This window comes from Dipteris shenzhenensis, chromosome 3, assembly GCF_047967505.1.
Source record: "Dipteris shenzhenensis isolate YYH24624 ecotype China chromosome 3, Dip_SZ_1.0, whole genome shotgun sequence".
NCBI lineage: Eukaryota > Viridiplantae > Streptophyta > Polypodiopsida > Gleicheniales > Dipteridaceae > Dipteris > Dipteris shenzhenensis.
The window spans coordinates 52,174,750-52,246,838 of NC_141598.1; the positions used below are offsets into that span (position 1 = coordinate 52,174,750).

A 72,089-nucleotide genomic window follows, 5' to 3' on the forward strand; every position below is an offset into this window, starting at 1 on the left:
TTGCCACTGTAAACTATTTGCTTTATCAGCTTTTGACCAAAGTGATTCAAGTGTGACACCTTATGAAGCATTCACTAAATATAAGCCATGCATTAGGAATCTCTGCATATTTGGTTGCATATAATATGCCGACATACATGACAAGCTCTCGTCCAAAGTTTGAGTATTTCCAAAAAGCTTTAAACTTATATTTGTTTGGTCATTGATGTTTACCTTGTACATTTTGACATGTCATTAGGCCCAGTGGTTAGAATATTTATCCCTAAGACAGTGGCCCATTTATGTAATAAGGGGCCAGGGACACTTTTTTCCTTTACTAAAGACAAGTTGTGTGCATCTTGGGTCTGCTTTTGCTGTGAAAATGTGAGGCATGTGCCTAAGCTGACCAAGAGTCTCATTTTAGCTAGTCAGCTAGATGATGTTGTTTTTCAGACCATCTCGGGTTTTGGGAGTTGGAAAATTTAGAAGGGCTTTATGCTTTTGGCCAAGGGTGCAAATGTGTGACTCTATATCCCTTACATGTATCAAGGGTGTCTAATCATGTTGTTGCAATAACCGAGCTGCCAAGTACTTCTTTGTGGCATTGCCGGTTGGGCCATATAAGCCAAAGTGGAATGAAACTCTTATGTCATTTGGGCTATGTACCACATTTGAGTTTTTTTTACTTTGAATTTTGTGAGCATTGTCTCTATGGGAAGCAAACTAAATTAGCCCATAAAAGAAGGGGGAAGAAAGAGCTTGAAAAGCTTGATTTGGTGCATTCAGATGCATGTGGTCCCATGCCTACATGGTCATTAGGTGGGGCTGAATACTATGTGACATTCATTGATGATGCAACTAGGAAAGTGTGGGCTTATGCTATGGCTTGGAAGAGCAATGTGTTCCAGGTATTTCAAAAATGGTTGGCTTTAGTTGAAAATCAATCAAGTAGAACATGCCTACGGACTGACAATGGTGGAGAGTATCTCTTCCCATGACCTCATTTAGAGGTTGAGTTAGTCACCACACATGTTTTTACCCTAGTTAGGGTCCATCCTAGGGTTTCTATATGACTACCCTAGTGTACTTCAATCTTGCTGGCTGCAATTTCAATTCAACTTCCTTCATCTTCATGTTCTCTTGAACTCTTGCTTCCATTTCTAACACTAAATGTTAATTGAACAAAGTCTTCGCTTGGAGGATATATCAACAATTACAAAGAAAATATAATTATACCCTAGAATACTTTTTGTAAAATAGCAAGTGTATGAGCCCACACACCCACACACCCACACATTAAGAATCTCTGAACTTTGCAAGCACAAATTTCAATTTCTTATTTCCTTTTTATCGATCGTCACGAATTTTGTTATACCATTTTCACCAAAATTTGTTCATTACTTGCATACATGTGGCAAATGCAATAGTCCCTAGGGAGGCAATGAATTATGAAAGTAAAGAGCATCACAACGCTTTTCAAGTTGCCAATTTCTTTTCAAATAAACCATAAATTCTTCAACATAGTGTAGGCACAGAAAGGAAACTAATAGGCCACCATGAACAATTGAAAACCACTTTATACAAGTTATCATAAACCATCCTAGAAAATTGAACAATTTCACCTTATGGCATCTCATGCTAGGTAGTGCAATACATGCCATTTAGGTGATTATACCCATGTAGAGCAACATTATAGTTATTGTGGTGGTGTTGCAAAACTACATAAGGGAGCTAGGGAGGACAACACATAGATTAGTGAGAGCAACATGGTGGAGCTTCTTGGTAGCCCTCATGAGGAACAAGGAGATAGAAGTTGAAGAAAACCTTGAACAATCAACATGTGGGTCTCTTTTGCAGTTGTTGCCAATGCTTCTCTTGTTTATATCATTGAATGAAGTCACTACTTTTCTAAAATTTTAAAGTTGTGAATGAAATATTATAATGTAATGTATCTTCTAATGTATCAATGTACATACTACAGAGATAAAGCTCTTTAAGTTGTGCATTTGGATTGTGTAGATCAAATTTAGCAAAACATGCAATTCATGTGAAAAAGATACAATAGAAGTGCTAGAATAGTAGTTTGTCAATTTGATAGTATGATTGATGAAGATGAGCCAACATAAGTGGATGCATTCATAACCTAATATGTGGTAAATGCCTTCATGTGACCGGCTAGCATCTAGTCAAAATACACTCATTTTCATTTCCCATCATTGGAATTAGTTAGCATGGTTTGGAATGGATTGCTTTCCAAATTGTTCCATTCCACTTGAAAGTGTCACCTCTAATAAATTCTAGTTCCTTTCCACTTGAAACTATCACTTCTAATCGGTCCTCTAGCCTTGCCAAGTGCAAGGAAATATGTATGCCTCTTACTAGTCCTACTATGCAAATCAAGGATTCCCAACCCTCCCCAACTAATTAAGCTCTCTAAGATGCAGTGGAAGTCAGGCATTTTATGAGATAATTAAAAATTGTGTGGCTAACATCTAAGAGAAAACCCCAAATTTCTTCATGTGTCAGGAAATCTATTTTAGAAGGTAAAGCTTCTTGCGCTAAAAATGGTCTAGTACTTTGCAAACTACGAACAACACTAATAGATTGGAGTGCCTATGGAGCCTTGGATTGGTATTTGATAGAGGTGGCCGATTTGAGTCCATCTCTCATTATCAAGGTGCACATATGATATGTTGAGGATCAATCTCAAATCTTGCAATATATTGTAGATATTCCATTAACCAAAGAGAGTGTGCAATACTTTATTAAATAGGCTGTTAACAAAACTTATACAAGGCAAAACACTATATAAAGCAATAACTTGTCACAAGTAGAAAATTTGGCATTTCAATAGTTTTGGATACATTGCATATACTCATATACTTGATGTGTCACATAAAGGAACTAGATGTGAGATCAAGAAAATGAGTTATTTTTTGTTACAATGAAAATAGCAAAGCCTATAAGCTATATGTTCTAATCAACATGAAAATGGTAATCTCAAGCAATGTAGGGTTCGATGACGATTCAAAATGGAAGATATCTGCATCAGTCATCACAAGAGACAAGTGCAACAAAAAGTTCAAAAGAAGATATTGAAGAGCAACTCGAATAAGAAGAAGAACCAAGAACTCATAAGATATACTAGAGAAATGAAATTACCTACTAGGTTGACTTATGTTTAGCAACGGAAGGCTATATGAAAGCATAATGTTGCTCTTATGACAACTATCATGAAATTAGAAGAAACAATGTATTTCTCTTATGCCAACTATCATGAAAATAGAAGAAAATGTATTTTGAAGATGCCATCTAGAAAGAAGAATGGAAGATGGAAATGGATTTAAAACTATGTGTGTTGCCACTAGGAAAGCATTCGCAAATATATATGGGTGTACAAGTTTAAGTACAATCTCGGTAAAAAAAAGTGATGGGATACATCAAAGTTACAAACAAAATAATTTGGCATAAAATACAGAGGAAGTCATATTAAACTACATGGATATTATAATATTGATGATGCCAACAATATGAGACATAAGGTCAATACAAGGATATACTTTTTTTAAAGCACAAGGTTCTATCTCTTGGTCATCCAACAAACAATCCACATTTCTTTATCATCTATAGACCAAGAGAATAGAGCTCTCAAAACAATAGTATTTGAACTAAATGGTTCAAAACAATATCATCAAAGATAGATTACTTTGATGAGACCAAACCAATTATTCTATATTTTGATAATAACAAGCCTTGGCATAGAATCCATCATATCACTAAATCATAAATCATATTGATGTTAGATAGCATTTCAACCATGAAGAAGTGCTATAGTGGAGAACACATTGCACTATTATGCCAACAAGGATGATATTGCTAACATTTTGCCCAAACTACTTAGAAAAGAGCTTTTTGCAAAACAATAACAAGATCTAGTTTAACCAAGAGGAAGGGATTCCCATTATCAGTAAGGGGGATACAGCAGCATTGCTAGGCTTTCTTTAAGCCCTAAGAGTCATCATCTTAAGAGAAGGCCTAGTTCATGGTGTTGATCTTCGAGGAAGGTGTTGAGAATCTGTCTCTACATCATGTAATATATTGTGCACAATGCACTAGTTACAGAGAGTTCTAAAAGGGAAAAAGGGTTGGAAACCCTAACCCTTAGGAGTTTGCATATATTCATTCTTTACAATTAATCTAGTGTACTATTAGAGTTTATGGTGTGCTCTGTAGCTTTGCCCTATCTCCATCTCCACTCTCTCCTCTCTTTCCTCCATATTTTGTTAGGATTTTTACAATTTCAACTAATAATAACAGCAGCTAAATATTTGATGTAAGTTGGTGGTGAGTTTGATTTTTTTAATTGATGAATTAAGATATTCATGCACACATGTGTGGCACCTAAAGGTGATTCTATGATTCACAAAATCTAGTATTTATCATGGGTCACCTATGACATTATTATTTGATATAAACATGTTAATCAATGAAGTTTGAGTAGTTTAAAATACTTTAAGGCTTTATATTATAATCATCCTATATCGTAAAGCCAACAAATTGGATTATGAGGATTAAGGATGTTTTTATTGAAGCTATAATTATATATTAATATAAAATTTGGCAAAGGTGTATCAAGCTAGTACTTTTAGTTTCACAATGTTGATAGAATATAGTACACTTTTATGTATTTTCTTTTGAATTTTAAATTAAAATATGTAGATGCTAGTGAAACTTTTAAAATTTTCAGATAAAAGTTTTAAATCTTGGTGGATGTTTCAAATGTTTAATTTTATCAGGGCATACAATCTTTTGATACCAATATAAAAGTTCACTTCTTAACAAAACTAACATGAAAAAGTCATCCATGATGAGGATCACCTAGCCTGCACCAACCTAAGATCGGAGAAGAGTGGAGATGAGGAGCGAGGGCATAGCTAGAGGGCACACCACAAATGACTAACAATATGCTAAATTTACTTGAAAATAAAGAATATATACAAACCCCTTTAGGGTTAGGGTTAGGGCTTTAAACCTTTTTCTATGTGTTAGTACTATGCACATATGATAACACATGATGTTGAGATGGTTTCTCAACACCTTCCCTCAAGATTGACATCATGAAGTAGGCTTTCCCTTGAGATGATGATTATGGGGAATCAAAGAAGGGTTGAGCATTACATTCCATCACACCCTTTTAATGGGAATGTCCTTCCTCTGCGTCAAGAGCTTGTCTATATTTCTCAAAAAGCTCTTTCCCAAGTGGTTTGGTACAGATATCTTTAACATTCTCTTTCCTATCACAATGTTGTAATGTGATGTCACCAAGTAACGCTCTTTCTCTGATGAAGTGCTCTTTGACATCAATGTGCTTTATCCTAGAGTGATATACTGGATTCTTGGCTAATGCTTGAGCCGATTGATTATCACAATGTATTGCTGTTGGCTTTGATTCATCAAAGTAATATATTTCTAGCAATAGTCTTTTGAGCCATATAGCTTCACATGCACCTATGAGTGCCCTATATCTGCTTTTGTTGAAGACAAAGAAATAGTTGGCTACTTGTTTGACACCATGATACAACACCTTTACCAAGGAAAAATGCATATCCTTGTGTGGATCTCCTGGTCTCATGATCTCATGCATAGTCACTGTTGTAGTATCCTTGCAACCTTAGTGAATAGCTTCCTCTGTATTCTATTCCAAATTGTCTTGTGCCTTTGATGTATCTCAAGACTCTCTTGGTTGCATTCCAGTGAGACTTTGCCATAATTCATGCAAGTGAACTAACTGTGTAACAAATATCAGATATATAAGAGATCCTATGAATTGCCAATAGTACTTGTAATTGATTGTAGGCTTGTCTAGATCTTTAGTAAGTTTCAAACTCTATTCCATGGAAGTGGCTACAATCTTGTAATCTGCCATATGAAACTTCTTTAGGAGACTATCCACATATTTGTATTGGCTCATAAAGGTGCTATCCAAGTCTTTCCAAAACTCAATTCCAAGACAATAATGCATAAGTCTAAGGTCTTTCATGTTGAACGCTGCCAGATAAGCCTTGTTTTAGCTTGTTGTTGATGAAGCTATCATTGCTTCCTGTCACAATCAGATCATCTACATACAAAAGTGCAATAGTAACGTCTTCCCCTTAAACTTTGTAGTAGAGAGTATGATTTGCATTGGACTTCATGTATCCTAGATTAGCAAAATACTTGTCGATTCTGCTGTACCAACTTTTGGGTGCTTGCTTTAAGCTATAGAGACTTTTCTTGAGATGGCAAACCTGATGCTCTTTCTTGGGTTCAACATCTATTGCATGTAGACTTCCTCCTCTAGGTAACCATTGAGGAAAGCATTCTTGACATCTAGCTGGTACATATCCCATCTGTTGAGTGTCGCTAGTGATATCAAAAATCTTATGGAATCCATCTTTGCTACTGGAACATAAGTCTCATCATAATCTTGACCATATTGCTAAGCAAATGCTTTTACAACTAGTCCGGCTTTGTATCTTTCAATGCTTCCATCTGGATTGTACTTTACTTTGTAAACCCATTTGTTTGCAAAAATGGCCTTCTTTCCTGATGCAAGGTCGCATACTTCTCAAGTGCTATTTTTGTACAAAGCTTCCATTTCTTCATTCATAGCAGTTTGCCATATCGGCTTGTCTATTGCATCTTCAAAGTACACTGGCTCTTCTATAGCCATGATGGTAAGATCATAATTGGTGGTTTCAATCTGAATTGCTTTGCCGTTGTGAGCATATGTTAGTCTGGCTTGTGGTCTGCTTTCTCTAGTAGATCGTTTGAGTTGTGCTCTTCTCAAGGTGTCTCTGGCACTTCTTGCTCTTCTTCATCAACCTTTTCTATAGGTGACTGAGTAATTGGTGTGTCTATCTCCTATGCATTTAATGCTTTCCATTCTAATTCTTCATCAAAAATTACATTTTTGGAGATAATAACCTTTTGGTTGATGGGATCATATAACTTGTATGCTTTTCTCTCTTCATTATTGCCAACCATGATGCATTTATGTGACGTAACATCCAACTTTCTGTGATGAGCTTTAACAAAAAGATCTGCCACATTTTGATGTGTAGGGTAGAAGAACCAAGCTAATCTCTCCTGAATATAACCGCTCCCCAACATAAACGATAATGTATCTTTGTGTTTTGTGCTTGCATGAAACACGTGATTCTATACCATGGCAAAGGCATTTTGACTTTAAGTGAGAATTGGAATAGGATCCTCCAATGATGTAGGTAGATGTACCAACAAGTGCCTCAAACAAACACACACCATTATGCTGTGAAAGCTACCCTATACTTAGCCTCATAGGATGAGGTAGCAATTGTCGATTATTTCTTGCTCAGCTAAAATGCATGTGTCCAAGAAAGAAACGATTACCATTGGTTGATTGCCTATTGTCAAAGCCACTAGTGCAATCCAAATTACTATAATCATGTAAGTGCAAGCTTCCCCCCCATAGGAAATAGCAAATTAAGAGACTGAGTACCTTGCAATATATGAACCCATGCTTTATAGCATGCGAATATGAAGTCTTAGGGCTATGCATAAATTTTCTCAATTGGGACAGTGCATACTGAATGCCTAGCCACATATTCCACAAGTAAATTAATCATCTCATAGCTTGGCTATATATGGTGGCTGTAAGTTAAGCACCTCATAGTTGGCTGTAAATGGTGGCATCAATGGTTGACTTGCATCATGCATGGATAGCTTAAGCCTAGCTCAGTAGGAGTTGAGATGGGCCTACAAATTTGGATCTAAACCGTTCAAGCAATTTCCCAATGTACTTGGACTATGACAAACCAATGCCTTTCTCATCTTGCACAAATTAAATTTCCAATTAATAATGTAGTATCCCCAAATTAAACATTTTCAAATGTCTACTACAATTTAGCATTGTAATCTATAATTTTTGCAACATTTGTACCCATGAGCAGCATGTCATCAACATATAAAACAATAATGAGCGAATCATCCCCTTCTCTTGATATAGAGGATGCTTTCATTTAGACTATTCTACATTTCCTTGGCTAGTCCAAAAGGCATGAATCTTTGCATTATAGGCTCTAGGAGCCTGGTTTTGTGGGGATTAAAGGCCACTGTGTCTTAACCCCGGTTATGTACACAATACTCAACATATATATAGGAATTACATATAAGATAAGGGTGGTTCAGCACCCACAAATCTGTGTTCCTCTTTGTCTCTCACTCTCTTTTGTTTTTGCTTCCATTGTGAACTCACAACTGGTATCAGAGCACATAGCATTGGGCCTATGTTATGTGTGTAGGAGGGGAGCTTTAGAAAGAGGCGCTTGCTGAGGTGTATAGGGCTGCCATAGCCACACGGCAAAAATTGAGCTTGGATCGGCCATCGGAGAGTGGAGATCGAGCCTTGGAGCAAAGAGCAGCTTGCCCAGTGTGTGAATCCCCTCTTATCCATAAGAAGGAGACATTCTTGGATCTATGAGCTGTAAAGAAGCTTCTCTGCAAAAGTCGCATAGAAATGGCAGCTTGACAACCCTTTACCATTTTTGTCTTAACTTTTGCATTCAATATCGGATTTGGGAGTTCTAGTGCTCAGATTGAAGATCTACACACCCAAGTAGTTACAACCTGAATTATATAATGTTTACAGGGCTCTGTTTCGCACATAATAGAGTTGATCTATTTTGGGACAGCAAGTCCAAAATTTTTGGAACTTGAGTTTGAAGCAACCATTCGCAGATCTGTCAGTTCCGGTGGACTTAAGAGGCCCTAAATCCTCTATGTTGCTGGTTGTAATTTGCGCAATGTGCGCTCCTTCATGGTTTGCATTGGGTCACAGTGGATGATTTACATGCCATTTGGATGCATTGCGGTCCTTATTGGATGCACTGATAGGCGTAGATTGCCTTGTGGGATGCTATTTTGATGGATGCTTTGCACATGGATGCTATTTTATGCTGAGGGACAACTTTAACACAGTGCAGTTGATGCACTAATAGTACTATTCTCTCTTGGATGAAATATTATTGATGCGTATGCCCACGTGTATCGTAGAAATGTTGAAAGTCATGAGAACTATCATAAGTGGAGAACCATTCCCTATAATCCTAGGAATATGCATCATTTGAAGTGGTAAGCAACTCTGCAGGTAGACTAGACATGAAGAGAATGTCATTGTCACTATCATTAGTAACTGCATTGATCTTCTTGATCTTCACTTTTCCTTCGTCCTCCCTTGGACTCTCTTTCTTCTTATTGGCAACCCAATTTGCATTCTTTTTCTTATCCTTTTGCTCTTTTTTTTAGCTTGTAGCAATCTTTTTTCATATGGCCCTTCTTGCCACAATGGTAACACTCAATGTTCTGTGCCCTGGATTTTCCACGAGACTTCCCTCTTTCTTGAGACTTCCCCTTAAACAATGATCTACCCCTTTGCACATTTAAGGTTGCATCCTGCTTGTTGCCATCCATAGACTTCCATCTAATCTCCTTAGCCAACAAGGTGCTATACAGAAGGTATCCCATGCGGATGGCAATGAACACAAGTGGAATATTTTCGTAGACTCTGCATCAAAATTCAGCTTCTGAGCCTAAATCTGGCTGAAAATAATATTGAATTCATTCAAGTGAGAAGCAATGGAGACCCCTTCCTTCATCTCTAGCTCAAACAACCTCTTCATGAGGTAAACTTTATTAGAGGCAGTTTCCTTTCCGTAAGTGGCACATAATTTCTTCCACAAATCTTCTGTAGTCTTCTCATTTACTATTGTGAAATAAACTGACACTGTAAGATGAAGTCTAACAGTAAACTTTTGTAATGCATCCAACTCATTCCAATCATTCAAGAGGGAGCTCACGTCCCCTCATACCCCATAGCAAATCCAATTGTAGAAAGGATAAACTGCACCATTCAAGAAAGGTTGCAATCTATGCTTTCCAATGCAAGTCTTTCTGGTGGTTTTTGGGCTGAGGCAATGAAGACTGCTATTGATCGCTTAGTAAGAGTTTGGATGGTGGTATTCCTAAAGAGGCATGGAGTGGTAAGAAGCCCTCTTACTCTCATTTGCATATATTTGGGCGTGAGACATATGCACATGTGCCAAAAAAGCTTCTAAAGAAGCTAGATTCTAAGTCTAGGAAATTCATCTTTTTGGGTTATGGTGAAAGTGGAGAGATAGGCTATTATCTCTAGGATCTAGAAGCAAAGAAGATCATACAAACCCTTGATATAGTCTTCAATGAGAAGAAGATGCATAAGACACCCATGAGGGATGTGGAAATGAGGAGAATCACTTTCCAAGATGTGAATCCACCTGCATATGTTGATAGACAACAAGATGTCCATGCATCGAATGTGTAGGAAATCGTGCCATTGGGTACTCCCATAGGTACACAATCAAGGGCAGATGATGGATAATCTGTTGGTGGAAATGATGAGCCAAATGCAGCTGATATGCAAGGAGGACAACAAGCTGAAATGCCCTTGAGAAGATCAACTAGAGTGTCTAGACCACTTGATAGGTTTGTTCTGGGGTAGACTATGTGATGCTTACTACTTGTGGGAGCCTTCAAGCTATAGAGAGGCTATGATGCATGAGAATCAGTGCAAGTGGGAGTATGCAACCAGAGTTGAGTTCACTCAGGATGAATAAGACTTGGGACTTGGTTTCTTTACCACATGGAAAGAAAGCATTGCCATGTAAATGGGTCTATAAGATGAAGGTCACAGGTGATGATATGCCTAAGTATAAGGCCCGTTTGGTTGCTAAAGGGTTAAAGCAAGAGAAGGATGTGGACTTTGATGAGATATTCTCTCCAGTTGTGAAGATGACCACACTTAGATGCATACTTGGACTTGTGGCAGTAGAGGATATGCAGCTTATGCAGATGGATGTTAAGACAACTTTCTTGCATGGGAATCTGCATGAAGAAATTTACATGGTGTAGCCGGAAGGCTTTGAAGAAAAGGGAAAAGAGCATTTGGTTTGCAAGATGAAAAAGAGTCTTTATGGCCTTAAGCAAGTGCCTAGAGAATGTATAAGAAGTTTGATTCTTTCATTCGGTCCCAGGGTTTCAGAAGGAGTGAAATTGATCACTGCCTCTACACTAAAGTAACTAAGGATAATAGTATGATACTCTTGGCACTTTATATGGATGATATGCTATTGGCTAGCAAGAACACTTATGAGCATTAAAGACCAAGTTGCATGAGGCCTTTGACATGAAGGATTTGGGACTTGCAGGTCATATTCCTGGTATGCGGAAACTCCTTTGGCTTTCACAGAAGGAGTATGTTACAAAAGTATTGTAGCATTTCAATATGGAGGGGGGGAAGGCAGTAAGTACTTCATTGCCTCCATATGTGGTATGGTCATAATCTATGCCTTTCTTTTTCTATGTGCATAGCTCTTTGCAGCAAGATGGGCTTTGTACTTGTCTATTGATCCATATAATTTTTGTTTTAGCTTGTACACCCAATTGCTTCCTTGCCCATAGGCAACTCCAACCCCCAAGTGCAAATTTTTTGAACGGGGTCTATCTCTGGCTTGCATAGCCTACATCTAATGCACATTGTCATGTGCATCATAAGAGCAATCAATTTCGTCCATCTTAAGTAACTTACTAGCCCAAGCTAAGTCACAAAAGTGGGCATCCTTGGCATCTTGAGTGTCACTATATGTGCAACCTAGAAGAGATGCAGAGAGCTTGCTTTGCTAAAGAGTACGGAGTAGCCAATGAGGAACTGTTCTTGCTTCCTACATTGCTATAATTTCTTATTCCATCGCATCCTCTAATTTTTATTGAGTAACAGGACCAAGCCTAAGCTAAGTTGACACATTGGAGGACTCTATTACTGTATTCTAATTTTCCAGAGGCATCTCAGCTATAGCATTAGAAATGGATGGCACTCCATCAAAACAGCATATCGGATGAACCTTGATTTTTATCAAAAGTACTAAGGGGGTAGAATATTCGAATTCTCGGCAAAAATGACATCCCTACTGGTTAAGACCTTCTTGGTCATGAGATTTTTAAGTCTACAGCCCTTGCCTTCACTACTATAGCCCATAAATATGCTCGCAATTCCTGAGGCACATGCGCATAGGCTACACATCCAATGGTAAAGACCTTCTTGGTCATGAGATTGTAAACTCTATAGCCCTTGCCTTCACTACTATAGCCCATAAATACGCTTGCGATTCTTGAGGTACATGTGCATAGGCTACACATCCAATGGTATAAAAATAACCGGCATTAAGCTTGATATGGTGCCATCACCTTAAGTGCTTTGGTTTTTTGGTCATACCAAGCTTGATATGGTGCCATCACCTTAAATGCTTTGGTGGGACATTGCTTGAGAACAAACACCCAAGTGAATCTTGTAAAATCATCTATAAGTAAAAAATTGTAAATGATCCCCAAGAGATTGTGTTGGCATAGGACCGCAAACATTACTTAATGCATCATAATTAGGAAAATAAAAATTTACCCAAAATACAGCCCACCCAAAATACCATCTGAAATTTATGCATAACATAAGGCTAACAAAGTTCACATGCCTAAACTTGGCATGCAACAATTTTGCATCCTACATGGCAATGGTAGATGTAGAGCTACATATGCTGATTGTGCTCTCTTGTCATATGCGCCCGGCTGAAATAAATTGTGACAAAGTGTGGCTCATAACACCAAAACATAATCACACACTCTCATGAATCGTACATCTGTATCTTCGAAGATGACTTGAAATCCTCTTCTAGTGAAAGAGGACACCAAAAGTAGATTCTTCTTAATCCCAAGGACATACAAGGCATCCTGGATGCAGAGATTCGAGCCATCAATGGCTGTGAGCAAAATCTCTCCAATTCCTATAATAGGATAAGAAGAATGTGACTGAGTTTGTGTGCGTGCGCACACACATAAACACATAAATAGATAGATAGATAGATCAAGATCAAGATCGAGAGAGAGAGAGAGAGAGAGAGAGAGAGAGAGAGAGAGAGAGAGAGAGATGCATTGCTCATCACTCAAAATCTATTTGCACACATCTCACATAAGGAGAATTGCAAGCGGAAGGAGGGCAAGCCATATCCTTGCCATAACTTGCCAAAACAGAACACGTTGTCCATATGAGGTACTTAACAGACACTCATTGGTCAGATTCCATTGGTGTCCTCAAATAGTTTGCTACAGGAAGATAATAAGAGAGTGTATAATAAGTTTCAATCTCGATGCAAGAAGTATATTGTACCTTGTGCTCCAAACTTGGACTTAGATGGTTAGATTCAATTGGTGTCCTCAAATAGTTTGCTAGAGGAAGGTAATAAGAGAGTGTACAATAAGTTTCCTCAAACAGATTCAATTGGTGTCCTCAAATGGTTTGCTAGAGGAAGATAATAAGAGAGTGTATAATAAACAAGGATAAAGACAATTTGAATTACAAGTCATGAAGTATATGTAGTTAGCTTCTTGCCTCATTCGAACTAATGTAGCGAATCAATCAAAATGGTTCAATAATACTAACTATAGATGTGGCCCAAGCTTACCTATTTTTATACAAGCATGCACAAAATCAACGGCAACTCAAGCTTCTCATTTACATGTCATTGGGAGCGGTACCAAATCGAGGCAAACTCTGGATACTAGATATGACCTTCGAATGAGGAGGGGAAAAGGGTCAAACAGTGAGACGATGGGGGATAAGCTTCATCGTCGAGAACAATGTTATCACTATCTACTAAAAGATTGTGAATTAGATGGTTGCGTGCTCATAACTTGACTTCACTTTACCACCACTGAAAGTAAGATTTCATGTAATGAATTTTTGACAAGGCCCCCTTCATGCGTTCAATGTGGGGGAATGAGTTGGAGAGTTGGGATCTCCTCATCCCCTACTATGCAACTCCCTCTTTGGAAAGTTGTCCCTAGAGCCATTCCCCTACATGTGAAAGATATTGATGGCATACCACATGATCTCAACCTACAAAATTAATGGAGTCTCTCTTGCAAAGCTTTATAGAAGTAGGGATGCTAAGCAAGAAAATAACTAAAAAGAAAACACTTGTCTTTCTTCTCTTTTTTTGCAAGAAAGTAAATGTTTCATATCAATAAATAAAGATGAGATTATAACTTTAGGATGATTGGACTGCCACTCGAAAATCCGTGACTTGGCTACTAAAGAAATTGAGTGTACCCAAATTATCCATCATTATTGCTTTGCGAAAGTTACCTGAGACTTTTGATGTTGAAAGACTACTAGGTTTCTATTCCTCCAAAATACCGTGGATTACAACTGCATGGATGAAGCTCCACACTTGGTATTACATATCATTAAGGTGTCGTCCACCGGGACTTGTGAAGCCATGTTTGGAGAGGATTTAATCATGTAGGAGTCCCAAAAAAGATGGCAATAATTTTGTAATTTGACATTACAAAAGGACAAAATTGATGAGACGCCTTTCCACTTTGTGATTCTGTCCTTCGTAAGGAGCTTATAAGCACCGAGCCGCCACAAACTAAAATTTAGACAATTAGAATGTGTTCCATTCTAGACATTTTTGAGTGTACAAGCCCTGGCATCCCTTGAATCAAATGGGGCAATCTTCATCGAGTTCCATTCAACTGTTGTTGGGGTATCACTTGAACAAGATGTGATATCAATCGTTAATTTCCGTGCCAAGTCTTAAGGTTAGGCTTGATTCACAAACATTCGCACATCTTTAAGTCAAGCTCAAAATTTTTGGATGGTCGGGTGTTATTTGATTCATATTCATAATAAATAAAGATTTCCATTGGTCTGGGGTGTTTACACACCAAAGCCCCGCCTGCCCAAGCCTGAATAATATGGGTTTTGGTGTAGAGTTGCATACACATGACCATGGCTTGGTGGCGAGAATCTTGAGCATGTGACGAAAGGTCGTGGACGAAGAAACCCTTGGTGTGATTTCGGGACCACATTGTGCGTCGCCATGTGGCAAAATGCACTTGTAGTTTTGGCTGGTGGGTGGAAAGCCGGTGATGTGTAAGAGTAAGCTGGTCACACCCGGGTTTATTATTTTCACACCCCTACCCATAGTATTGAAACGTGCATGGGTCCTAGTTGTTCCAGCAAACTCTCCTAGAATTCCAACTCTTAAGTTTCAAGTCTTGCGAGGCATCGGGTGGTATGCCCAAGCGGTCAGAAATTATTTTTTGTGCCTGCATGGGTCCTGGTTGTTCCAGCAAACTCCCCTAGAATTCCAACTCTTAAGTTTCAAGTCTTGCAAGGCATCAGGTAAGCGGTCGGAAATTATTTTTCGTGCGGCATCCCAGCTGGCCAAATGATTGTTCGCCACGTCCGCTTTTTCCTTGTGTGAATCCTGCCTAAAGATATGTGGTGTGGTTGGGAAAGGACAATCGGTCACATTTCCGTCGGGAATTCCGTCCCTTCGGACGTTTCCGTCACTTGCCGTCGGGAATTCCGTCGGTCCGGCTCCTTGTCACGGCCTTCTTGGCGATTTTTTCGGCCGCCTTCCCGGCGATTTTCCCGGCCTTAGATTGACTCAAAGCACCCAATCTTTTCCAGCTACATCAGCATTGAAATGGGTCATCTTTCCCGTTTCAGATTTAGTCTCCAACGAGCCTTCGATTTGTCCCTTGTGGCCTTCGCTGTGGGCTGCGGCTCTGTCGGCTACTATCGGAACCAGCACGAGGACGACTCGGCAAAGAAGGAACGCCTTCGCCTGGAGCAGCAGCGCAGGCAGAGACTAAGAGTCCAGGAGATGAAACGACGGCTCGAGCACATAAAATCTCTATCCAAAGAGCACGAAGAAAAAGTTGAGCTTGTTTTGCAAAGAAGGCAAGAGATCAGAGACTTATTTGCGGAGGTGCGATCCCTTGCTACGAGAACGCTGGAAGACCAGAAAGAAATGGAATTAGAAATGGACGAGTTAAGAAGGCTTATGGACATAAAAAAGGAGCTCCACGCAAGATCACAGACTCTAGGTGAGTCTGCGTCGACAAACGATGACTCTGCGCGGAGCTAAATATCCATTCTGTACAGTAACGTTCCCTGGATGATGTTCAGCGATGGACTATCTTCGTCCTGCTGGTTTAACGGGACGGTCGGCGTCCGCAGGGAAGAACAGTGACGTGGTATTTTGTCAGAGGCATGAAATGTGATGGAAATCCTTTCCATTATAGCCTTGCGTCAATGAATGAATGCAAGTATACTCAATTTGTTGCTCATATTTATGACTATACTGTTTAGGACGGAAGACTGTTTTGTCAATTGAGTTACTCTTTCAAACGATCTATTGAGTGAGGTATGTGTAACTGTCCTGGGTTTGAGTTCTCCTCCTTTTTGTATCGAAAGTTGAATAGAAACTCATGATTTAATGTCGTGCAGTTTGAAGTCACACTGGAAACGGATACGAGAACAGCACACTGAAAGGGTGAATTGGAACTGCGGAATGCCACCAAGCACATGATGCATGTGCAGGAAATCTTATCTGAATAGGCACGGGAATTTTTTTCCTCAACAGAACTGAAAGGTATTATAGTTACCAGTAGAATTGGGGCTGATGCTTTCTAGAACTTACTGATTGGCAGTCAGAAAAACAATATTGATGCTTCTGATAGAATAATGCAACGTCTCTTGTTTGTGATTGAGGGCTTGGGCTATTCCATCCACCAAATTGCATTGTTTTGTGTTGAGGACTTATGGACAGGCTAGAATGTCACAAAAAAAGGCATCTATAGATATTCCCATGTGCATCTGCCTAGGGCTGCCAAAAGCAGCAGGACATGCAGGCCAGCAAAGCCCCAACAGCAGCAGTGAGCTGGGACAGCCAGTCAGCTGTTGCAGGTCGGCTGGAAATGTCAGCAGCAGCATACAGGTTGGCTCAGCTTTGCAGGAATTTGGCCTACAATAGTAATCGGCAGCTCCCTTAAGTTAGCTCATTCTAGGAGTGGGGAAGGCTATAAACGCCCAGCAGCTTATTCAGCCTTCAGTTCTTCATCAGCAAACAGCCTCCCCAGCCTCACCTAGGCTCAGGTCCTCCTCACCTAGCCTCACCTAGGTCTTGTGAGAAGGTTTTAGAGATTCAAAAGTATTCTGGGATTCTGGAGTGGAATTGAGACACGTGTGTGTTTTCTTACCAAGGATAATCTCTTCACGCCTGAGCCTCAGTGGACAAGTTAGCAGATCTAGTTGGACCTAAGAGTGTATATTATCCACACGCTAAGCAAAGCAGCCATGAATTCTTTGGAGACCGTGGAAACTAGCGAGAACCAAGAGGAATTGTCTTCGTGCACTGGAGGATCCGCTTCACATGGAGGCATCATTCACCCCAATAATTATGATGGGATGCAAGGCATGACAGAGATTGAAGCCCAACACTTGGAGCGTCTCATCGAATAGGTCATCAAACTGGAGCTAGAACAAGAGAGCATCTATGAGGCCTCATCGGACATTGATAGAGAGGCCAAACAAGAAAGAGATTGTCTCACTTTAGAAGCCAAAGAGGTCCATAAAAATATGGGTCGCTCCATAGCAAGTGACATAGACAAGTGCATCAGCTTGACCCCAGCCACAGTCTTTTTTCCTAGGAAGCTTGATTTTGAGATATACGACAGAAAGGTCAATCCCATAGTGCTCATTTCTTGGCTTCATCAGTTTGAGAACTAACTTTTTGTTGTACTAACAAAATGACAACAAGAAGTGCATCCTAGCTTCCATGCACCTCTCAAAGGAGCAATCACCTAGTGGCACAAACATTCTACCCACCATAATAACTTACCTGAAGCAGCCCATATATTACTGGGAGGTGCCTACTACAGTGCAAGAGGTCCGTATGTTTATGGTTATTTGTCAGGCCCACAGGAAGCAATATCAAGGATCCAACAAATATTGCTACAAGGAGTAAAGACTAAGAAACGGTCCATTCACTTTACTCCAAAAGCCATTACAGTCTTCAACTGTGCAGATTGACGCTAGCGACTATGCCATTGGAGCAGTTCTGGAGCAGCATGGTCACCCCATTGTGTTCGAGGAATGCAGGCAGATCTTGGCCAAGGCCAAGTATTCAGTTTATGATAACGAGTTGTTGGCAGTGACCCATGCCTTATAAACATCGAAGTATTTTCTATATGGCCAGGAATTTACAGATCAAGCATTAAAGTGGCTCTAGACTATGCCAAAGTAGTAAAAGTAGCAAAATATCAGGAGAGTGTCAGGTGCTCAGAGCTAACGCTCCTAGTACATGCCCAGGTAACCTAGTGGCTCTCTAATGAGATGTGAGAAGCTCTCGTAGCTGTGTCTGTCGAGTTGTCTCTCGATGCGGTGGAGAGCGTGGTCTCCTCGATCTCTGTATCCAAAGGGCTACATCAAGGTGACCTTGTCTCTAGTGGTCACCTCTAAGGAGGGCTGAGATGGAACGGACCTCGATCGTGCGTGGCCATCTCCGTGTCGCATGTGGAGCACGTGTCTCTCATCTGGTAGCATGTGGTGGAGACTCCCACTACTAGTCCATGATGCTCTCATCTCAGCCTCGCCGGCAATTGACTCAGATGCATAGAAATCTGTAACAAGTGTCTGTGCTCTGCCGGTCTTTGTGACCTGTGGCCTCAATCTCTACTACTCTCTGGTCTGTCGCATCTCAGTATCTCTCTGTCGCCGCATCTCAATCAGATAGAGCCCAACACATACCTGATCGAAAAAATGGATCAACTATGTGAGTGGACCAAAGCCATGCCCCTCTTGGCAGAGGCAGTGATATTGTCCTCGGATCTCATAATAGACTGAGTAGACACATAGAAAGTGCTCCTTTGTCTCGATCTCCTCCATCTGGCATCGTGTGCAAGTCCTTTGCTCTTTGGGTATGCCCGCAGCTGTCCCTGCCTCAATCCTCAATTGATGTGATGAGACTCGCAACTGACCGATGGCGATCCTCAATGCATGTGAGACTCTTCTGTCCTCGAGATACTGAGGTCTGATGACAAGACTGTGCTCCGAAACCCTCAAGAAGTGGTTATGGTAGAACTGGTTCTTGGTGGGGAACTCCTCTCCCCCCCAAGCCCTAGATGCATGGAGTTGGAGGAGGTCCATCTGTATGATACAGTTGATCTCATCTCGTGGGATCATCTTTGGTGGTGCATCCAAGCTGTATTTTAAGGGAGGGAAGTCTGTCCATACTGGGCGAGAGAGAGAGAGAGAGAGAGAGAGAGAGAGAGAGAGAGAGATTGGGGAGGCCTCGTGGGCCTATGGGACAAAGTACACCAAGAGAGAGTAACTCATACAAGCCTCGATGGGTTGAAGCAAAGGGTGCGCTAGGGCCCTTGCTTGGTGCTATGCTATGCTAAAGAGCTCAGAGCTCAAACAAAAAACTCAAATGCAAACCTGAAGTTGAGACTCAAAAGCTGAAACCCGGCACCTTGTTGGCTCTCAGTGGGCTGCGAGGATATCCTGGATCTGCATTCGCTGAGCTCTCTCGCGCTGTGTAGGAGAACATGGTCTCCTCGATCTCTGGATTTGATGGGCTATGCCAAGAGTGATGCCCATCTCTAGCAGTCCCCTCTGAGTAGAGCCGAGATAGGCCGGACCTCGATTGTGTGTGCTCGTCACTTTCCGTGTCGTGTGTGGTCTTTGCGTCCCTCGCTTGGCAATCTCGTGCCGACTCTCTCTACTGATCCATACTGCTCTCATATCAGCTAGCTGCTCCTCTTTCCTGCTATGTCATGGAGCTGACTCAAATGCGTAAAAGTCTATGACATGTCTTTGTGCTTGGTCTACCTCAATATCTTGTGACGTGGTCACCCCTTGTTGCTCTTTGATCTGTTGCAATAGTGTCTCTCTGTGTCAATCAGATAGAGCCCAATGCAGACCTGGTCATAGAAGTGGATCAATCGTTAGAGCATGCCCCTCCTGAAAGAAGTAGTGGTATCGTCCGGAGAGAGAGAGAGAGAGAGAGAGAGAGAGAGAGAGAGAGAGAGAGGCAATGATAACTATGTATATAGCAACGGAAAACATCCAATGATACAAGAGAGGAACTACTTTAGTGGATGCAAAAAAGGGAGGAGGCTGGCCTTTTAAGTCGGGCAGCAAGTGCACCGACCTGAGGGCTTGATATGGCCACCCAGGCAGTAGGTCCTGGCCACCTAGTGCCGACGTGCTGGTCGGCTGCCCTAGGCCAGGCCTAGCCCTATATAAGGTCTCCTTGGCGCCGTGATTCTGCCCCAAGGCTGGCCCTACCAGCCCACTGAGTTGTTCCTATGTCCTGCTACCAGCCGTCTTAAGGGGCATTTGAGCTCTCCCTATCCTAGCATGAAAGGGGGCGGGTATGCCCACAACTAAGCCCTCTCTCTCTAAGAATGCCATATACTCTAACAAGTTGTAGTCTGTAGATCCAAATGAGCTTGAAGCATGGGAGGACGAAGACGCCCACACCCTTCATTGATCATAGGGACGATGTTGGATTCTGCCATTTTGCATATTTAGACTGCTTATATGTCTGGTGAGGGCTGGACAGCTTTAAAGGACTTGTATGAGACGGACAACGGGCCCAGGATCCTATCTTTCCAGCATGAGTTTGTTCATGAAGGTGATCAAGTACATGACCATCTCACGAAGGTGAAGGTGGTGAGAAATCAGCTGGCTTAAATTGGTTTGAAAGTGGACTCAAGCCAGCTAGCATTGCGGGTACTTGGGATGCTGTTGAGGAGCTTCAAGAGCCTCTTGACTGCCGTGACAATGGAGAGAGAACCAAGCCTCTAACATTCGAGGAACTCTATAACCGGCCTTCGGAACCCCAAAGGGCGGTGAACCACAACTATCTCTGAGCACACTGTCAATTACAGCCACTTAGCTCCCAATTAATCACACCACATCAAAAAGCATAAAAGAAAGTACAGGTGAGGCTAGAATGCCCCTGCTCAATGATCACACAGCGACACCGATTGGCCCCAAACACTCGGCGCCCCTTGCGGTATTTCTTTATTCTTCTTTAGTGAAAAGTAATAGCAATCTTACAACCAGGGTGCGCCCTGAACCATTCCCACTGGTGACCACTGCTCACCGGCCCACACTAGGCACAAACTGGCAAACCTTGCATCCCAACTGCTAGAGCAAGGCATAGGCATCCTTTGAACTCAACAACCTGGTCTCAACCTGGGTTCACCCTTTGTAACTGGGTGATTGCAACAGACCTAGGGAATCCCGTAGAGAAATTCAAAACAGAGAACTAGAAACCAATCCCACAGTGAAAACAAAGAGAAACTGGGCTGGAAATATGGGATTGCACGCGCACAGCACAGGCTGCAAACAAATACACCTGCTCCTCACAAGAACAGGTCCCCGAAGAATCCAAAGCCCCACCAAAGACTTAAAAACAAAGTTTCACAGCCAGAAACCCTAATTTGCAGTAAGAGAAACCAGCCTCGGGCTGTGTGCAAGCACCGGATGCCCGCAACAGGGTCCGTACAGGTATAGCCTGTCCGTACAGTCTGTACACAGCCCCTGCAGCTTGGAGAAGGTCCGTACAATCTGTACGGACTGTTTGTGAGTCCGTACAGCCTATTAAATGCGCCGTACAGCAGCAAAACAGCGCCAGGAGGGGCTCCAGCAAGTCGTAGAAGGTGCTCCTTGACTCGGGCTGCGTGCAACAGGGCTGGATGCAATGAAACAGAGAAAAACAGCAGCAAAACAGTGACCAACTGGTGCAGCAAGGAGCAGCAGGAGAAGATGCAGAAGTGGGCGAATTCTAGAGCAGGCCCTTGATTTGGACGCCATCTGCCCTAAAGGAGGGGAAAGGATGCTAAAAGTGGGGGAAATATGCTAAAAGTGGGGCTGGTAGGTTGCATGCCTGACACGTGGCACATTAATGCCCCTAACCCCTTGTACCAAGGAAACGTTGATTTCCTAGGGGCAACTTTTGACACGTGGCACATTAATGCCCCTAAACCCTGGTTTCCTAGCAGCAACTTTTAAAGGCTCTAACCCCACTAACCAATGACAAACATTGGTATTGTCTAGGGGCAACCTTTTAATCATTTTTAACCCCTCTACCCACGTGAAACTTGGGAATCTATCTGGGGGCAAACTTCCTAGCTCCGTCACACCCCTCCGCAAGGTCATAATGATGCCATGCCTTGATTCTAATAGTTAGGTCTAGCCAGTGTGTCCAGTTAGATGTTAACACTAGGGGCTTTCAGGAACTCACCACTCCTCTAGGCTAGTCCCCCATGGCCAAACTGGTTACAAACTTAGTCATAGCTTATTTGCTAACAAAATTCACGTCCCCGTGACAAACTCACCCCTTGTTGCTGCAATAGGAGGCTAGGGAGAAACTCATAGACAACAACAACATTTTGAGCAAAGGACAAAGGCAATTCCAACAAGGGTAAGGCTAAAGATGACTCCAAGTGTAACAAGTCAAGTGATGTAGAGAAAAAGAAAAGAACATGGGACAAGGAGTGTTTCTAGTGCGAGAAACTTTGGCACATCGTAAAAGACTGCTAGAAGAAGAAGTAGATCAGAAAAGGAGTGAGTCCAAGCACAAGGAGGAGTCCGAATCCGATGCAGCCAACATGACTACATGAGAACTTTTCGTGGTCATTGAGCATTGCTCAACTTCTGTGGTGACTAAAGGCAAGCAAGGCTAGTACGTGGACCATGCTATATGTCTAGCAAGAAAGCGTGGCTCAAGGCCATGGTGCATGCATACTGAGACTCAAATGTGACGTTGGGGGATAGACTTGGGAGACGAGAAGGTAATCTATGATGTTCTCGATTTGCATGATGATCTTTGTAAGAACATACTATCTGTGAGCCACATGACCAAAAATAGGATGAAGGTAGAGTTCGACGACAAGTCGGTCTTGGTAAGATTGAAAGAGACCGGAGAGATCATGATTTAAGAGTTGACGAAAATGGACTGCATAGGACCAATGCACTATTGGTTCATCGTGACAAAGGAGGCTCCAAGCTGTGGCATTAGAGATTTGATCACATCAACTATAGGAGCTTGTGAGAGATGCAAAAGGAAAAGATGGTGGATAGACTTCCACCGATTGTAGGTATGGATAGAGTCTGCAGGGCCTGCTTGGAGGGCAAGAAACACCGGGAGCCATTCTTGAAGGAGGCCACATTGAAGGCCAAAGCCCCGCTGGAGTGGGTGCACTCTGATTCATGCCGGCCCATGTCAACGAACTCATTTGCAAGTTCTGGCTACTTTTTGACTTTTATTGATGATTGTAGCCGCATGGGTTGGGTATATTGCTTGGCCAAGAAGTCTCAAGCGTTTTATAAATTCAAAGAGTGGAAGGCTAAATTGGAAAAGGAGTCAAGGAAGGTTTTGAAGAGATTCCTCACTGACAGAGGGCGGAGTTCACTTCAGAAGCATTCGACACTTTTTGTAAGAATGGAATCAAAAGATAGCTACTGTAGCTCTTGCATCTCAGCAGAACAGAGTTGAATAAAGAAAGAACCGTGCCATAATGGAACCAGGATTGACCATTATGAGGGGGACGAACCTCTCAAAGACCTATTAGGGTGAAGTGTTCATACAACCATGCACAACCTGAACCAGTCGAAGAGTATGGTAAGAAATGCCTTCACCTTTAAAGGTTTTCATTCTAAGGTCTATGTATATGTGAAAAAAGAAGCTGGATATGAGGAGCTGAAATTATATATTTTGTAAAGTATAATGAAGAGTTGAAAGCATATAGTCTCTTCGACCCAGACAAGAAACAGATCCTTCTTAGCAGGGAAGTTGTCTTTTAGGAGATGGAGTTCCAGCAGAGGAGGTGACACAAGTGTTAGAAATGACCCAACAGAGGGTACGCACAACGGAAGACTGATAGTAATGCCCAGGAGCTCACACAGTGTGATGTGGGGTGTGGAATCACAAACTTTTTAACTTATGTGCATAGATGTGCAAGCTAGTAAATAGACAATGCTCAGAGACAAATATAGAAGCAACACTTTATTTCCATCCGTCCAGAAACTAGGACAGGATACAATACCAAAAGGTCCTTCTACTACAAGCCTGGCACTTCTAGATCTCTCAGCTCGCGTGCTACACCTCGAGCATATGTAGACTCTCTGTCTAGATCCCTTCCACCTTGCTGTCCCGAAGGCAGCCTAGGTGGGCTGCCACTTTAGCTCAGTCTGCAGCTTCTCCTACCCTTTGCTGCTCCAGTCTGCTGTCCTGAGGGCTGCTCCAAGTGATAATTATGGAGGCCCCTAGGGCCCCCTTTTTATAGGGCAAACCCCTACTCAAAATAGCCGACCCAAACTGGCTGACTTCAGGGTCTGTTTGGGCAGACCCTGGTCCCAAACAGACCCTGGTCTGTAGGAATACGTGCTGTAGGCAGCCCCTTTTAGGGCCCTTGTGGACCCTGCCTAGCCACGTGGCTTTCAGCCATTGGCCCAGGCAATGCAGCCCTATATTCCGACCTGCAATGGTCCTCTTTTGCTGCCCAAAACCTGTCCATCTGTTGCGCCTCTTGCCTCTGCTGGTTCCGCCTCTCCTTCTATACCTAGAGTCAGCTGCCCATGCTCCATACACCCTGCTGTGTGCACCCGCACAGGTCCGTACATCAGCTGACATCAGCATGCCCTTCATAGGGCCCTGTTGTAGGCCGTACGCCTGTCCTTTGCTTTGACAGCTGCCCACATGGCAGCTCATGTGCTGCCCATGTGACAGCCCCAATATCACCAGGTCTATCTCCCCCATGCTCTCCTCATATGGGGGCTTACAGATGGGGAGGTGACCATTCCAACACCCCTTCTCACCGACACATCCAGGCCCAATGCCAACACGTCGATGACGATGTTCCATTAACTCCCCGGTCGTAGTCCTCTGGAACATTTCGATGTCGAAATCTTTTCCTGGCTTTTCATCTAGTGGCTCTTGCTCCACCAAGTCTGGTTCCGCTTCCACACACCATCCTAGTACACATGTCCATCTTGGGTAGCACCTCCTGGCACCACCTCCTTCAGTAAGTGAGGATGCTGCAGGAGTCTCGGGTGATAGAACAAGTTTTGGGGTGAGATCTCAAGGCATTTCAAGAAATCCTGATGTGAACTTGGCATTCATGGCTCAAATTGATGAACCAAGAACTTTTGAGGCGGCAAAAATGGCAAGCAGCCATGAAGGCTGAAATGTATGTAATTTTGAAGAATGACACATGGGACTCGTGAAAAGACTTTTCAAGAGGTGATTGGTACTAAGTGGGTGTACAAGGTTAAGTTCCAATCCGATGGGAATTTGTTCAAATACAAAGCCATGTGGTGGTAAATGGGTATGCTCATGTAGAGGGTCTCAACTTTGATGAGGTCTTTGCTCGTACAGCTCAAATGGTGACCATTTGGATGGCAATAGCCTTGGCTGCCAACATAACGCATGTCAAAAGGACAGTAAAGTTTTTGGGCCAGATCTGGTCAGTGGATCTGACAGACTCAGTCGGGTGGTGCAGCAGATGCAGTTGGCTGTTCCAGAACTGGTTTCCAGCCTATATAAACACCCTCCACATTTCTATGCTTTCACTGAAGCCCATTGTACAGGCAGCGTGGACTCCAAAGTGTGTGGAGTGTAGCACTTGTGAAATCTTAGCAGTGTAATCACTTGGATTACTGATTTGCGCCCAGCCCCTTTGCTGGAAGCTTTGTGCTCTGTTTTCCCATGTCAGTGGATGAATCAAGTCTGAGTTCTATCTCTCTCTCTCTTCTGTCCTATTTGCTGTCTACTGTCTTTTTAAGGAACCTTCTGTTAATGCTTGAAAGACTTCATACAAGACAGCAGCCCTGAAGATGCTGAGTATGGAAAAAACCGGAAAAGGCTGAAAGAAAAGAACCGGCCTGTTCCAGAGAAACCCAACTCACTGCCTAGGGGATCTCTGGTATTGGGCCCAACAAAGTGGGGGGACTATACAACAAGCGAATCCCTCGCGGAGTGAAGATGTAGAAAACTCCTGCAGGCCAAGCCTTGCAGAAACGAGCATGCCTCTCGATAGTCGCCCTAGAGCCTGGAGTCCCACGCTCCCAGGTAGATCATAGTGTGTAGATGATATCCTGCCAAATGGTGACTAGGGTAGCCGAGGGTGGAACCGGGTGCTCACCCATCATGAGACTGCAACGAGCCACCCAAATATTCCATGCAATGATGCTGGCTACCACCTCCCAAACGCTTTCTTTTGTAGGAGGAGCTAGGCTATTAGGAGGGACTGCCTCATGGAGTGCTATCCTTTGAATGCTCTGACCCTGTATCCGGTAGGCTGGGGAGATCTCATCAATTTGAAATGCGTGTCCTCCCTCTGTCAACCAAGCCACCATCCGCAAGGTGTAGTCTCTTTGAAGACTCCGCATACGTGTCATGATCCTGAGGGCTCCCATTCAAATCCTCGCTGCGCTACGATAGCTCTACAGGCAGTGCGGGATAGTCTCCAAGAGACCATTGGAGCAGCAATGGAACTGTCCCTCCACTCGTATCTGCTCCAACCACGGTCCGATGGGCAAGCCTCCACGGGCGGCCAACCAGAAGAAGTAGGATATCCTCCTCGGTCGCAAACTGGACCATAATCGCATCCAAAACTTGGAGGGACATCTCGGGGCACTCTTTGGGTCACCCAATGCCTCTCCCTTGAGGGGGTCCACCTCGACGAGTCCATCTGAAGTCTCCTGCCAATCCGTGTGGTGTAGGAAAAGAGGGGCACCTCATTCACTTGCTCGGCTAGGGCGCCCTTGGAAGGCCAAAACCATTCTCTCGGATCCCACTGGACCTCCCTCAAGGGTCTACCCTCCCACAGCCAAAGGTGCCATCTGGGGGCATCCTGCTCTGAGATACTGGGAGGGTCAATGTGCCACTCCTTCCCCAAACGTCCCACCACCCTGATCATTTGCTAGTGAATTCCATCAAGACTCCCATCCATCTCAGGGTCTCTCTCAGTGGCTGAAGTAGGCCTCCAGGTCCTACACGAAAGAAGACGGGGTGCGTGCTGCCTCGCCGCATCAACACTTAAGGGGACACCAGTCCGAGAAAACTGCCAGTCCGAGAAAACTGCCCGAACCATCTGTTGTCCCTGCATACGCGAAGTCCCTCCCACCAAGACTCAGGAATGGCTAGGTCAATCTCTCTCATCCGCTGCCCTGCCCCTCGTAGATGCGCTATGGCGGCAAGCCTCGCCTCTGCCTCCATGGGTAATCTGCTCCATCGGCCAAAAGACCCAGCCGGACCACTATCCCACTGTGCCCAACCAATGTGAGTCCGCTGTCCGAGCATACGCCCCTCCTGATCTCAGATCTGTGGGTGCCACATAAGGGGGCTGTCTACTGTCTTGAGTGAGGCTTTCTTTAGTGAGTGCATCAAGGAGTGATTGGAAAAAGTTCATCAGTTCATGCCGTTGCGTGTGAGGTTTGAGTGATTGAGGCTTTCTTTAGTGAGTGCATCAAGGAGTGATTGGAAAAAGTTCATCAGTTCATGCCGTTGCGTGTGAGGTTTGAGTGATTCATACTTCTATTCTTTGACATACTTTTCATGCATTATAGATATTAGGATTAGTCTTGTGTGTGGATGCTTGCTGAGTGGTCTCACCTCTTCAGGTTTTCTGATTGGGTCTTTTGAAAACTCTAATAAACTCTCTCTCTCTCTCTATATATATGTGTGTGTGTGTGTGTGTGTGTGTGTGTGTGTGTGTATTCCACCCACAAACGTTATTCTATCCTAGCATGTGCTCAGTTAGAGGTGGTGATTGGCCAGCTTGTTTTCTGAGTTTGTCAGCGAGTTTACAGCAATGAATGAGTTATGCATTAGTTTTCATTCTCACAAGTGTTTATAGCAGTCATGCAATAGATTTCATCCGCATTGTGAAATTCTGCATCAAATCCAGTTAGCCCTGAAATTGCAAACTTGGGAACTGCCTACATACTGGCCAAATGAGGTCCATGTATTAGTGCCTCGCTGTTTAAATAATGCAGCAGGCCCAGATCCATCCCAAAGATGCCTGTAACGCCTGAACTCACTGATGGACAGATTTCCAGTCCATTGATGAATAATTTACCTGCCTTTCTTTTAGTCCAGTCTGAGTACTCTGTTTCATCCTCTTATTCCCACCAGGGGAGAGCAACTAGAAAAAGAACTGCATGCTAGGGCACAGGAGGTTTAAGAGCTTCAACGACCCCAAAATTGGATCTTTTTCCATCATCATATGTGAGACTGATTCTAAGTAAAGGGAGAAGTGGTCATAGTAGCAGATCTAATGTATTTAGAGCCATCCCATTGTCAAGAACACGTTGTGGATACTAACCATATTTTTTTTCCAGTGATAGCATTGAGGGTTTGATCTTGGAGCAGTTGATTTTGTAATTAGTCAAAGCGTTCAGCACACCAGCAGAAAGAGCAAATCAAGAGGCAAGAAGTAGTGGTTCAATTCTGCCTTTTGACCGACAAGGATCTTTTGTGGTCACTTCATAATGAACTTCTGGCATCATTTTAGGAGTACCTTGGCTTTTTCAGCATCATGCACATATGACTTAGAATGGCATGGTTACAGCTTGAGATTCAATAGGTGAAGCAAAGGTCATGAGTTGTATCCCAAGTTTATCTAGTGGTCAGCTCATAGAAGATATGTGATCCATTTGTGAGCATGAGTTCTCAATTATTTAGTGTATTGGATCCAATTGGTTACATTAGGGGAGAATTGGGGTCTCCAAAGGGCCCCGAATTAGTGTTTCCTAATTTCAATGGATTAGAGACCGATTTGAGGTGTACCAATGAGAGCGCTCTGAGGTGTGGGGCAATGCCATGTTGAAGTTGACAAAAGCATTTATGGGAGAGGAGGCCTCTAACTGATAGTTTATACCCATGGTCTTCACTTCTTGCCCTTGATCTAATCTCCAATTCAAGAGATACATTCAAATTTGTGGTAAAACACTCCCAGCCATTAGATCAAGCTGTAGATCCAATGTACACCATCAAAGGATAGAGGGATCAAATCTGAACCCTTGAAAATGGCAAGGATCTAATGGATGAGATCAAAGGAGAAGGGGGTTCATTTTAAGCCATCCATCTAGAAATAGATCTAAGGGTGGAGATGCAAGGAAAAGGCGCAAGAATCCGGGCCATTGATCTCAAGGAGATCCAAGGGTGGAGATGCAAGAAAAAGCCGCTCAAATCCGGGTCATCCATTATGTGCCTAGATCTCAGCCGTCCTACCCCATGGGTTACCATAGTAGGTTTACTTCCTCTTATCTTAATCCATTCCTTACGAGGCTCTTTTGAGACTCCATTTCTCCCTAATGGTTAGGATTACCAAGTTAAACAGAGGAGTTTCAAAGTTTACTATTCAAGTAGATGAATCTTAAAAAACCATAGAGAAAGGAGTTTCAAAGTTCACTATTCAAGTAGATGAATCTTTAGGAGTCCAAGATCTCGTATCACATCGAAAATTGATTTTTTTTAATGTAGTTGCTTCAGGACTCAGAGAACGTTTCTTGGTTTGCATGTTCAACAGTGATTAACAACGAGACATCCATTATGTAGATTCTATCAAAAGTCCGTGAGTTTTTGTGTCGACAAGTGTTCTTATGTGATTTTAGTTCACTTTATACTAAATGAATTTGGAAGATTTGAAGACATGAATATAAAAGCTTGTTTCACAAGTCTTCAATTATATATATGAAAAAGATAGATGAAAAGCTTTAAGAGTTGAAAGATATTGATTTGGAAAAGAGAGTGCATAAAGGTTATTTATGTTGAAGATGTCTTTTGTTGGTGAAGCATTCTTTTGGATAAAATTTTCATAACTTTAAGGGATTCTTCATCCCAACAAGAGCATTGGTATTCCCATGGACACTAATTGTTTTGTAATTAGCAAACTTCTACCTTTTTACTTACGAATTTGAGTCAATGAAACGTTTGATCTCTTTTGAGACTTGTCTTGAAACGTTTGATCTCTTTTGAGACTTGTCTAATTGTTCTTCTTAGCTTGAGGGAGGAGATGATATATTTTTCCAAGACTATGATCCAAATTTTTTGGGTGGAGTTTATCCTTGTGAATTTAATTGTACATCTATTGTTGTCTTAGAATTAGTCAACAATTTTCTTTAGGTTTAGAAAAGTGATATCTATGATAAATGGTAACAAGTTGAGCATGCTATGGTAAGTATAAATGCTTGACATTAACTCAAACATCTTTGATATGGCCAAATATGGAGCAATTCCAATTCTATAGGCTATCTTATCTTTACATAAAATTTTCATTTCTTGAGTAGTTTAATCATGATACTTATCCCAAAGGGCTATAATACAAGAAAATTACAGAACAAACGTGCTTTGCTCAACACTTTAGTCATTTTATACTTGGAAACTTGGCTTTGGTTACGTATGGGATGCTTGAACATTGAATATGGGGAGCTTCAAGGCCAATTTTCATTTCAGTTCTTAGGTTTGTATTATTTTAACATGCCATTTCTTTCTTAGGGTTTCACTTTGATATATGCCCCCCCCTCTCCCAAGCACCTTGTTTCCTTATGTCTGTGTTGGTGTCTCTTTTGTTTTCTTATGTTTGCATTGCTTTGTCTTTCCTTTACTCATGTCTGCATTGCTTTGTCTTTCCTTTACTCATGTTTGCATTCTTTTTCTTTAATAAATAACTTAACATAATCTCTCTCTCTCTCTCTCTCTCTCTCTCTCTCTCTCTCTCTTCGCTCTTGTCCGTTGCTCCCCTTGTCTACCCTTTTAGTCTTTAGCTCTGTCGCTTTAGCAGCTTTAGCTGTAGCTAGCAACATAGCTAGCTAACTAGCTAGTTGAGCCGCTGTAGTAGCCAGCCAACAGTGTTGCTAGCAACAAAATCAATACTAGCAACAGAACTGTCGCCGCCAAGAGAAGTTCCTTCGCTTCATATCTTCGACAGTTTCTCGTTGATCACTTGTTCTCTTCTCCCTGCTTACCTCGCAGCAAGCTCTTGGGTTTAAACCCCTAGCCCGCGACTCGAGAGTTAGGTTCAGCTAGGGGGTTCTGCAGAAACAGCTAATATGGAATGGCCTACTCTCTCCTCCAAATCCCCCTCAACTCCATCAACCTCAACTATCAAGACTCGGTACTCCACAGTTGCAACCATGACACCCTCTCTGTATGCCAACAAGAAGGGCCTAAGCGACCCATCTTTGGGCAACATGAACAGATTTATTATTTGCAGCAAGTAGTCAGAGAGTTAAGGCTTGAGCTAGCAAAAGTAGAAGCTCGACTTCAAGTACTAGAGGGGGACTTGGCAAGCAGGCAGTAATTGCTGAGGTTGTGAACTCATATAAGAATTCTCATCGTATTGCTTAACTAGTCTCTATAGTCAAATATATGGTTCATATTGAAGTACAATCAATCAAGCAAGAAGTGATTGAGGAGTTCGACACAAAGGCAAACAAGACTGATATCCAAGAAGAGATCAAAGAACACGAAGCCAGATGCGATAATGCATTGAAGATTAGTGTGGGGGGCTCCTTGAAGGATGGCTCAAAGATGATGACTCTTTCAGTGAGACTTTAGCAGATGTCAAAGCAGTCATGCCTAATATTGAATGGACGGTTGATGATGATATTGATGGTGATGATGATGATGACGGAGCAACTAATATCCGGCACTCTAGAGGACATGCTATCCTTACACTTAAGTCACGATATTTACGGATCAAGTTTCTTCGACAATCTTAGAAGTTGAAAGGGACCAAGATATGGATAGCGGAGGAACTTGCACGAGCTCAATTGAAGAATAAGGCAATACAACTATGCCTATTTGATTTATTACTATGAGTCCGTCTACTTAAACAAATTGAGCTTGTAGCCAAAATCATTTGATCTTCATTGCATTAACTGATTTTGGAAATTTATGAGCAAGAGTCCTAAGTCAGTAGACCCAATTGATAGGGGAAAGATATTGATAGCATGGACATGAGTCAAAGCATTGTTTATCTAAAGTTAGGGCTGCTAGGAAGGATGGAAAATGGGTAGTTTATCATGAAAGCATAGCACTAATCAAAGAGTTTAAATCCAAACCAAAAGACTCTCAATCTTAAACCGATGTATGGTTGATTACTCTTTCAGACTATTATGTAGGTACTCTAAAAATTGGGGTTGCTCTTGCACTCCCTGGGAGATGCCATGTGCCCTCCCTAAAGCAGATGTACTAGATAGTTTTTGTTGTCCCATAGACTTGTTGGTCTCCCGTGGACATTAATAGACTAATAGACTTTCTTTCTTTCTTTCTTTCTATCTCTCCTTTACTTTAATAATTAACATAGTTCTCTCTCTCTCTCTCTCTCTCTCTCTCTCTCTCTCTCTCTCTCTCTCTCTCTCTTTTGATAACATATATGTCCCTTCCTCCGCCAAGCACCTTGTTTCCTTATGCTTTCATTGCTTTGTCTTTCCTTTACTCACGTTAGCATTCTTTTTCTTTAATAAAGACTTAACATAATCTCTCTCTCTCTCTCTCTCTCTCTCTCTCTCTCTCTCTCTCTTTTACTTTAATAATAACTTACCATAGTTCTCCCCCCCCCCCCCCCAGCCCCCCCTCCCTCTCTCTCCCTCCCTCTCTTCCGATATCTCAAATGCGAAACTAGGGAGGGAGAGATGATATGCGAGTACGATCGCCTGGTACATTGGAAGAGTAGGCTTTCATTCGTCAGAATGATGAGTTAATAGACATTTTGTCTAGCAACAACTCTAAGGACTTTTGGCGGAAGTTTCTTGATTGATGAGCTCCATCTCCTACAGCTACACACATTTAGGACCTGGTTGGCACAGGTAGAGCTTCCTGTGAAGCTTAGTTCTATCGAGACCGCTGCCTGCACATTTTTTAGGAGGGTTTCATTGTCCGACCAGGGTACATCTAGATTCATCTACCGCACTCACTTAGGATTGCCTTTGGACAGTTTTGTGTGATTGTACCGACTTTGTATTGAGTGGGCAAGCCGATGGGATCTCCAAGGAGAGTCGTATTCGCACAATGTGTGATCGGCATGAGGTGGAATCAGAGGAGCACTTTGTCTTTTGCTGCCTAGTCTACTATGAGATCCATGGACAACACCACTGCAGTTTCAAACATGGGTTCGAGGGCCTTTCCAGACTCCTCTCAAACCTAGACTAGAGATGCTTGGCCGCTTTCATTCACGAGGCGGTTCGACATAGAGAGCGTCTCATCAGATCATGGAGACAGGAGTAGGCGAGCCGATGGGATCTCCAAGGAGAGTCGTATTTGCACAATGTGTGATCGGCATGAGGTGGAATCAGAGGAGCACTTTGTCTTTCACTGCCTAGTCTACTATGAGATGCATGGACAACACCACTGCAGTTTCAAACATGGGTTCGAGGGCCTTTCCAGACTCCTCTCAAACCTAGACCAGAGATGCTTGGCCGCTTTCATTCACGAGGCAGTTCGACATAGACAGCGTCTCATCAGATCATGGAGACAGGAGTGGGGGGCCTTACCTGGTCCACATCCCATATTATGATCATAGAGTTCTAGTTGGAGCATGTTACCTCCCCGACCACAAATAGTAGGAGAGGCAAGGACCTCAAAATTGAGATGTGACACACCCCGACAGAGGACAGATGCACAGATCACACACTCTGATATTTCTTTCGTTTTTAGACCTGGGGTACGGGTTACTGTTGCGCTTGTTAGGCGTTGGATAGCTACCAGGAGGGCACGACAAACCTCTCATCCAGATCAGACATCAATCTATCACGGGCTTTTTGCCTACACTATCTAGTCCATCATTAGGTGTATCTTGACATTTGATCAGAGTACATCCTCCATGGGGATGTTGACGCCAGGGATGTTTTAGGGACAAGTATGATGACATCATTGACTATGTCTACACAGTTTTTAAATTCTCTAGCATGGGTTAGGATGCTTGCTTAGTAGCTTCACCCTTTTGCTCATTGTATCAGGTTTTTCTATTAGTCTCCCTGTGTAGCCCTGACTACGTGACTGCCCATTTCCTCTGTACTCTGCCCCTTGTATGCTGTTCTATGGCCGCCTCCTCTAGCCTTTGTGCTATAGTACTGCCATCGAGCTTTGCCTCTAAGCGTTGCTTGATGAGTCGACGTCCCACGCACAGTCTAATGCAATCCTCGTGTCTTCACTTAGAGCTCGCCCACTAAGGACTACCAGGTACTTCTTCAAAGTCCTTTCTTTGGCATGTATGAGTACTGCCTTGCTTTTCGCACACCGTAGTACCGTCTATGGTATCTCCTCCTCCTTCTAAATCTTTTTTCCTTCCCCCTCCCCCCCTCCATCTTTGTAGTTACTAATGCTTGATTTCCCCCCCTTTTATATGTATGGACTACCCCCCTTCTCTATTTATTCATCCTCTCCTCTCTCTATCTATATTCCCCCCCTTTCCCCCCTCTTTCAGGTATTAATGCCTTTTTCGTACATTAATACTATCTAACAAAACACAGAGATGTCCCTAAATTTTTTAAATAAATTTCTATAAGTACTTTTACCCAATGCTTTCCCCCCTTCTCTACTATATATATTCTAACTCTCTACTATATAATCTAACCCTCTACTATATAATATTAAAACTCCAATCCTTTTTATCTTCTTTTTTTAGTTGTTTTCTAGTTAAAATTCCCTCCCCCCTCTTCTAAATCTTTATTTATTTTCCTTTTAAAACCCACCAGTATACTGTAATTCCCTTCTTAAGTCTAACTTTTTTAATTGCAAACCTTAAAAAAATTGTTTACCTTCCCATTCTTATCTTATTGATTTAATACTATAGGCTACTCAAAGCCCCCCTCTTATCCATTTATATGCCTCTCTCTCTCTCTTTCTATATGCCTCTGTTTCTTTTTTCTCTTTATATCTTTCTCTCTCTCTCTCTCTCTACCTCTCTCCCCCTTTCTAAGTATCCCCTCTTTCTTATCCTCCCCCAAACTCTCTCTCTCTTTCTCATCCTCCTCTCTTCCTAAAATAACTCTCTATCACTCCTTCTAGCTACTTTAGCTAAAAAGACCTTCGAGTGAGAAAAAACTATATGTCAGTCAAAACTCTTACACTCCTTGGTAGAGCAAAACTACAAGACTGGGCTCAACACATATCCTTGCTTCTGCTAACCAATTATGTATCCACTACCCATAATGGTAAAAGCCACATTGCCCATTTATTGGCCATAATAATTGGGTTTGCCCAATAGAGCAAGAGGATGACTCTACACCCCTCTCAACACAAGATATAGAGGACTTTGAAGCATTGATATTATCGCCAGAATGGGAGTTAGACCCTCCACCTACTCTCAATGCGAATAGCATGGAAGGGCAACAATCCAAACAGACTCCAAAGAATGACAATGTGGAACTCTACCAAAGAATACTGCAACTCAATACAGTCTTGCTCCCGCAACAGAAGGACTCGTCGAGCGTGGAAATCCAAGAGGATACCATTCCACATAATGACTTTGTAAGAGAGTCAAATAGCATGCCTCTTCAGGAATCACAAGTCACCAATGTTGGCAACTCCATGACTCTAGAGTCACAACCCCCAAATGTCTCTAGTGGCACCATACAACAGACTGTTGTTCAAGAAATAGATCAAAATTCCACATGGGCACATGGGAGTCAACTATATGTCCAATACAAGCAAGGCCATAGCATATTCCAGATCATACAACATCACAACCAACAGTTACAACGATGGTCTCAATTATTTGCTACCATGGCATCAGATGAGCAGGAAGGAGAAATGGAAAGATAGATGCTCCCATCCCTCCAATCCAAGCTGCAAAGTGCCGATACTGAAATTATGAAGCTCAAGGAAAGCATGGCAGAACAAGTGCAGCAATAGCTCCTTACAAGCTTTTTCCCTATAACCTCTTCCTCTCCCCCAAGACCACATGTTCCTCGAATATCCCTAGAGTTTTTCAATGGAAGACACCATTAATGATTCCATCAATGAGCTTCAAGAATTGGATAATCCGATTCGCACACCCACATGGGAGTTGCAACAAGATACAGATAGGATTCCCATACCTGGTGATCCCATTGGTGATTTTTGGAGGCAATACCAAAACATGCAGTCAAGAGGAGGATGGAATCTCTCTGAAATTTCAATGAGTATCCGCCAAGCACAAATCACTCCAGACATCAGCATGAAATTGGAGCCACAGCCTGCTTGGCATAGACCAAAGCTACTCAATGAAAAGTACCTCCTTGAATACATGCAGGCTCCATCTTCCTTTCGCACGCATCCCAATTTGATGCAGTGCCCCGTCACTACTGGTGGGATGCCAATCATCATGATCGAGATAATGCAGATGCCCCTCGCAATTGGCCATTAATCAATGAAAACTCTAAAATCAAATGGGCAATCTAGGAAACACTCATTAGAGCCTTAGACAAACATGCATCAATTATGCAAAGCAGTTATGTGTGACAAAACACTCAAGGAGAGTGCAAGATACAGTGAAGCCTTAGTAGTCATCTTGGAGGTGTCCCTCACCATTGACGACCATTTGCCCAACCTCAGCTTCAATCCAAATGAACCAATAGATGCTCAAACAACAAGTCACCTCTTTCAAAGGGCCATATCTCTTTAAGGGCATTATGTGTGTTTGTTTGAAGAAATGGTTGACACTGGCTTCTTAAAAATTGAGCAAGAAATCTACAGTGTTTCATGGATTTCAAGAAAAAGATTGACAAGAAGCTCACTCCATCTATTACTGCCTCCATTTTTACCATACTCATTGGGTAAAGACAACCGCATCACCACATCGTCTGCAAACCCAACCATAACCTGAGGATGGGTAATCAAATTGGTCCAGGGGAGTTGCTAACCTTGTGGCAACAAGGGCCAGAAGTGTAGTCTAAGACAACAACTATGAGAGCATTGTGTGTATAGAGTAGCGGCAAAGCTCCGCTTGTAATATCTCGAGCCTGAAAGATAGTATGATAAATCTTAAAGGATGAGAATAGCCAAAATCCTCTCTACAAAATATCCAATCATACTTGCAAAATTAGGATCTAGAGAGAGAAATACTAAATCTAGAGAGAGAAAGACTAAAAGCCTACACTTTCGGAGGTCCCTCCACTTTGTGTAGAGACTCAAAAGGTCCCCCCACTTTGTGTAGAGACCCAAAAGTTCCCCCCCAAAAGTGGAGTGACTCCTATTCAAAAGGTATCCTACAAAAGACGTCCCACCAAGGAGGTACCTACGGATTGTGTAGAGACCAATATGTATAAATATCTACTAAAGAAATGAAGCTCCCACTCTTTGGGATTCAGTGTTCAAGCTCACTATTGTGTTCATGTGATTGATCTCCATTGTGTCCATGCTCTCTTACACTATCATGTTCTAGCATGCCCTTACCCTTGCACTCTCTACCCTTGTACTCCCTCCTCCTCCTCCTTCCTCCTTCCTCCTCCCTCCTCCTCCTTCCTCCTCCTTCCTCCCTCCTCCTCCTCCTCCCTCCTCCTCCTCCTCCTCCCTCCTCCTTCTCCTCCCTCCTTCTCCACTCTCCTCCCTCGAAACCTGCATTTGGGTAAAACAGAGACAACAGAAAGAGAGGAAAAGAGAGAAGGAGAGGAAAAGAGAGAAAGAGGAAAAAGAGAGAAAGAGAGGAAAAGAGAGGAGATTAACAAGAGTACGAGAGAAAGAGACGTGGAAAGAGAGAAAAAGAAAAGAAAGAAAGAGAGAAAGAGAGAAAAAGAGAGGAGTGGAAAAGAGAGGAGAGAGAGAGGATAATAAAGAGAGAGGAAAGAAATTAAGAGAGGAAAAGAGAGGAGAGAGGAAAAGAGGAAAAGAGAGGAGAGAGGAAAAGAGAGGAAAAGAGAGTAGACAAAGAGGGAAAGAAAGAGGAAAAGAGAGGAGATAGAGGGAAAGAAACAGAGGAAAAGAGAGGAGAGAAAGAGAGAGAACAAGAGAGAAATAGAGGAAAGAATATAAGAGAGGAGAGAAATAAGGGGAGAAAGAGGGAAAGAGAGGAAAGGAAAATAAGAGAGGAGAGAAAAGAGACGAGGGAAAGAGGAGAGAAAGAATAGTAGAGAAAGAGAGAAACAAGGGAGGGAAATAAGAGAGGAAAGTAAGAGAGGAAAAGAGAGGAGAGAAAGAGAGAAAAAAAGAGAGAAAGAGAGGAAGAGAGAGAAAGAGAGAGGAGAGGAAAGAGATGAAAAGAGAGGAAACAACGAGTCATGAAAAACAACAACGAGTCATGAGTTATCATTTGCAATAGGCTATTATGATTTTTTACTAGTCTTAAATATCGATTAATTTTACAATCTTTTGGAGACACTGATGGGAGAACTATTTTCATAACTTTTACAAAATAAGCATAGTTTCAAACTTCTTTTGAAAAATGTACATATTGCTAATTGAAAGATGAAAAAGTTTCTACTTTTCACATCAAATGACAAATAAAAAAAACAAGATCAATGATAAGATCTAAAATTCTTTGAAACTACTAATAATTCATTGTTGCTGTGTTTGTTTTGTAGCTCTTTGTGAGCATTTGCAGTTGTCTTATGGTCTTGTGTACCCTTTGTGGGTGACAATTATGTTTTACGTAAAGTATCATACATTACTTACTTAGAATTACAAAAATGTGCTTTTTCTTCTACGAAAACTTCATCCCAATCATTAAAGTTCGTCCTTATCATTGAATTAGAGAATATATGTGGTGTTAAGATAAGTAGGTCTATGTCATCCATAGACAAAGAAGAGGCTTGTTGAAAGACAATCGCAGATCGGTACGGTCCAAGAGTACTTACAGCGCTTTTGGAGGCTTTCACTGTTTGTGCAGGACGTATCTGAAAAGGGAACATTGAAAATGTTATCCAAGAACCTAGCTACCTCTTTGCATATGGGGTCTAGAATCATATCATGGCGTATTCCCCTGCTTTGTGACTTTGTGTCAGGTGGGAATAAATCTTGAATTTTAGAGAATCTTGCATCCAAATGTTTCTTTGGATATTCTTCTTGTGCCTTTGGAAATGAGAAAGCCTATAATTCAGCCAAGTATTGATCCAAGACGATGGGGATAGGAATGTACTGACCATCAATTTTTTGAAACCCCTCCAGGTGATTGGTCTCTGAGGCGAATCCGTTGTGTATCGCCACCATGTGTGGGCATAGTCCTGCATATGCATACCTGCAAAAATGATGCGCTGCTCCTCAGCTTTTGGTGTTAACCAAAGTTCCGCCAGCCAGTCACGATGCTAGCTAATAGGTTGTGTGCTTTATTTGCAATAGCTAGCTCCCGCGACATTAAGGAGCCATGAAGGCAACAAGCCGTAAACCCATGCATGCGCCACTTTGATGTCCAACGCACACCCAACGTTGATGAACTACTCGATGGCATGAACTAGACGACGCAAACGATCTGCCAGAATTCAGCACAGCCCGATGCTCCGCCAATCATTCGTCCACACCTTCATCTCCCTTTTCCAATCAATGTTGTTGGCGCATCTCATATTAGTGTATCGATTGCATTCAATGCCATCTTACGATACACCCATCAGTCTTTAGCATACTTTAATAAAATTTCTTTCTTTCTTTCTTTCTCACAGATACCACACTTTGGCATTCTGATGCCTGCATGCTATATGATGGTTCTAATTAACCAGTTTCCAATCACTCATACTTACCATGTCCTACGTTCTGTACACTTTTCATTGCTAGTGGTGTCAAACACGTAGCACTGAAGCTTCACAATAGCTAAGCAAAAGATCATGAGAGCCTACGTACTGAATTCATTGCATATGAAATAAATCCTATAGCCCTGATCTTACTAAAGCTTTGTAAGAAGTGGTTTATGTTGGTTTTTATCACACGTCTCCTTAATATTGTTACTCTCATTCACAAGATAGGGGATGCCATGAATATGTCATGTCCAAGATCTATGCATCAATGCTCAACATAGAGGTTAATCGAAATTGCATAGCTCGAGAGATGCAGAACCAAGGAATAGGCAAGTTTTTGGGTCGATCACGAGATTCTAGATCACATACTTGCACTCAATGGTATCATTGAGGAGGCCATAGCAAAAAGAAAGAGGGTGTATTGTTGGTTTGTGGAGGGTTTGTGTAGAATTTCATCCTTTGAATGCATGAGCTAAGAGGGATCATTTTCCTTTACCATTCCAAGATGAAATACTATCACAAAGCTTTTTGACATAGTGTTGAGAGCTAGCCTAATTAGATGTTTATAAGAGGGGGGGTCATCTGGGCAATCATGGCACCTTATGAGAGTCTCAGGCAGGGTTCAGATAGGTGCATGATGGACAAAGGGGATTATGAGCACTATTGGGGTTAAACAAGGCTGTCTATTAGCACTAACCTTGTTTGGTCTCAATATGAACGAGCTTAAGACTGTCATTGGGACATCCTTGATCTAGATCCTCCTATACACAGATAATGTGGTCTTAGTCTCATTGTCAACAGAGGGTCTCGAGCGACACATGGATGCAATTCATATTTTCTACGAGATATATAACTTGAAGGTTAATCTTGGTAAAACCAAGGACATGATCTTCAATACATCTTAGGCAGCCATGCACAGAGACGTTGGATGGATTACTGATGGGGTTTGTTACATCCTATACATGGGGATTCTTTTTTATGGCTCAATTTTCACAATGTGATCAGCAATGCAGACCCAACTAAGTAGGGTATACGTTGCGCTTGCTCGACTTGAATGGGAGCGCTTTCGCTGCCTAGTAGGTATGCATTATAGCCCTTGTTGGAGCACAGACCTATTAGAGATAGATGAGCTCGAGTGGAGAGGCTTCAGGTTCTCTTACTTTAATGGATGATCCACAGTAAGCCTTTAGTCCCACATTAGATAGTCTTGGTTGAGTTGGAGCATCATGACTACAAATTGATGCAAGGTTATCACATACTTTTACTGTAAGAAAATAGTACACAGCGGAAGATAACGCAAGTACACGATGGAAAGCTGGAGAGAATACAAAAAATTCTGATATACCAAACTGCTGATACAACTGATGGTTGGCTGTCCACCCGTGCGCTCTACAGGTAGAGCTTCGATGGTGATCTAGACAGATGCTGGACGGAGGACTATGAGCGTGAAGAACTGGTGATCTGATGATAGGGGGTGGCCACTTATATAGTGTAAGTGGTTGACGGTCGGCCCTATAATAGGCAGTTGGCCTAATAGACAGTCGGCCTGGAAGACCAGCCGACCCTTCAGAAAACATGCCGGCGGGCAGAAAACATGCCGGCTTTGCCCCCAGACCCCCACCGGGGGCTTGCGCCCCCCGGACCCCCTGCTATCGGGGGGGCTATCGGCCCCCCGAACCCCCCCTTTGTGCATACGGGTATCTACTCTTGGCTCCTAAGCCGTCTCATAACCATCTGGTCTACTCTAAGACCCCTTCCAGTGTCTAAACTGGGGATCCCTCCCAATATCTGATACCCATCATGGCTTCTCCTCATATGGGGGCCTTACAACATTGGGTACACAGAATATTGGTGGGTTACATGAGAGATGGACATTTGAGCTAACTCTAACATTTACCACATTAGGCATTATGAATCTCACACTACAGGCCGACTTAGGCCACCATTGCTAGCACTATCTTCATCCATGGCTTAAGTAGGGTGATTAGAGGTAACACCATATTAGAGAATTTGGGAAAATCCTGATAATTTGGGAACTTTTGAGGGGTTGTAATTATGTAACATTCAATGTTTTTCATTGATTTTTCCCATAGATTTGGTAGTCCATCCAAATCTTGCAAATGTGCATGGTTTGCATCAACATAAATAAAATGTCAAATGTTGAGGTTTCGACCAATGCATGGTATTTTTTGAGGGGTTACAATTACAATGCATTGAGTGCACTCCATTGACTTTCTCCCTGGATTTGGCCGTGGATATGAAACTCACAATTGTTTGAGTTTAACGAAGCATTTTTTGCCTCTTCTCGAAAAAAGGTGGTGTTCAAAAACACCATTTTAGTTTAGTTGGAGAAAAAGTAAGAATGCAACACTAGTCCTTGATATTTTGTCGAGTGTGCAGAACTTGCAACCACAAAGCAATGGTCTGCAAAAAAAAAGATAAAGAAAAAAGATCAATGTCATACCTTCCAAATATTTGTCAGTATTCAATTAAATTATTGTTGTGCAAGGAAAAAAAAGTCATGCTTTTCAAGTACCTTCACTCCATTGTGGAGTCAGCATCAGAGTCGGAATCTGTTCTATGAGAAAAATTGGATAAAGCTCGCTTGCGTGCAATGGTTGGTATCTTCACCTTGATGGGGAGGTTGCTGCTCTTTGATGAAACCTTCTTTGAGAGGTTACATTTTGGAACCCATGACCATACAATAGCATCAACAGATTCCCAACGTGGAGGATCACCTTTATTGCACATCCAAACCTTGTTCCAACAATCTGCATATACCTCCTCAATTTGTGCATTGTGTCTTTTGCATATAGGTGCTCAATATTGTATGAAAACCTTCTTGAAGTTTTTAGATTTATTATCCTTCTGTATATCAGTTTGAGCAATGCCTAGCCAAATCGGGTAAATTTTTTCTGCTGGTCGGACCAAAAGAAAGTGTCCTTTTTGTACATCAACCATTGGATCAAATGATTGTTTTGGCTTTTTCCTTTGAGGTCCACAGTAATGATCATTCAACTCTTCAATTCCTTGAAACTCATCGTTTTCATTATCAACTACTTGCACACAATCAATATGTTGCGTCTTTGGCCAAAATCTCTCGTACATGCCCTCTACACTATTGTTTGGTTTATCAAGCTCATCAATCATGCTCTTCCAGTACTTCACTACTGGCTTGTAAAACTTTGTGAAAGATGCTTCTGGACCTTGCAAGTGTGCCCATTTTTCCCAAAAGCGTACATACTCCTTGATACCAACTATCACATCTAAGTGATCCTTCACATACTTGAACATGGTTACATAAGGTGGCTCTCCACTTGGTAGCATTGGATGACCATCCGGACGTCTCTTCCACAACTCAATGCCACCTTCACTTGGTTGCCAATCTAATGATCGTGGATGCACTTTATATTGCATGATAGGAACTTCATTTCGCATAAAGAACCGAAATTGGAGAGGCTTTGAGTGTCCCACTAAAGAATCTTTCCCATCGCACAGGCATCCATTTACATAGCTCTTGAAATCAGGGACTTCCGTTACCAAAAATGGCGTTGGAGAAGACTCCTCACATTGTCTAAAAGTATCCATGAGATGTGCAAATGTCAATGTTTGGCTAGTTCTTAACCTCTCTGAAAACCTGCTAAACATTGCATCAATATCCTCATGTGTATGCCCAACCATCAAGAATCCCAATTGAATTGACTTGAAAATCCCTCGAGCAACAAGTAATGATAGGTATGCAAACAAGTACCTATTCTTGTTTTCAGAACCACAATTATCCAACTGCAATAATAGGTGTTCAGGTAGTTTCTTATAAGGGTTTTCTTGATGGGAACTTCCAACTCCAAGGTCTTTGAATGTTCCACCCACTGCTCCAAGATGAAGTTGTTGCTTGCCATTAGAAACATAGTGAGAATCCAATGCTTCTCTTGAGGTTAGTGCGTTTAGCAGAGCATTGTCAGACCTTGGCATCCCATCATGTACCAAATCTCCAAGTGCATGGTTATCAAATCTTTCAAGATTTCTCAAACACAAAGCCAATGAACCAATTGTGAAGTTAGGATCCGACGGCCACAAGGATAAAGAAAAGTGACCATAACGTCCTTGACCATGTCCATGTGTTATCATGCCAGTCAAAGCCACTGGGAGCTGAAACGATTTGTCTATGTCCTTTGAACGATTGCGTAATCTAGGGATGGCTGTCTTCTTTTGGTCCATCTTATCATGGATAATGCACAAGTATGTCTGAGGATACATTTCAGAAAATCTGTGCCAAGTGTAGTACACATTTCTACAACTTTTTTGCTGTAACATGTGCTTTCTTCTATCTTCCATCAACTTATTACGTTCATTTTGGCATTTTGTCGCTGCAAGCTGAGCCTTGATTGCACTACATAAACCACACTTAGAGAATTCACTTGTTTTTGACAAAGTTACATGCTTGAATTCAGAGTTCCATATACGGTTGAATGTGGAAGTTGACATCTCCTTACAACCCAAACTATGCTTTAATTGCATGTTAACTTCATAGAGAATATCAACCTGCTTGTATACATCCGGTATCACCAACTGTGTTTCCCTTGATCCATCCTGAAGTGTTCTACTTTTGTGTGGCATACGCTCAGAATTGTTATCCACAAAATCTTGGATTATGGCTCTACCCAGTTCTGTGTGGTCCCAACCTCTCCGCACGATTCCTTTATTACCATGTATGCACCTTCGTATACCAATTTCAAATTGCTCCCTGTATCGATAAAATGTTGTTTTTGGAATACCATGCATTTCATACCATGCTCTACAACAAACTTGAATACCATTTAATGAAAAGACATATTTGAACTGCCCATTGTCATCTTTTCGACAAGCAACCCCAAGAGTGTCATATACATAATTGGTGCGAGCCTCCAAACTTTGGCCCCAATACTCTATGCGTAATTTGGAGATCATTTGACGATCGGCAAATTGACAACAATTTTGTTTACAACAATCAATCATAGATACTTTTATGACTGCATCCCTTGTGAGTCTAGATGATGCTAATGGCATGCCATGTTTTTTAGCTTTTCTCTTTATCATGCAGTAACACCTCTTTTTTGTGGATTTTTCCATTGGGTCCTCATCTTCCATGTGCTTTTTCCCAGAACCACTTGAAGAATTCATGGTGTCATCGATTCTTAATGAAGTTCCATCTAAAAAGGTTATTTGTGCAATGGGCCATTTTATTAAGTGGATGGTATCAATGCTTGATACATCACTGTGATACTTTTCAATTCCCACACCTAGATTACCTTCACCAAGCATCTCAAAATTTATAGGTTCAAATGGGTAGACATACAAAACAACACCCTCTGCAATGCTCTTGGTTTTCTGCTCATCCCATATTAAGACTTTCTTGTCCTTCCATGATTCTCGAATGGAAAACTCATCATATTCACATAGAGGTTCAACGTCAATGGTATCTAATGTTATATCATTCATTGGTACAATAGCTCCATTGACATTGTCCACACAACTCATTGATCGTGCTTTCCAACGAACAACACTACCCAAAGCCTCATAGACTAAGAATGTATCCATTGTAGGAAATGGAAGAAGTGCACTTTCATCCATACAAATATCGATCGCCACCGATACATTGTTTTCTCCCAAGGGCACACCTTGGCACATGTCATCATGTGATGTAGAGAATATTGTCCCAATGGCAACAATCTTTCCACTGACAAGCAAGTTGACTTTAACCCCCACTTTCAATGTGGCACCTGCATAGTACATAGCATTTGTTATAGTTCAATATTGATATCTGATGGTGTGACTTAGGATGAAAATGCTTTACAAGATTTCATTGCAAGACCAAATCTTCCTAAAGCTTGGTGCTTTGAATTTTAGGCAGCAAAATTTGGCTACATGGCCAAATCTTCACAGACCATGGTGCTTTGAAAGGGAGATAGCAAGATTTGTCCACACAACCAAATAACCCGAGATGCTGGGGCTTTCAAGAAGCCATCAAGATTTATGCACACATCCAAATCTACTTAGACCTTGGTGCTTTGAAAGAAGCCCACAAGATTTGGCCACATGGTCAAATCTCCCTAGACCCTGGTGCTTTGAAAGGAGCCAACAAGATTTGGCCACATGGCCAAATCTCCTAAGACACTAGTGCTTTGAAAGAAGCAATAAGATTTGGCCACATGGCCAAATCTGCTCAAACCTTGGTGCTTTCAAAGAAGCTAGCAAGATTTGAATGCAAAACCAAGGAATAGGCAAGTTTTTGGGTCGATCACGAGATTCTAGATCACATACTTGCACTCAATGGTATCATTGAGGAGGCCATAGCAAAAAGAAAGAGGGTGTATTGTTGGTTTGTGGAGGGTTTGTGTAGAATTTCATCCTTTGAATGCATGAGCTAAGAGGGATCATTTTCCTTTACCATTCCAAGATGAAATACTATCACAAAGCTTTTTGACATAGTGTTGAGAGCTAGCCTAATTAGATGTTTATAAGAGGGGGGGTCATCTGGGCAATCATGGCACCTTATGAGAGTCTCAAGCAGGGTTCAGATAGGTGCATGATGGACAAAGGGGATTATGAGCACTATTGGGGTTAAACAAGGCTGTCTATTAGCACTAACCTTGTTTGGTCTCAATATGAACGAGCTTAAGACTGTCATTGGGACATCCTTGATCTAGATCCTCCTATACACAGATAATGTGGTCTTAGTCTCATTGTCAACAGAGGGTCTCGAGCGACACATGGATGCAATTCATATTTTCTGCGAGATATATAACTTGAAGGTTAATCTTGGTAAAACCAAGGACATGATCTTCAATACATCTTAGGCAGCCATGCACAGAGACGTTGGATGGATTACTGATGGGGTTTGTTACATCCTATACATGGGGATTCTTTTTTATGGCTCAATTTTCACAATGTGATCAGCAATGCAGACCCAACTGAGTAGGGTATACGTTGCGCTTGCTCGACTTGAATGGGAGCGCTTTCGCTGCCTAGTAGGTATGCATTATAGCCCTTGTTGGAGCACAGACCTATTAGAGATAGATGAGCTCGAGTGGAGAGGCTTCAGGTTCTCTTACTTTAATGGATGATCCACAGTAAGCCTTTAGTCCCACATTAGATAGTCTTGGTTGAGTTGGAGCATCATGACTACAAATTGATGCAAGGTTATCACATACTTTTACTGTAAGAAAATAGTACACAGCGGAAGATAACGCAAGTACACGATGGAAAGCTGGAGAGAATACAAAAAATTCTGATATACCAAACTGCTGATACAACTGATGGTTGGCTGTCCACCCGTGCGCTCTACAGATAGAGCTTCGATGGTGATCTAGACAGATGCTGGACGGAGGACTATGAGCGTGAAGAACTGGTGATCTAATGATAGGGGGTGGCCACTTATATAGTGTAAGTGGTTGACGGTCGGCCCTGTAATAGGCAGTTGGCCTAATAGACAGTCGGCCTGGAAGACCAGCCGACCCTTCAGAAAACATGCCGGCGGGCAGAAAACATGCCGGCTTTGCCCCCAGACCCCCACCGGGGGCCTGCGCCCCCCGGACCCCCTGCTATCGGGGGGGCTATCGCCCCCCCGAACCCCCCCTTTGTGCAGACGGGTATCTACTCTTGGCTCCTAAGCCGTCTCATAACCATCTGGTCTACTCTAAGACCCCTTCCAGTGTCTAAACTGGGGATCCCTCCCAATATCTGATACGCATCATGGCTTCTCCTCATATGGGGGCCTTACAACATTGGGTACACAGAATATTGGTGGGTTACATGAGAGGTGGACATTTGAGCTAACTCTAACATTTACCACATTAGGCATTATGAATCTCACACTACAGGCCGACTTAGGCCACCATTGCTAGCACTATCTTCATCCATGGCTTAAGTAGGGTGATTAGAGGTGATGATATATAAATACACACATATGGTTTGAGAGGTTGGGCTCTCAAAATACATATAGCCCCCCTTTCAGTATACAATTGAGGCCCTTGTTGTTCAGTTGACATATCATGAGGTGAACTAGGTTATCACAGAGGACCTTTTATAACTACACACATCTAGGACTTAGTTACCACCCAATGAGCTTCTTATAAAGCTTAGCTTCTACAGGGACCACCATTTCTTGTGTATTTCAGAGGACGGCTTGATTGATGCACCAAGATATACATGGAGCCATCTCCCCCACACCTTGAGAATATCGATCTGGTAGTTCCATATCTCATCACACCAACTTTGCCTTGAGAGAAGACCAAAGAGGTTGCATCTGTACTCACAACGATTGGCAAGAGATTGAGTCAAAGGGGCACTTTGCTTTCAAATGGCCTGTATACTAGAGATTTGAGGTTGCTATCACTATCTCTTTAAGGATGGGTTCCAACCCCTATCCATTTTCTTGTCCTACCCACATCAAAAATCTTTGGCAACTTTCATTCATGAGGCCTTCTAGTACAAGGAGCATTTACATATTGGACACAAAGGCAAAATCAGGATGTATAGCTAGAGTCCACCACTCAAAGCACAATCACTGAGTTTTTCTAATCAAACAAGACTGACCAATAGGTCCCAGTGAGACAACAAATCTGAGGACTAGAGTGAAACATGGCAGACTCACCAACGGGTTGAGGCATAAATCAATCTTGGTGACCTTCCCTCCATGCTCACCAGATTGGAGGCACGACCGGTGTGGGTGACACTAGCACTTGTCTCGACGCAAGGTCATAGCTAGGATACCACAGTGGACCGCACATGCCGACCATCTCACAGGTTTTATGATGTTGCAACCAAACTTTCTTTCTTTTTTCTCTCTCTCATCTAGTTCTTTGTTTCAAACATTTTTGCAATCTCTCTCTCTCTCTCTCTCTCTCTCTTTCCACACACACACACACACACACACACACACACACACACACACACATATGATGCTTTCCATGCTTCTCTCTATAAACACCAACAGAAATCACGAAGAGAAGGAAAAGAGGCTCGAAGGCAAAGTGATGAAGGCCATGAGCCCCTTGTGTAGTGACCTTCTAGTACAAGAGATACACCTACAGAGAGATGAGTTAGATTGTGACTCAAATTAAAAGCCTAAAAAGCCTTCCTTATAGAATGACAGGTGAGAGAAACATGAGAGAAAGGGTTATGGGAGGTCTGGTGGTAACCAATATTCCTCAAAGTCTCCCATATAGCCTTTTATCCTAATAGAAGGGAAAAGGAGTTGCCATACACCAAGGAGTTCCCCATGCTTGTGACCCAATATTCTTCAATTGAGGTGGATGCTTAATAAAATGACATAGACTCTTGATAATCATTGAAAGACCATCTAGCTCATTGCTACCCATTTGTAGAAACATTGATTAGAAGGATACACTTGTAGAAGAAGGAAATGGCACAAGTAAGGCTAAAGAAATTTGAGACACTCCACTTTGGTTTTGGACTCTCAAGATGCAGAGTAGTTTTGGATTTGTTAAGCTAAAATATCCTATTTATGCTACATAATGACTCCTAAAGATGTGTGTGTAAGGATGAAAGTCCATTCTTAAAATACTCATTTCACTAACATTGAAATGGTAATAAAATGTCAAGTTTGAAACTCAGTCTAAAGGATTTCTAAATCTTTCATATGGCACTCACTCTTTAATGTAATGCTGACAAATATAAATAGGCTACTAACAAAATAAAAAGAAGAGAGTGCTTGCCCATTATGTAAGTGGATGTAGTATTTTATAAAAGGGCATCTCTAGAGGAATCTATTTGACCAAGGAGTCCAATAGTAAGATTGTGCATGTATTGCTTGCTTTTCTCATTTCAAGATATAATTGCTAGTTTCCCTAAGTTGCTACTTTAGGAAGGATTTTAAAATCTCTCTCTCTCTCTCTCATCATAATTTGCAATAACTTTAGCACCCCTCATAAAATGAGGGTTGAGTGGTAGCTCACTAGCCATTTTATTATGAGAGGGAGAGGAAGACTCCTTACGAGGAAAGCTTTAAAGGTCTATATTGAAATTTTGCAAGCTTTAAGGAAAAAATATAACGTAAATGGACAACTTTTAAAAGCTTCCATTTTCAATTTAAAGGTCAATTTCCAAAATTTGCCATTTACCTTGACATTAAACCTCACTTTTTGGTGGTGAACACATAGGCCTTACACATTAGACATTAAACCCCAATTTTTGGTGATCACATAGTCCTTAAACATGAGAATAAGGGTGCAATATTGACAAAGCATTAATAGTAAAACATTGAGAGCAGGAGGCTTACCTATGAACTTATGCTTATTTCTAGTGCTGAGGCGTAAAATACTTAAGATTTGCAGGTAATACAACAAAGAGAGAGACCCTTGCCTCTCACTCGATCGCAGTGTACTCGACTGTCTCTGACTCGATCGCAGTGTACCCATCAGGATCAGATTTAGGACCATCCGGTGGTGTAACCGCTACAATGTAAACAAATACACCTAGCAATGCAATTATAAGGCCCACGCAATTGACAAGAATTGCCTCCGAGCTAAATCTTCCGACTCTCCCTTCCTCTAGGAAAGTTAGCCTCTCCAAGAGCCCAAGCTCTGTCGTAATTAGAACCAAGCCGTAGATCAACAGTCCGGAGAATACGTGCCATGGCAATAGCGCAGCTTTGGCGGGTTCCCGCAGACCCGGAAACATGAAAGAGATAAAAGCGACCAACCACTGCAGCAACGAACATGAAGATTCAAGAAATATCAAGATATCGTGCCAGAAAAGTGTCGTGGTGAATGCAGCCAGCCTTCTTTTATTTGTAACTAGCAAATAAAGGGTTCAACCTGAAGTCCGAAAAGGGCGACCGCTATCACCCCCAACCAAGAATGCAAACTATACATGTTGTCAATGCCGCTCAGATTATGGTATTCGAAGACAGCACAGAGTCCCACCACAGCCAGTGCAAAAGCCGCAAGCTGAAGCGAAAGATGAATTGTCTTCTTTGTCATTTTGGACCCCGGCAGGATCTTGTAAACCATAATAGCTGCAGACGAGTCGCCTCTCGTCAAAATCAACCAACGTTTTCTACAAAGATGAAACCATTGGCTAGTTTATGGAGTATCATGTATGTATACCTTCGCTAAAAAGAAAAATGAAGCCCAAAACCATCATAACAGGATGTACCTGTATAGGATACATGGTCAATAATAGAAGAATGAAGGAGTACTGGAATCCACCTAGAGCTACTGAAAACGAAATTCTATATCTTTTGGAATTCATGAGTGCGCCTGGAGTTTCGAAAATCCTACCGTTCAGATGTAAATCATCAATCACTATGAAAACGGTTGGAAAACATGTTCGCAATCAATACAAAACACAAAACCTTGTTCACTTACATTGAAGAGAAGGCTCAGTGATGTAGAGCTATAGGCAAGGCCACCACGGTAAAGATACGTCCACACGAAGACCAATACGACCGCGGCGACAGCAAGCAAATGGACAACGAAAGAGAGGGGGCGCACATGAACGCCAAGAGAGGAGCCAGAGCCAGCGGATGAGCTCCAGTAACCCATATATGAGTCGTCAATGGGCAAAATTGTCCACTATCCGATCGGCAGTTTCTTCTCAAGCTCACACGCTATCTCAGATTAAGCGAAGGTTAGAAATATCCATTGCACAGGTTCGACCTTAGAGCTGTATAGCTGGCCACCACGTGATCAACTCGATCAGCTCATACAGAAATGAATCCTCGTGGAGCAAACATTGACACCTAGCTGCTGCAATAGCTGATCAGGTCGTCCACGAACAGGTCTCCGGGTGAGAGTATCCATAGTCAAGCAACACAGATATCACTCCAAAATGCTGAGGCGGAGAGGAAGCTCAAGGCCAATATCAATCGATCGACAACGACTGTTGGAGGATGTTTCCTGCATATCACTCAAAATTGTCATCGTTTGAAGGCCACTTTTTGTATTGGAATTGAAAGATGACGATAAGAAGCAATGAGCGCATTCAAGACAACGCATCCCACGCGAACAAGCTCGCCAGCCACCGTTCCCAGCATTCAACACTCAATCATGTCACTGTTTACCTCTTCAATTACATCCCCTCCAAGGCTTTCCATGCTTTCTCCTTTGCAGGCCAAGCATTTGATTTAGGGTACTATCTTATGGACTTATCAAAGACTGTGATTGGGAAACATGCGTTGAGTTCCATAAGCATACGGGCAATGTTCAAGAGGCTTAGGAGGCGTCATCTTCAGGTACGTCTATGTGCTCACAAGTCCGAGGAGGCATCATCTTTGGGTACGTCTTGTGCATACAAGTTCAAGCATTTATACACCCACAACATACAAGTTCAAGCATTTATACACTTGTGGGTTTATTAATACTTATACACTTGTGGGTTTATTAATACTGGCCCGTTAGGGCGAGGGCTACATAGCATAGAGAAAAATGCTTTTTTGGGAGCCCTTGGGCGTGAACAACATGAAGTTATACACTCTCTACCTTAGCCACTTGGCTTGATAGTAATCTTGCAACCATGTTTTTTGAGGGGAAGTGCTCTAAGCACTTGTGCCTCTTGTTATTAAAGTTGAGCAGGGGACTATATTGAGCTCCAAAAGAAGATACCCATTGCATTCAACATGTGGATATGATGGAGAGAAGGGCTAAGATAGCTAAGATAGAAAACAAATCATCCTCCAAATTGAAAAGAATTCAAAATGTATTAATTAACTGGAAAGGAGGAGGGACTGGTGGTAAAGGCAAAAGGAGGGGGGGGGGGTTGTAAAGAGGAGAGTGATTAATGAGGACTTTCCTTATTGAGGGAAGGCCCCCCTCCCGTCTATTATGAGGAGTGGTAAAGGCCAAGGGGGAGGGTGTAAAGAGGAGAGTGATTAATGAGGAAGTCCCTCTATCCCCCCTTATTTACATAACATTGTGTAAGAGTTTAAAACCTTTTTACAATACCTTTTTCACAATATCTCATGTAGCCTAGTGGAAAGATCTTATGAGTAGGTAAAGGATGTATTAATTTCTAACCCCACCCTTTGCATGAAATTTTGTGTGAAGTTATTCCTTTCATGTTGGCTTAATTGGGCTATATCTCCACCTTTACACCTAAGAAATCAAATGAACTTCATGTTAGCATAATTGGGCGGCCAGCTTGAGTGGGTGTACAATGGACTTTCGCAAGTTGTGAACTTTGCATTGTACTTTGAAAAGCATGCAATTCTTGCACCTCGGAACCTTGAAGTTGATGCAATCAATAATGCAGCAGTGCTAAATGCAATGGCAAGGGAGAGAAAGGAGTATTTAAGTGCAGATTCAATGAATAGTACAGATGTAGATTCATTTCTGTATGCAACGGAGTACCTCAATAGGCTTGACCTTGGGAGTGGTTATCCACGTCACCGATTGGTTCTGAAGATAAATGCTCCAATCATTTTACTTCACAACCTAGATCCACAGAAGGGACTATGCAATGGTACTCGGTTGATATGCAAAGAGTTCCACACAAAGGTGTTGGAGGCCGAGATCATCATTGGTATGCATATCGGTGATAGGGTGTTCGAGGATAACCTTCATTCCAAGCAATTTCCAACTACCGTTTGATATGAAAAGGAGGCAATTTCCCAGTCGATTAGCATTTGGCATGATAATTAATAAGGCCCAAGGTCAAACAATGACCATTCTTGGCTTATACTTGGCTACACCAGTGTTACAGTCACAGATAATTATATGTGGCTTTCTCAGGTGTGCGATCATCAAGTGCCGTCAAAGTATTTGTTCAAGACAAGGCCGACGAGGCCAGTGACAAGAATTAAAGAGTACCATATACTATGAACGTTGTGTATAAGGAAGTCTTGTAAGTGCAGTAAGAAAAGCAAGTATGTATGTTTGTTGACTTCCTACATTGAACCATTCTTCATTGAAAAGTAAAAGCATAAGTTTTGTTGTTTGTACAATACTTTCAATATAGCTCATGTATTAATGAATAGTTTTTTAAAAAACCCACGGACATGCTCTTGCATGCAGCTAGATACAATGGACAGGAGCTTCACATTTGTCACTCACTCCGTTGTGGTAGTGCCAGGTGCATGATTGCTTTGAAGTCGCATTTGAGTATTGTATATTCTTAAACAAACATCATTATGTTTACTGACTTTCTTTGCTATAATAGATCCCCCTCGATCGAGGTGCCGCGTGTTCGCACAATTGTTGGTTGACATTCTTGAGTTGAGCTTCTACGGGTGGGTGGTCCCTAACATTTCATTCTGTTCTTAAAAGGATATATGAACGCTGTTTTTTTTTGTAATTATGAGTGTGCAAAGACACTATTCTTTTGATTATAGATACCTCCCAATCGGCACGTGGTTCATGAGGCTCTGCATTTGGTATTTAGAGGATACAGAGTGCGTCGACCGATGCTTGCCTTCGGTTGTTGAGGTAGAAACAGAGACTATGCATACACTTTCTTTAGACACTGAATCACTAGTCCACGTGATGGTAAGCACTCTCATAGAGCATCACAGGTTTCATTTGTAAACAAGTGTCTTGCCAGTCAACTTTCTAAATTCTTACATTTATCCTTTTCTACTTGCGTAGGTATCATTGGCATGCCGGGATACATGCATCATTGACATCTACTGATTTCAGCACATCTAGGACATCCTGCATGATGTCTACTTCATTAGTGAACCTCTATGTGCACCTGTAGTTATTTGACTATTGGAGCTTATGGACTTTCGGATATGCATGCACTTTCAATTTTCATGTTTTGTCTGATGGTTTCAACAATGAAATTTCTATTGTTGTCTTATTATACATCCATATGGAGAGAGAGAGAGAGAGAGAGAGAGAGAGAGAGAGAGAGAGAGAGAGAGAGAGAGCTGCATTGGTATAAAAGTATTTTTTAAAGTTGTTCCAAGTTTATTAATTGTGTTCTATAACATATACGATAGAGAGGGAGACATGTGCATGCACACACACACACACATGCACACACGCACATATACACACACATATGTAGAGAGAGAGAGACGGTGTGAAAGTGTGTTCTCTAGAAAGGCACAAAATAATCGTGTCTTTACATATATAAAGAGGCACAGAGAGAGACACTCCAATGGATTTTTTGCTACTTCCTTCTAGACATACACATAAAGAACATGTAAATTGAGAGAGAGAGAGAGAGAGAGAGAGAGAGAGAGAGAGAGAGAGAGAGAGAGTGAGAGCGATAGAGAGAGAGCGAGAGAGAGAGAGGGTGGGAGGTTACTAGCCTGTCATAGACCGGTCAAGTTACTCATGTTTTTTTAAGGGGCAGTGCTCTAGGCACTTGTGCCTCTTGTTATAAAAGTTGAGTAGGGGACTATATTGAGCTCCAAATGAAGAGACTCATTGCATTCAACATGTGTATATGATGAAGAGAAGGGCTAAGATAGCTAAGATAGAAAACAAATACATCCTCTAAACTGAAAAGAATTCAAAATGTATTAATTAGTTGGAAAGGAGGAGGGACTGGTGGTAAAGGCAAAAGGGGGGGGGGGGGGGGTAAAGAGAAGAGTGATTAATGAGGACTTTCCTTATTGAGGGAAGGGCCCCCTCCCATCTATTATGAGGAGTGGTAAAGGTCAAGGGGGTTGTAAAGAGGAGGATGATTAATGAGGAAGTCCCTCTACCCCCCCTTATTTACATAACATTGTGTAAGAGTTTAAAACCTTTTTACAATAACTTTTTCACAATATCTCATGTAGCCTAGTGGAAAGATATTAGGAGTGGGTAAAGGATGTATTGGTTTCTAACCCTGCCCTTTGCATGAAATTTTGAGTGAAGTTATACCTTCCATGTTGGATTAATTGGGCTATCTCCACCTTTACACCTAAGAAATCAAGTGAACTTGATGTTAGCTTAATTGGGCTATCTCCACCTTTACACCTACGAAATCAATTGAACTTCTCCATTGAAATGTATGTCACGCTTGTCCTTTACACCTTAGTCTAAAAGTCATCTCATGAAAAGATATGATGCCAATGAATGGATGCATGGAGGATTATAATTTTTGCATGGAAGAGAAAATGCATGTTTGCTGTATGGACATGTCCACAATAATGTGCATAGGTTTTAAAATATTTTGCATGAAATGTTTTAAAATATTTAATAAGTCCATTGTTTGTGTGCTTTCTTAAATGGAATAAGTATTACATATATTTGTGTATGCATATGAATTTATCAATTTTTATATATGTTTGATTCAAATGTAGATCATTACTTTGGCTAGAATTTGCACATGCTTGCAAGAGTGTAGAGTGCATAGAAGAGTAGAATGGAGCTTGCAATTCAAGAAGAAGAAACAAGCAAAGAGAGAGAGTAGCATGTTTCTACTATTTAGAGGCAACCATCCTCTTCACCCTACACACAAGTTGAGGCACATTATTATGCAACCTTGGTACTACTTGGAAATTGGTTGCAAAGCATCTTGCTCATGAATATACTAGAGAATTGTATCATGTATGTCTTTTTTGTCTATTCCGTAGTTGTGGCATGGAAATCCTTTGTAATGCATCTTCACATGTTTTCTCACATTTATAATAGCAAGAACAATGGGTTGTAATAGCATCTTCACATAATTTGTCACCTTTATAATAGTAAGAATAGTAGGTTACATAAATGCACAAGCCCTTTCATGAGTGCATGCACAACTCTCATAGGCGAGTAGCTCACACAAGCAGGTTGCATGTGAGTGCACTAGAATTTTACCATGCAATTGAGAGTTGAGTGTTTAGATCTTTGCCATGCTTTTGATACATGAGGCATGCTTGATGTTGGGATACATTCCTATTTCCATTGAATTGTACTAGTTGCAACATATTGGTTGGAGTAAACTATGGTAGATTCCCACTACTAGATGTCAATTCCTCCAAGTACTAGCCTACTAGCAAGGATTTTTAAATCTTTGCTAGGACTCTTGGGCTTGAGACAATTAGGATCATTTTATCCCTAGTCTCCACCAAGAAGTCTAATGTCACTGTTGTGGGGGTTAAAGGTCACTGTGCCTTTACCCCAGTTATGTACAATACTCAAACACATATATAAATGAATGAAAAGAAGATTAGGGTGTGCTGCACCCACTAAAAACTTGTGTGGCTCTTTGTTTCTCTCTCTCTCCCTCTTCCATTTTGCTTCCATTGAGAGCACTCTCAAGTGGTATCAGAGCCCAGGTGATCTAGAAGAGCATGTGTGAATGCCTAGAAGCTCAGTAGCTCTGTGGGAGGAAGGAGAAGATTTGTGGAGTGTAGCTGCAATAGGATCCAAGAGAACCAAAAGAAGAACCTACAGCTCACAAATCTAGCTATGCCTACAAGATAGCTTGGTTATGAGCACAGTGTACTCATTGGCTACCATTTCAATCATTGAGACACCTATGGTGCATGAGACATAGTGAATAATGGCATCACCATGAAGATCAAAACAGATAATGTTCAGGGTTTTATTTTTGGATTGACAAGTTGGTGTCAATAGTATTTTGGAGCACCTTGTGAAGAAGCTGAAGATGAAGAACCTAAAGCCATCTTTCTTCCAAATACAAATGTTAAACTAGCAACCTGTATTCCCTTAGGGCATGATCTTAGATGTAGTGATTACAATTAGAGAGCTGCATTGCTTGATTACTTTGATCACTACTTTTTTACGGTTGGGGCATCAAGATGATGACCAAAGTAGAAGGTACCAAGATGCGAGTTTACCCACCAACCCAAGCCAAGTGCCCAAAGGCTATAATTTTCTCAAGATGTGAAAACCTACTTAATGGAGATGAAAGCCCTCTTAGTAGGAGAGGTTAATCTATTTCAATAGTGGCAAAGCTTAAGGAATGAGAAGTGGTAATCATGAAGGCATGGGTGATGCCTTAGTGATTGCCCATGAATGAGAAGCCTTGCCATTAGCCATTTTTGGTATTGAATTGATACCCAAAAAGGTCTTACAAGGTGGGTTATGGTGGAGCATAGATGTTTGAGCACCAAATGGCACTAGCCCCTTCTATCGAGATACGAACTGATGTCCCAATTGAAGGCCCTCTAAGGACCTCCAAGATATCTTTTTGTTATTTGAGGAAGATCTATTACTCAACCAAATGCAGGAGGCTCAGGGTGACCTCCCTATGAAATCCACTCACGCTATCAACATACTAAGCCACATTATCCAACAATAGGTTTCCCTATGGTGGTAAGATTCAATGCCATATATAGTGAGCGATGAGAGGAAAATCTTGAACAAGGAATTATAAAGCTTTTCAAGGAGATACAAAACAACCAAAATGATTATTATGACTTCCAACCCACACACTCAATGTGATTGCTTTTCGTGTGGTCAAGTTTGATTCTGCCATTATGTTCATTTAGCCTTGCTGTTTTGATGTGGATTTGCATTTTGGCTATTACCTGTAGGGAGTATTTGCTTCCTAGTAGCCTTATAGCTGACTAGCACTTCCTATTATAAGTTAAAGTAGTTGAGTAGAAGCTCGGGGGGCGCACGACTAAGACACCCTAGGTATCACGTGTATTCAAGGGGTATTTAAAAAACCCCTCAACTAAAAAATATCCTCAATAAAGATACCCCTCTTTAATTATGAACTAACGGATTTTTTTTTTGAAGTTGAATTAAAAAACCCCTCTTGTTATTGTAAATCTATTAAAATTTTCCCTAAAGTTCCATTAAAATACCCCTCCTTTTGAATGCATGTGGTATACTAAAATTTTGTGAGGTGAACCGCCCGAGAGTAGAAGATGAAATCCTCAATATTGCACTAAAAAGACTTGACATCCTAAGAGGGGGAGTAGCTTTCAAAACCATATCTCTCATAAGGAGAATAAATCACTCAAGCATAAGGAAGAAATCTCATAAAATTAGAATTTCTCTCAAATACATAGATGGAAAACCTCACAAACCTTCCATAAGGAAATACATCACTAAAAGGAGGATGTGTAGAGTTGTATCAAGAGGAATGAATAACTTCTTGAGGAAGATCGACAAGGAAGAAATGACTTACAATATGAGATAGATAAGATATGAAGATCCTTCAAGAAGAATGCTTGTTGCCCCAATGGAAGAAAGAGGCTACATCTTAAAAAGATTAAGGACTTGTGACTCAATGAATTAAGGCCTTGAACTCTCTCACAATGGAGAGAACATGAGTGGCTTTGATACCATGTTGGAGAATCGGGAGGGAGAGTGAAATGCAGAAGATAGCTAAGTGTACACTTTGCTATATTGAGTAGAAAGATGAACATATACACACACCCCTTAGGAATAGGGTTAGGAATTGATCCTATGCCTTGTATATGGTGAAATTCACACCATCCTTAGCTCTAAAGTAGGACTTAAAGATTGTCAAAAAAGGCCTTAGAGATTAATTTACATTTGGATTCATTTACTAGGTGACTTCATAATACCCTTTCGTACATCCATTCTATTTTGGAGTATATATGCAAGTGAATAGACTTTTGATTCTATGATACTTGCAGAGTTCACTCATCTAATTTCTAATCTCCTCTATTGTCACATCAGACAATTTTGATGTGCTTTCTTGTCTACTTTTCAACAACAGCTATGAATTCATTAAAGCCATTAAGTGCGTCAACTTTCTTCTTGAGGAAAATAGATTTATGTCTCTTTGGAAAAATCATCAACCAAAGTGAAAAGAAATAAGCCCCTTATTCAAGAAAAATGTTGAAGAAATCCAAATATCTACATGATTGAACTAGAGAGTGTTTGTACTCCTAGACCATGATGTAAGATAAAATTTTTGATGTCCTTAGACATCTTTTCAATGAAAGAAATTTGAGATCTCCTAGTAATAGTTCAATGTAACTCAAACATTCTCTAATCTTTACTCTTTTTGCAATGATCCCATTGAAATTATCAAGTTCCTCGAAGTTCTAGACATGCTTGTTGAAATAAAGGTTTTGCATTATTTTCTACCATTTGACTAATTGAAAGATGATTTTGTAGTATAGTTGGAACATTAAATGGATCACCAATGCTACCTACAAAATCTATGGGTCACCAATGTACCTACTACATAATTTATATTGTTGTGTAAGGGAATAGTTTCAATACCTTTAATTTTATGAGGTATCATTCTACCAATAGTGACATATCCTTTTGCATTATTATTTTTGGATGTACTTTTGAAATATCATATCTAGAGATTACATATTTATGTAATTACACAAATTTTTGCATGATTTGAATTCATGAAATTATGCATACAATAATGACAAAAACTTACTGGTCTTACAAAAAGGAAATTGGCAACACATTGTCGATAAAATGACACTTACTACCAATAAAGTGGCGAAAACACCATGGGAAAGTTCAAATTACTAGCGGTAATTCTAGTAGTACAAACAATAAAAATTGGCATGAATTCACTCGATGGTAATATAGCTCTGTTATTGATGATACTAGGAGTTCTACTGTTGATAGTTATAGCTTTACCTCCCTTTAGCAACAATGTCAAGGCCTGGAGTAGAGTGCTAGGCCCTTGTGCTCACAAGACACCAGTGCTCGAACCACCTTTAGGGTCAAGTCCCTAGACTCTCACAAAGAGGTAGGTGTTTTTTGTCTTTTTGTTTTCATGCACTCTGTCTCATGCTTTGTATCTTGTACACCACGTGTCAAACTAGCACGTTGATTTGGTATGTGCAAATATAGTATCAAAATTTCACTTCCACATAGTTTTTATGGAGCTAAGGTTCCACTGGCACTAAGCAAAAGCATTCATTAATATCAAAGAAAAACAATCTTGTTAACTATGTGCTTTGAGAGAAATTATTAGTTCAAATAAATAGCTTGCAAGAGAGAGCTATAAAGACCATAATAAACAACATAGATAGGTTATGTACTTCCAAGACGAAGGTTATATAAGACAAAAAGATAATGCTAGAACAAGACCCATGAGCTTGCCAATATGGTGGATTGGGAGTCAAAGGCATTTATTTGTCTTGAATTACAAATCGGCAATGTACACATATAGTCTAGGGACATGTGTGCCATGGGATGAAATATATGCTAAGAACACAGGTAAAGTCCTATGATTGAAAAAAAAGAACCATAGAATTGAGAGCTGGGAGGAGAAATCAGCCTTGAGGTATGGAATTACAGAGGAGAAAGCTGAGTAGAATGGGGAGGGAGGAATTATAGTTTTGAAAGGCATGATACTTAGAGGTACCTCTTGGAGCCAAATAGAGGTCCTGGAGCACTATAATAGTGGAACAATTGAAATCAACAAAGAAATGCATGGGTCACCATTTATGTGTGAACAATTGGAACCCACAAAGAAATGCATGGGTCACAATTTAGGTGTGGATAAAGATTACAGCTGTTGCTTGGTAAGCAAACACCATGCATGAACAAATTGTCCTTTGTGGGTCAAGCATAGACACGAGTGCTACATCTTGACAGTTTGGTATGGCAATCAAGCTTGAAGACAAGTATTTGGGCACTAAGTCACCTATGTAGGGTCCTCCATGCTCAGTCAGCTGAGCGTTAATGGTGCATGAGCTTTGGAAGGCATTGAACATCAAAGGCATTGGAGTTGTGGTAGCAAGCAAGCTTGAGGAGTTGTTTGCCATAGCTATGGTGGTTGTAGAATTTGTTAGCCAGTCGTGGTAGCTATAGTGCTACAGTTGGCGGGCGGATATTGTGGAGAGTGCCTATGCATGCTTCGAACATGGAGAAGGAGCCAGTCAGTAGAGCTGTAGTGCTACAATTGGTGGTCGGATATTGTGGAGAGTGCATGTGCATGCTTGGAACGTCGATACTATTGGAGGAGGAGCCAACTCTCCTGTTTGGAGTGTTGTTCTGGTACAGAGAAAGGGTTAGAGCCACCAGTCCCATAAGGTCTTTTCTGCATTGAAGAGTATGGATAGACACAGCCCATTGTAAGGTTGTTGTAGATGTAGGTGCTACAAAGTTGCTTCAGCATTGCCTTGGCTGTCAAGAGGTAGACAGTGTTGTTTGTTGGTCTATGGGCCACCTTCAAGGCCTTTGAAGTTTGGAGGTGTCGTTGGAGCCTCCTTGTCTGTTGGCACTGTAGAAGGCTGAGATGATAGGGGTCATAGAAGACTCTTTGCTTTGGTACTGCACTTAAAGATCTCTCACAAAGAATTGCTCTCATAGAGAACCTCTCCTCTCTATGCTCTCCTTTCACAGAGGATAGAGAAAAACCTCTCTCTCTCTCTCTCTCTCTCTCTCTCTCACACACACACACACACACACACACACACACACACACAATCAACTCAAAGAATCTCTCCTCTTTCAAGGATGGAATGAATAGAAAGAAATTCTCAATGCGATGGAAGGATCGCAGTGCCTCAATGGAAGGTAGAACCAAGCTTTGATAACATGACGAAATATGAAGAGGGGAGAGGAGAAGAATGGAGATGAGGAGAGAGGGAGTAGCTAGAGAGCACATCACAAATGACTAACTGCACACTAGATTTAGTTGAAAATGTAGAATATATACAAACACTTTTAGCATTAGGGTTAGGGCATCTAACCCTTTCCTTTATAGCAGTCTATTGGGTTAGTACTATGCATGATCACATGATTTTGAGCATTATTTGTCAATAGGATGGCACTAGTCCCATTAACCACAAACTCACAATCTGTCTCAATCGCACTGGTGCCATTCTTCACAATATCATATGATTATTGGGGAATGGCACCAATGCCATTCTTCTTTATGTTTGCTCTCATTGTGGGTGTAGTTTTTCATAATGCGTATATGAAGTTGCTTCCCTTTGGTTCTTTTGTTAATAGAAGCTGCATTGTGGTTGTAATATTTCCTAATACATTTATGACTTTCTATTATACATTGAATTGTTGTTCTATCCATTTGAATTGTTCATTTTCTTGAGGTCGTTTCCCTTGTTTCTTGTTCAGAGTGTCTTGAGACAAGTGAAAAACAAAAACATGTATCCACTCCTGACAACAAGGTGCCAGCAGTCAGAGTATAATTGGAAAGTAATCAGACTACAAATCTATCACGAGATGTGTAAAAAGAATAGAGAAATCCTTGCAAAGGTAGTATGTTTCTTTTATGTTATGTTTTAGTAGAGAATACATCAATTCAATAACTCTCTCTTCAACAGAAGCTAATACAAGGTTTATATAGCCATCTGAGATCAGTCCGACTATTGTAAGGCAATAGTAAGTTTCAAAATGTAACAATCACATAGTCCAAAACATTATGTGGTGGATCAAGCCACTAAAGGTGTATTTATCCTATCCCATGGTAAGTGTCCATGTGGGTGGAGGCTATGCCTTCAATACATGGCACTTTCAGTGGAGAGGATTTTTTACAAAAAGTCAAGGACACAAACCCCTTTCTACTAGAAATACTCCTTCACGTGAACCTTGAAGGTATGTGAAGCATTGAGGTCAATCATTGTTCTCTGGGTGACTCAATTGCATTATTAGTTATGATACCTAGAAGCTCTTGTCCTCTTGCCCATACTTCTTGACCTTCAAAGTTCATCAAGACCATCCCCCCGGCTCCATGTTGGCATGAAGGACTAAAGGCCCCATCAAAATACAAAACAAAAGCTATTGGTGGTGTCTCCCTTTCATCATTAATGCCCTTCTTATATTTCTTTTCTTCTCTTAGATCCTCCTATCCTATGAGCAAATATGCCATAGTGGAGCTAGCTTCTATCTTCTTGGTATTGTATAATCACATTTGGCATCTCTTCTTTGCTATGCATTGCAAATTCGAACAATGCTACAATGAAGGGTGAAATATTGGAAGGTAGTCAAATCCTTCTTTGCAATCTCGCTCATCAAACATGAGTGCAATAGGTGAGCCCAACTTATGAGTATGCCCTTCTTGGCTGCACAAAGTACTACATAGGAATCCCTGCTCATTGTGTTTGGCTTTACCAAAAGCTACATCCTTTTGAGATCCACACCAACTGTTGGCGACAGCCTGTATCTTGCACATTACTAGCAAAGAAATAATTTTTTTGCGGTTCAGGCGGTCTGAATTCCTTGTGCATCTCACTATCTACATCCTTTTGGTATGCAACTTCCTCCTTAATCAAAGGCAATTAAAAAACCTCCGAGATAATCTCAAGTGTCACCATGAGATTATTGCTTAACATACCTCCAGATTTTTGGAGAGCTTCATACTGTGCGAGAGGATCCTGTGGAGCCCTCTTGGATGTCCATAGAAGACTCACGTATTGAAGCAAGACAATCTTCTTCAACCATTTTTTGTTTTTGCTGAGGTCCAAAGAGACCTTGAAGTTGGCAAAACTGGCCATCACTATCTATTTCTTGAGTGGTGGCTAGCGGGTTTTGTCATCTGACTTTGTCTCTTCACTTTCCACAATAACGATCGCCTTCTCCTCATCTGGGCTCTTTCGGAGGCTCTTTCTTGTCAAAGTCAGGGACTTCTTGCTGCGACCCATGTCATCGTCTAGAAGAGCGGCTCTATGAAGGAGCTCTAGCAACGACTCTTATGGTTTGGAAGGCAATGGATTTGTGAGCCTCAAACTATGCTTTGGATCCATTTGAAGGGAAGTTTTTGTGGAGAAGTTGTTGTTCACTGGGCTTGTGTGGAGATTCTCTGGTTGTCTCACATGTATCGGACTAGTAGTTTGAAGTGGCGATTGGGGGTGATGATGCTATTTCTCATGGTGAGGGTGTTACTTGTGCAAGCGGCCTTGTCAAATTTAGCACCATGGAATCTGTGTACATATGGGTGTTGATGAGTCGGTACGGCAAATCCAGTATCCTCTGTGTCCTTGTGAGTCGGCAAGAAATGAGGTCGGATAGGCGGAAGGCCATTGGATTGCTTGTGCATAGGCTGAGCGTAGTCAGACTTTGTTGTGATTCATTTGGAGGATCGGAGTTAGACTGAATGGTCGAATCGTGGACACTAGAGTTAGACGAAAGTCAGACTAGAGTGGGTAGATCGGACGCAGGATTGAATACATGAGCAAGGCGTCAGACCTCAGTCAGAATCCATAAAGTTGGAAAAGACACGTGCGGCATGTGTGAGGCAGACCATAGTCGAATTTGTTTAGTTTGGTCCCCATCAAAACCTTGGCGGAGTTCTCAGTCGATTTTGTCGGATTGTTTGGACTTCTGTTGAAAACACGTCGGACCATTGTTATCTTGTTGTTGATGGAGTCTTCTAGGGAAAGTTTGTTGTCAATTGCTACCTTGAGACTTCCTGCAACAAACTCCATGGGTACTACTGCTTCACAACAACCATACACTAGCCTGAAAGGTGTCAATCCTGTGGCTACCTTGTGTGTTGTCCTTAGTGCCCAAACCACTAAGTCTAAATGCTGATCCCAATCCTTTGGGTGATCAGCAATTGTTCTTCTATAAACCTTTTTCATTAGCTTGTTAGAACTTTCAGCCAATCCATTGGCTTGTGGGTAATATGCTATGGATTTTTTGTGCAGCATCATGTGCATCTTGGTCATTTTTTTGATGGTTTTGTTTATGAAATGGATTCCCCTGTCAGATACAATCTCAATGGGAACACCAAATTTGATTACAATATTATGATACAAAAAATGTGCAACTGTTCTAGCTTTGCATATCTTCAATGCTACACCCTCAACCCATTTAGTGCAATAATCAGTAGCACCAAGAATATATTGACTACCTAAGAATTTGGTTGCAGGTTCAATTGGTCCAATAAAGTCCAATCCCCACTTTTGAAAAAGTCCCAGTGGAAGAATAGGCTAATGTGGCATTCTGTCACTATCCATTGGTATGTCATCCCTTTGACATGACAAGCATGATTTGGCATAATTGTGTGCATCTTTTAATACTTGTGTTGCTCAGAGTCTTGGACATACCTTCTGATGACCTGGTCAATGCCTCTTCTATACAACACTTTAGCAATAATAAGGAAAGTTCTTCTTTGCAATACTAACTTCTTTCTTTGATCCCCATTCAATGTTTCTAGGATTAGTCCATCAGTAAGAAAAAATAACATCTTGTCATACCAATTTGTTGGTTCTTCTATCCTTACCATAAATATACCTGCATTAAGGAGTTCATATAGCCTGATGCCAGTTGGAGATTCTCTTGACTATAGTCTGCTCAAATAATCAGCTATGGCATGTTGTTTCCCTGGTCTATGTACCACAATGTAATCAAACTCCTATAACAAAAGCATCCATCTTGTAAGCCTTCTTGTTAGTTGTTATTTATTGACCAAATAAATCAAAGCTTGGTGGTCAACATGAAAATTTACCTTATTAGCCAATAAATAATGCCTAAACTTATGCAATGCATAAATCATACCAAGTGCCTCTCTTTCTGTGACTGCATAGTTTCTCTCATGTTTTTTAAAGATCCTGCAAATGTGCGCATTTTCCAAGCAAAAACCTACGAGCAGAAAAGTCCAAGCGATAATGTTTGACACCAACCATGCTAGTATATTTCTCAAAGGAATATACAATTCGTTCTTAATTTCTCATTCATGGAACCATATACTTACTTATTAATCATTATAACCCTCATTTTAAAGAACATCATCTATATATGAACAAATAGTGAACACTTTAGAAACTCCTATAAATCCCTCCCTACCATACTCTCTTTTGAGGATTATGGTAATTCAATCAATTTAAAAAGGTTTTCCTTAGCTTTAGCAATCCCATATTTGAAGTATTGAGAAGCTCTCATGTAACAATGTATACCATATTCCTTGTTATTGAAAATCTCATAATTGAAGGCATTATTATTGATCATAAATTAATCCCTAATATATGGGAAGGCAAAGGAGGTATTTTCAAAATATTCCCAATTCTCCAAACCTAAGTACTTTTAAGGAAATGTGGTCCTAATGAACTCCTTCCTACCATAATATGAATTAGGAAAAAGTTGCAACTCTCATATACATCTTGAAATTTCTAATTTATCTCTTATACCTATAGGAATTATGATTTTAAGCCTATCATTGCATAGATCATGAAATTTTGAATATTTTTCCATTTTACAGCTCCTCAATCAGGGCTAAGGAGCAAAAGTTATGACCCATTCTTGTAGGCTCTCCAAGGGTATTCTATCAGCAGAAGAGTGTTGGGGCAAGGTCTTCAAACCATATTCCTCTAGCAGAATACACTCAGAGGCTCTATTAAAAAGAAGCTATATATATATATTTTAGCTCATCCTGAGGAGCTGTAAGGAGGATATTTGCTCAAAATTTCATGATCCAACCAATGGTGAAAGGAAAAGAAAGGATATTTGAAAGTCATAAAATAAGTCACCATTTGGACATTATATATGTATATTATATAAAGGTATATTTATATCTATCTTTGATCATCAATATTTCGTATTTACTTACATATTCCTTAAATAATTTGGAATTTTGTGCTCCACAAAAATGACTTGAGCCTATATATATTGACCCCTCCCACCTTTTGTCCGCTCGTCGTCGCTCGGGGGCTTTTGCTCAGAAAATGGAAACTCCCAGATCTTGCTTGCATAGTAGATAGGTCTAAATCATTTTGGTGTTTTATGTTGCATTAGGACTACACTAACTACCGAATCTGAACATCCACAAATACTTCAAAAGGAAGAGACCAATTAGGGGGTTGTAGGATAGGTGCCACCATAAGCATCTTTTTCAAAATGCTGAATGCATATTCTTGAGGATTTCCCCAAATGAATGGTTCGATATTTCTAGTGAGCTTTGTGAGAAGATAACAAATATCTACAAGGTATCTTAGAAATTTCAATGGCATTTGATTTGACCTATAAATCTTTGAAGTTGTTTGATGTTTTTTGGGGCTTTTGCATTTTGAATTGCTGAAACCTTGTTGGGATCAATCTCCATACCTTATTGGGAGATAATATGTCCTAGTAGTATTCCCCTACTAATAACAAAAGCACACTTTGCTAGAATTAAACTAAGACCAGCAACTCTGCATCTAGCAAAGCATAATGCTAAGTGATTCAAGTGTTCCACCATCTTTCCCAAAACTGAGAAATCATCCAAAAATACCTTTGCATCTACGTCCACATCCAATTTTTTTGGATATGCAATGAATGATAGTCATATTAGACCTGAATGGCTTGCTATTGAGTTGCTGCTTATTCAAGTCACCAATACATCTGTCTATTATGTATGGCAAAAATAGTTATATGGTTATTCATCCTAGGTGCATAAAATTCATATAATTCTTGCTACAAGGATTTAATGTAGGTATCTGGTCAATTGTGATGGATCATAATGTACTTGATATGGTAGGAAAGCTACAAAATTATGTAAATGAGAGCCTCCCTTTCTTTGTTATATGGTCTCAGTAGCAAGGATGCTACACTTATAGCAAGATGAGGATAAATAGGCCTGACAAGGTTGGCATTGAGGCAATGTTCAAACCCTTTGTAAACATCTCAAAAGCATTTGGATGTGATACTAGAAGGACAATCCTTGTTGATGACTCCCCATACAAGGCTTGCATCAGTCCTCTATCAAATTGAATATTTCCTTCTGCTTTGATATACAATACAAGGAGGATAACATTCTATTGGGAGAGTTGATTCCTTACTTACTATAGCTCAATGAAGTTGAAGATGTGTGCATCATGATCAAGAAAAATTGGTATGCATAGTTGCCTATGATGAAAGGGCATCAAGATCTCAACCTAGTCCAGAAAGTTCTTGACGAATAAAGGGAGGAAAATCATGCATGGTCAAGAATAGAATACAAAATATGAAAGCTTCCTTTTGCAAACCAACTGAGAGAGAGGGCTATATGTGATAGTACAAAACCAAAGGGTGTACACCCTCGGCCAATCCATAGCGGTGATGGCCATGTGCCAAAACTCAATGCATCCCAAATAATACTTTTAAGGAATGCTCCATGACTATCTAGAATGCATGCTGCGCAAGTTTCTCAGTTGGCTATAGACCTAGGGTACAAAGGTTGCTATATCAAGAAACATATTGCTAAGGCCTACATAGACAGACTACAAAATGCGTATTTTCCATGAAGGTACATATGTCAAATTATTATTTGATTGTTCTCAAGTGACTATAACTGTTTTTTAAGCTAATTGGACTTGTCTTTTGTGTTGTAGAGAGATATACCCTCACATAATGCTTAAGTAGGTACATACCAGAATGGGATCCATTTGGACCACCAAAGTTACCTATCCCTATTAACGAAGTTTTTTGCATTATAGATGTGGTTTACGAGGTGCATAAGTCAACCATTGCAGGTGCTAGCTTGGGCTTGTTTGTGCATGACTCCCTCAAGAGAGGGACTACTATTCTTCATTATGGAGGTGACAAGTACTCCGACAGAGACTAGAAAGAATTATGTGGAGTCCATCCAAGGCTAAACAATTACTCCATCCAAGAGGACCCTACTATCCCTATGAAGGATATGGTGCATATTTTGGTGATGTTCAATATGGAAATGTGGTAGGGTTTATCAATAGCAACAAAAATATCAATGCAAAGACAAACGTTTATTATGTATTTTCCCCTGATGTTCCACCTTGGTCCAACCCCATGATGAAGATAGATATTGCAAAATATGATCACATTTGTATTGAATCCATAGATGATATTGTGATGCCAAAAATTGATATTTTTTATTTGGCATTCGTATTGTTTTCTTCTATGTTTCATAAGAGTTACAGTTGTGATAATTTCTCACTAACAAACACATTTTGCTACTCTAATCGAGGGTTGGGTATCAGGAGATTAGCACAGCAACAATCAGAACCTAGCTGTGATAGAGTTTGAGCTATGGTGAATAGAGATTCATAAATAAATCAACTATTAGCAATGGAACCCAGCTAGTGTGTGAGCTATGGTGAAAGAGATCAAATCAGTCAAAGACATAGTCTGTGGCATATGAACCGCTCAAGAATAATGCAAGCACTATAACAACCAAAACAAAGCTATTACATGTAGTATGGACTATGGTGGTCGGAGATCAATCAATCAACCACAGTTACGGTTTTTGAGCCGCTAGAGAATAATCCTAGCTATGGCTAGCAAAAAAAACAACCCAATTCGATGGTGGAACAGGAACTTCCCCAACTCACATCATCACCAACAGAGGCAAAAAATCAAAAGTCTGCATTTCATTAAAATCCGATCAAAATAGGTCAAGAATATGAGCTATGGTGACTATAATTTGTTTTGGAATAGTAATCCTTTAGTATGTAGATTCCTAAAGTGTAAACAACATCACAACCGTAGAATATTGAGTACATTTTTAAAGGTTGACCTTCAATCAAACACACCCAAACTTTTCAATTACACATAAGATTATGCAATGATTCAATGGCTACGTTCATCACCAAAATGAATTGAAGAGGTAGAACATAGTCTAGATGTTCTGTGTCTCCTCAAATCTAGAAACAAATGTAAGGGTGCATTCAACATAAAATCATAACTACAACTACACCACAAAATAATGCAAACGAAAGTACACAGGTAGAGAACTACTGCAAGTACAATTCCATTACATGTGTCCCGAACTAATCCAGGAAATAATCAACAAAACATACTCGACCTATGGCTGGAATAGAAAAATCCTGCCTAGAAGTAAAAAATTCCTAGCACAAAGCTTAGTGTGAAATAGTTCAAGCAACTATAACACACATCACCTTTTGCATAGGCTTCCTTGGTAGCCGGTTTTGCAGTGCTCTTTGAGCTCTTGCATATAGGTGAACTCTGCAACAGTTCTTATTAGATGCCAGTGGGGGGCTTATGCTAAAGGGTCATAACCAAGTCATGTGACAATTGATTATGCCAAGGATCAAGCCTATAATCGAATGATGATAGCTGTGTGTCGGGAGTAGCCAAAAGGCTATACAAGGTTAATGTGTATGCATTGAGGAACCAATGCCAAAAAATTGTCAGTGAAAATGACTATACATGGGTGGCATATGTGTGTGCAAATGTGTGCAACAATCCTAAATCTAAAAGAGGAGAACTCTGCCAATTGTCACAATGGGGTGGTGAACTATCAAATGCCAGTATAACTAAGCTGGTATTAGCTGTTTGAATGTGTATATCAATGATAGAACCACATGGATTGACACCGGTGGGAACTAACTGGGTAATGCGGAAATGGCTGACTTGGCTTGGTGGAGTTGGATCTCCTCTATAGCAGTGCTAGTTAGACTCTGTAGTCTTATGACTGTAGTTGTTTGAGAGTTTCATTCTCTGTCATTTCAACCTTTTGTCTTTTACTTTCGCATCACAATATTTCTCATATTATGCATGACATGAATTTAAATAAAGTGCTCCATAGTCTTTCTAATTAGTTCCCCACGGCTATGTATTTCCTGACATGATATCCTTTGCAATGTTTCAGCATGCAAACAATCCATAATTAGGAATGAATGTGGAGATGACACAATCTCTTTCGGAGCACTAAATGACATCCCAAATGTTGAACCCCCTTTGCAAGACTCTTATCACAATCGAACAGCTCTAGTTCCCACAGTAGAGAATTTAATTGCTGATGGGAACCCGCTACCCATATTGCACATAGGGAATCTTTGCAAATATGTTCGATACCACTTTGCCTTCGAGGGAAGGCTGCTCATAAAATATGGCATGTACAAGCCTAGGGGTGTTCACTGATTGTTACAATTGCCAAACAATTACATTAGTTGTCCCACACACTTATGCCCAGCAATTTAGAGAGAGGTTGATTCTTGAGTCTTTCTATCAGATCAAGGGGGCATCTGTTGTCCCTAAGGCAACAAGTGGCAAAGGATTTGAACATGCAACTATTCTCTTCATGTGAAAGTAATGATGCCAATTGTGAGAGGGGACCCTTCTATGGAATCATAACCCTTTTCCATGAGACCTCAATAGCTTCCTATTTTCCTTGGGCTTCATCGATCATAGACTTGCAATAGTTATAAAGGTACTGGCACATATTAACTAGATTTGTGAAAAAATTTGCCATCAAATCTCCAAAAAAGAAGAGCTTGAATCCCTTATTTGCATCTAATAGAGAGCCTCAATTGTTAAAATGCAGGATAAAGCTAATAATATGAAAAAAAGTAGACACAAATCTAAGGAGGATGCACATCTCTATTTCTTACTCACATTGTGCTAATCAAGCTTTGGTTATTCTTTGCTAGCACATGAATTTCTTCTCAGCTATTGGACCACATGGTTTTTTTCCTAACCACAACTAGGAAGTGGCTTTTGCCAGGCAAAAGCCACTTCCTGGATGTGGCCCACCAAACTTCAAATTGCCATAACTTTCAATTTATACATTGAAAGTAGGTCATCTAGCATATCAAATCAATTAAAAAAACACAAGGAGTCTGTTGATGCTATTGGATGAGGCAAATTTTCTTTTCTAGCCAAAGACAAGAACAAGATTTCAACAGGAAAAAGCCAATTCCAAGGTGTGGCCACAAGCAAAAAAGTTTCCTCAAAGGTAATTTTTAAAGCCTGGGCTAGAGCCAAGACATCTCTTTCTCTTGGTGAAAGCC

The 72,089-nt window shown here is 41.2% G+C and overlaps 2 protein-coding genes across 4 annotated transcripts; one reads left to right on the forward strand and one right to left on the reverse strand.

Annotated features, from left to right (window-relative positions):
- Nucleotides 1-15,407: 15,407 nt before the first annotated feature.
- Nucleotides 15,408-28,375, forward strand: LOC147903983 (uncharacterized). Of its 3 annotated transcripts, XM_087372924.1 has the most exons (3): nucleotides 15,408-15,981; nucleotides 16,247-16,301; nucleotides 16,385-16,529. In XM_087372924.1, the coding sequence occupies exons 1-2, from the start codon at nucleotides 15,579-15,581 to the stop codon at nucleotides 16,294-16,296; spliced, it is 453 nt and encodes a 150-aa protein (XP_087229050.1). In that variant the 5' UTR covers nucleotides 15,408-15,578; the 3' UTR covers nucleotides 16,297-16,301; nucleotides 16,385-16,529. The 3 variants fall into 3 exon arrangements, with proteins under 3 accessions (XP_087229050.1, XP_087229051.1, XP_087229052.1); XM_087372925.1 differs by lacking the exons at nucleotides 16,247-16,301; nucleotides 16,385-16,529 and adding an exon at nucleotides 28,295-28,375; XM_087372926.1 differs by lacking the exon at nucleotides 16,247-16,301.
- A 21,574-nt stretch (nucleotides 28,376-49,949) lies between these two features.
- Nucleotides 49,950-51,524, reverse strand: LOC147903984 (putative ascorbate-specific transmembrane electron transporter 2). The gene is made up of 4 exons (XM_087372916.1): nucleotides 50,971-51,524; nucleotides 50,710-50,758; nucleotides 50,419-50,618; nucleotides 49,950-50,305 (listed from the first exon to the last, which is right to left on the reverse strand). Exons 1-4 carry the CDS (start codon nucleotides 51,145-51,147, stop codon nucleotides 49,967-49,969), a joined length of 765 nt encoding a protein of 254 aa, XP_087229042.1. The 5' UTR covers nucleotides 51,148-51,524; the 3' UTR covers nucleotides 49,950-49,966.
- Nucleotides 51,525-72,089: the final 20,565 nt, after the last annotated feature.

Excerpts from the sequence above, each read along its gene's own strand:
- LOC147903983 (XM_087372924.1), top strand. The coding sequence starts at position 15,579 with ATGGGTCATCTTTCCCGTTTCAGATTTAGTCTCCAACGAGCCTTCGAT. Across the intron at positions 15,982-16,246 it reads CGCAAGATCACAGACTCTAG|GACGGAAGACTGTTTTGTCA; the intron begins GTGAGTCTGCGT and ends TATACTGTTTAG.
- LOC147903984 (XM_087372916.1), bottom strand. The coding sequence starts at position 51,147 with ATGGGTTACTGGAGCTCATCCGCTGGCTCTGGCTCCTCTCTTGGCGTT. Across the intron at positions 50,759-50,970 it reads CACTGAGCCTTCTCTTCAAT|GTACATCCTGTTATGATGGT; the intron begins GTAAGTGAACAA and ends TATCCTATACAG. Across the intron at positions 50,306-50,418 it reads TCGCCCTTTTCGGACTTCAG|TGGTTGGTCGCTTTTATCTC; the intron begins GTTGAACCCTTT and ends TCGTTGCTGCAG.